The sequence below is a fragment of the Pezoporus wallicus genome, unplaced genomic scaffold, assembly GCF_028554395.1.
Source record: "Pezoporus wallicus isolate ANWC-B61680 ecotype Strahan unplaced genomic scaffold, APGP_CSIRO_Pwel_v1 contig_2384, whole genome shotgun sequence".
Classification (NCBI taxonomy): Eukaryota; Metazoa; Chordata; class Aves; order Psittaciformes; family Psittacidae; genus Pezoporus; species Pezoporus wallicus.
In genome coordinates, this window is record NW_026640488.1 from 3,484,405 (window position 1) to 3,545,352 (window position 60,948).

Below are 60,948 nucleotides of genomic sequence, written 5' to 3' on the forward strand. Positions count from 1 at the left end.
CAAGGGAAAAAAAATGAAGAAGGATCAGTGGAACTATAGAATGCTTAGAAAAAAAGAAAGAGAAGCCATGTAGCTAGGTGTCTGAAAATAATTTAGGCCCCTCAGTTTTCTTAAGTTTATTTTAGGCCTTATTTTTAAAAAAGGCCATAATCATGACCAATGAATCCCCCAATCATGACAGATATTTCCCAAACATCCAGTCTTATAGCAAGAATATATTTCATTAACTTAACTTCAAAATTTTCTTTTATCCTTAACCTTCATTCAATATTGATGAGTAATATTCATTTGTTTTTTTAAGCTTGCTGTTGTTGCTTCAAGTGACTTCTTAGGATACAATTCTACCAGACATTGCACTCTAAAGCAATGGACTTTAAACTGCTTAAAGAACTGTTGTGGTTTAAGCCCAGCCGGTAACTCAGAACCATGCAGCCGCTCACTCACTTCCCTCCTTTTTCCTCCCCCTGCTCATGATACTATGAAAACCTACCTAACAAGAAGACTGAGGCATTTGTGCATGTAGTAAAATAAACCGTGAGCAAACAGATTCCAGCTCTATTTTACATGGTAATTTTTCTCTTAATGAGTAGGAGTTATTTCAGGTATACGTTATTTAGAACCTAGGGACTTATAAATTCAAATATCTTAAAAACTGTAGTGACAGAAAAAGCATTGAGATATCTTTCTTCTACAGAGAGTAAACAAAAACCACATTTCTAACTCTGCGGCTTCCTAATATGCCAGGAGATTTTTTCTTCATTAGCAGTGACATTAATTTCCCAGCAGCTGTGGTAGAATAGGTAAAACATCCATTTGTCTTCAAAATCTCATCACTGTGGTTCTAGTGAGGCATTCTCTGATGGTCATTTGTTTGAACCTCTAGTACACGATTGGTAATGACAAGTAGCTTTTTAATCAGAAGCAAATTATAACAGTGACACCACTTTGCTCTTGTGTGTCACTGATGCCCCTTTCACCTCTTCCCACAGCTACTACTATTCCTGTAGTTTTCTTTGGCATTCGCAAGAGACATTTCATTACTTTCTGTTCTTTAATCCCTAGTCTGGGAAATGCTCTCATTTCCATTGCATGGGTATAGAACAAATTTCCAGCAGACAGGCAGGTATCATTAGCAACAGCCTACATCTACAGGTTGAAATTTATACTTTTATATGGATTGTGCAATGGTTTAAGGTCAGAAGAATATTATTTTGGCAATTCTTACTGCCAAGGAAAAGTTTGTATTCTAACTTCTCAGAGCACCTTTCATTGAATCACGGAAAAATTCTTAAATTAGGTAAAACTGCAGCTGCTACTATGGTATTTTTTCAATCCAAGAGATGTGTTCAACAAATAGATGAATGAGCTTATAGAAAAAAAAAAAGAATTTTTCCTGTTTCTTTTAAGCTTGTTCATTTAATATATGCTAGGTAATTAACATCAGAGAAAGTGAAAAATACCCATCAGCCATAGACCACACATGCAAAATCTGAGCTGGCATGCAGAAATATAGCATGTATATATACCGAACTTGGTCTTATAATGATAATCCCTTAAAAACTTCTTTAGAAGCTAGGTACACTATTCAACCAACTATTCTAAGAAATTAAGGGGAGTTACTGTCATTTCAGAAGACCTTTAAAATGTATTCCCTATAAAAACTGCCTTACTGATCTATGATATATATCCACCTAATGTAATGCCACAACTTCACTTGCCTGTACTTGATGTTTGAGGAAAAAGCATAGAAACCCATTATATTCAAAATAATCTTGGTATACCCTTCTGTTTTCCAAATGGCAGTGATTTAAGGGCTTCTTGAGTGAGAGGCAGCATCCAGAACACTGTTTCCCAAAGAGCCCACCCTACTATGCAAACACATCTAACCCTTCAGCCACTTGTGTCTATTAGCTGGGCATAAAAGAGGAGAAGGATAGTGACAGGAAAAGTGAGGACAGTAGAGGACAGCTTCACAGTGAGATAGAGCTGAAGCTGGCAGGGGCTACTGGAGAGACACAGGAGCACTTCACTGACATGAGAATCGAGAGCTACACAAAGTCTCCTTAGCCTTTAGTCTTTGCTTCCTGCCAGCCTGACTTCACAGCTGGTCTATCTCCTGTACATGTGTGGTATGTTGCACGCAGAGAGGAGCTATCAAAGCGCATTGAGTCAAGGGTTATGCTGCTATAAACACATGAACAACAGGATTTAGGGCTCCTGCTGAGGTGCACACAGGCCAGATGGAAGCACGCAGGAAGAAAAATCCTAATGGAACAGGATGCGGGTGCTAGTTAATCACCAAATCTCCATGTTACAGTTTATCACTAGATTTTGACCCATTGCTTGTCATTTTTAGGGCTTTGGCATCTTGTTAGGCAGTTTCATTTTCAGGCCCATGTAAAATTTAGACCTTTCTACTGTCACAAGTAAGCCCAGTCAGTGAATAATAGCACTGTTGTATCTGAGTCAACTGATCTAATTATTTCTTGTGGCTTAGCAGGGATTTCAGACATTCATAGTTGCTTAGACAAGGCATCACCTTTTTAGTATGCTAAAATTTCACATGATTATTACAGCTCAGGCTGAAATGTTGCCAGTTTATATTTGTCATCACATATTTGCGATTCATCTAACACTTCTGTGTTCCTGTCCTCCTCATCCTAATTGCTACTTTTGTAATTTACGTTACTGTTCTCCCTAAGGCTCAAAACACACCCAACTCTATGGTCAGTACATCTGTGAGATGCCTGTCATGACAGTTAGAGATTAAATATATACACAGTTCATCCATTGTCTTTGACAGGTTTAGATCTGTTTCATGAGAATTTAGGGTTTATTGTGTGCCCACATAACCTGCAGCAGTTACAGAAATGGCACCCACAGGTTCAACAGCACATGTAGTCCCTTTTCTGTCCCTGACCATGTTCTTATGCAGGAAGAAAAATGGTGTTTGTTTTTCCCTCCCTTACTGTACAATGTAGAGGTAAGATCTAATACTGTAATAAATAAACACCAATTGGAATTGCTGTCCCATATCTTTCTCAACTGAAATTCTTGCTCTCAACAAAAGTTTTCTGTGATGGAACAAGGCAAGGGAGTTACTATGGCGTTCACTATGGGTACCATATGGATGCTGCCTTCCTCCACCTGGACATGCATGTCAAGGGACCCAAAAGCCAGGTCCCAGCTCCCATCTCTGGTGGGGCCTCAAAACATTGTGAATTAGCTCCAGGTCACAACCTTGGCACTTGGCAGAGGCCAGTACTGGCTCCTGCTTTAGCTCTGGTTAGGCAGTGACAGAAACTGGGACCTGGACAAGTTTCTGTCAACTACAAAGCTAACGTGGTAGGTGCGCTGTGATATGAGAAGCACTGTCTTTCACTGTCAGATACTGTTTTATTTGCTCCACACTACCACTGCTGCCATCCTGTTCTCCCTAGTTACATTCTTATGAGCATATAGGTTCACCATCTCCCAGAGTTTCTGGGTTGTGACCAGTTCTCCTGTCCTCATTATGCTTAGCTAAGGAATGTTGCTTTGGGATTTTTTTGTTTTTTCTGTTTTTCTTTCTCTTACTTCACATTCTAACCCTCCACTCAGTTTTGCTGCTTCTTCCTGAAGCCTTTCCAACTTATCAATGCCTTTCCTCTAACGTAATGCCCTGAACTCTGTGTGATTGTTTAAATTTAAATTTAGTCAAATAGATTAACACAGAGAAACATAGACCCTTTCTTGTTTAATCAGCTGCAATTCTGATATAAGCACCTCAGGAAGGATTTGCAACTATCTTTCGCAACAGCATTAGTGTTTGCAAAATCAGTTCAAGTTTGGTATTCTGCCTCAGATTTAGGCTTTGTTTCTTCACTTCTCATTAACATAATTCTTTTCTTGAGAAATCTTAAAGTCCACGCAAAACTCCCGTTTCCTCTAGAGATTTGACTTTAAAAATTCATAACTTTCATAAATACATGGGGCTAATTCTTCTCCATATAGCAGCATTATTTTCTGTTAATACTTGTTAGTCTTAGATTTCGTGCTTTTTCCCTCTCTTCATTTCTATTTTCATTGCTTCCAATAGTAATTTACATTTTTATTAATTAGTTTTATTTTATATCTTAATTTAGATCACCCATTACCAAATCCACTACGTGTGAGAATTGACATTAAATTACAGAATAGAAACATCTGGGAAGAATATAAAGTATGCGTAAATGTTCTCTTCATTTGCCTTCCAGTTTTCAAAAAGGAAAAACTGAGGAAGGAATTCTCGAAATAAGGACTTTTAAGAACAGGCTTACACTTCACTCTAAATATATTATTTCTGGATTTGTTCTTGTGATATTTAGGATTTGTGAAAAAAAAACCATAAGATTAAACAATACAATTATCAATCTTTTCCTATGCTCCAATAGCAACTAATCAGCTGATTTTTGCAATAGTAACAACTCTAAAGCCATAGCAGAAAATGGAAGTGAATATTGCAGGTGAGCAGCTAGAAGGGAAATGAGATTCAGTAAAAGATATTTTCTTCCTTGACAGCAGTACTGCTGCATGTAAGTACCAGCAGTAGGAAATACAGAATTGAGTAGAATGAAAATGGTAGAGATTCACATGTATTTATTGTTTCCCTTGGCTCAAAAGCACACTCAAAGATGGGGAACCAATGCTGAGATATTCCACCAACTCAGCACCCCAGTATTTACATTACATAAAAAAGGCTGAAGTGAGCATGTTATGAACAACTGTAGGTCACTAAAGGCATTAATAAGCGTTGACATATTTATTTTAATTAGAAAATAACTAATAGCTTGGGTACCCCAGCAGAATTTTTCATGTCTTGAATCTATCCATAGAGGTGGAAAAGCTAAAATACATTTAGTCTTGCCTGTATGGGAAAATTTTTTCCGGGTAAATTCTGATATGACTTAATGTCAAAAATTAAGGCAGAAAAACCATGTGGCTGCAACTGCCATATTTTGTTCTAGCTCACCCTGTGTCATTTCAATAGGAGTTTTAGTATGCACAGCCATGCACCTTGGCTCCAGTGGTAATTATGCTTGTATAACTGACAAACTCTCTCTTGCAGGCAAAATCTTGGGTTTCCTAGATTTGACGCACGGTGAACATCCTGAATCAGTGACCCTAACAAATCTTGCCTAAACAGTGTTTTAAACTATCTACTGGGACACAATAAATGACGTGCATTAGCACATTAAATAGGGGTGCATTCTTATAATTCCAATCAAACCAAAATAATTAAGTGACTAGCCTTCCAATTTTGCAGTTGTACCCTTCATACAAGCACCAAAAGAGCCGTGCCTGCTTGGATGAGCAGTGCCAAAGAAAAAACTCTCTTCATTTTCTCTGGCAAATGAATGCCTCTATGTACTTTTGCTATAGTTTTGATATACATCCTTCAGCTTATCCAGGATCTCCAGTGTATCATACATATTTCACTAGACCAGCCGCTGCTCTACAGCTTTTAAAATTCCAGCATAAAGAAAACGTTAATCATCAGTCTTAACTTTCCCGTAATTTTTTCTTCCTTGTGAGCAAGCCATTACATTATGTCTGATTATTAGGAACAAGGAACAAACATTTCCCCTCTGTGAAGAACAGGAAACAATGTTTGGAGAACAATCAATTCTCCATGGAAAATAAAATGTAGCAGCAGGGGAGAGGCTTGACCCTTTTCCAATTAGAAAAAAGAAATACGTTTTCATCTGAAGAAGAAGAAATCAGCTTATGTATTCACCCAATCTTACCTCTTTTCTAAAGATGTATTTCATTGTAAAGTATATTTAAATAACCATGCATAACCATGAAAACAAGCCAAAACACTAGGAGTTTTAGATTAAGTATTTGCTTTCATCTTGTGAAATTCTTGTTTGTATCTGCCTGCCATTGTAAATTATGTTTTCAGCTGAACATGAAAAAATGTGCAAGATACATGGAGCACACATGAACATGCACTGCCACCTGCTTGCAGCTGTAGTTTACATGGGGGAGTTAGCCTGGGAAATAGCATTGGCAAAGGCAAAGCAACTGCCCTGACTGCAGTACAGCTGAGGTCTTGTAAACAACAGTTCTCTTCTCTGATTGGAGTTTTTTTAATTTTGATCTGTATTTTGTCCAATATTTATTAAAACTCAGGTTAAAAAAAGAAGAAACAAATGTGCATGGTGCTGGCACATGCAGTGGTGCATTGACTTCCTTAATTTGACAACAGTTTAGGTCATACATGTATGTATGCCTCCTGTTACCTGTCTCATCCTATCGCATTGTGTACTCCAGATTTCTGCATCATTGTATACTTCTTCCCTTTGGACTAATAATTAATTCTTCAGTGTGGGGCAGTATGTAATTTTGTTGCCACAGCAGCTAAGGAGTCACAATACAGTTCCCAGTTTGGCCCAAAGGGAGGAAGTAATTGATGCCAATTTTTAACTGATGAACAATACTTGCCTGTGTGTCAGCTCAGACATGTGGTTTGTGCATCTGGGAACTAAACACAAGGTTTAAATGTTCCCACTTGCACCCCACACAGCAGAATGTGATGGAAATTTTTCTCCTTGCAGTGCTGTGCAACAGCTGCACTGACTGCCTCAATACTGCCATTAAATCCCTGAATCGGCACTCCCTCTCTGGCCCCACAAGTGCCATGAGAACACTGACATCTCAATGCAGATTTACCAGTCATATGCAGCAATGCCATTGCCAGAGCTTATGGGTTTAATATGAATTTTATCCTGTTGAGCAGTATTTCCCAACTTGCTGACCAACAACAGAACCTCAGGGAAGGAAGACCTTTTTTTCCCTTTTTTAAAGCATGTTTCTAGATGTTCTGGCTAGCAAAAGAAAAAAAAAAGAGCCTGAAAACATCAAAAATATGTAGTTGCTGGGCCACAAAAAACAGGAGGCCAGAGGAAAGAAGCTGATGTTAATTTGTCATATTTTTTAATTCAGTGTTTTTCATCTGAACTCACTTCCATAGAAGAAATTGTGGTTTTTTAGACATGTGAGTCCTGTCTCAATGAAATAGCAAATGCTCCTTGCAGTCCCTCTGTGCACTGTAAGCTTACACATTTCTATCACTGAGCTCCTAGCCTTCATGTCTAAAACCAAGACAATGAAAAAGGGCAACAAGATCAGAACAACTTATTTTAAGGGAATTAAAACACATTGCAAAGGAAAATGCAATGAGTGGTGTCTGTCAGATGCAAATTCCTACTTGGAGTTCACAGGAGACTGAGGAAACAATGTTCTTTTAAAGGCTGCACACTTAAAAGTTGCCATGAGCTTATAACCTGTGAAACTCATTGCCATTAGACATTACAGAGCTTAGAACACACCAAGAAAAAGACTAGTTCATATAGGTGAGTTCAAACACTGACACGCACAAAGACACAAAGAAGCTGGGGAGAATTTGACCTGGTGAGCAGGAGAGTATGAAGCAGTACCTGCAGTACGTAATGATTATTGGTTTTTTTTCCCACAGAAAATAACGCTCCATTGGTGCTTGCCAAAGCACTCAGCCACCATCTGACATCAGGCTGAGAGCTTGTTGATTAATATGTATAGGATAACCTTTCTGGCACATTTCTTTAAAATTACCAGTTGCATTGTAGCTGTGTTTCAGATTTTACTCCCTCTAGAACCAGAGAGCCTGTCAAATGCATTCCGCAAATAATATATTTACTGAATTTCATGATGTTTTAGAAAGCTATGATTCAAAGGAATGTTTTCAATGGTTCATTCAACTCTGGTCAAGGCTCTGCCATATGGGCTGTTGTTGATTGAATTTGCAAATCCTCCTACACATGCAGCAAAATACCAAGGCATCACAAGAACAAGTTAACTTTATAAATCTCAATCACCTTTTCCCCTTGATTAAAACAATGCTTCCATTGTTTTCTTTGCAAAATTCCTCATGGTATATAATGATCCTTAGTCCCAGCATATCACTGTACTACCACCGAGATCCTAACTTTTGCAGTTCGCTGGCGAAATTAAGCAATCCATCTTGCAAACCCAGAACTTCCCAAAACATTTTTCATCTCAGAAATCTGGTGTCTGGGGGCTACTTTATAAAACATAAGGAGTAAATTCTGTTGGTAGTTGTGTCACACTGAGCACAGAGCAAAAGACTGATAGCCGTATCTTAGACATTTAGCTATGCATTTATTGTAAACTGTGAGAATATTCTGGCAAGTTATGAACAGTATTCATTAATCACAAAACCGGATTAATTCCCCTTTTTGCATTCCATCCAGGTTTTAATGCATATTATGGACTGAATTCCACATACTTTTTGGGTCTTTTCCATTTTAACTCATTCAATTTGTACAGTTAGAGTTAAAAAACAAAACACAAGTTGGAAATTGTACACTCCTTCATATCTCTGTACTCATACTAAAGAAATTATATATCATCTCAAAAGTTAACTTTTATTTCCACCGGTACAGGAAAAGCATTTCTAAATTAGCCTCACAGTAAAATAATCACTGTCACTCTGTTTTATGCTGTGAGGATTTACTGTTGGGTTTGTAACCCCTTCCAACCAGTATAAGACTTGAATACTCCTGGTAAGTGTCAAATATATTTTGCCTTTTTGTACAGTACAAAATTAGGGCTATCCATGGACCTGTATCAGAGGCGACCCCCAGTCAAAACAATAGTAAAATGCTTGCGATACCAGTTCTAGTCTGACAATGAGCCTGGCACCACAGGCTGGTCAGAGCCTGTTGAATTTGGCACCAATTCAAGACAGAATTTGTCATAGGAGCATGCCATAAAAGTTCTTAAAAGGAGAAACAATGTTTGCATTTGGTGAGCTAGAGAATTGAAAGCTAATTGATGTTAGTAAAATCCAAAAAGAGAGCTGCTTTGGTCACAGCCTTTGCTGATACTGTTATGAATGGTTGCATATATGGCAACATTGCAATTACCAAGCATACCCCAGAGACAAATGTGCTTCAGGACTCCAGGCATAATGTGAGAGCTTGTACAAAACTCTCAGTTGTGGTTGGAGGAGAGAAGGCTGTATTCTACAGAAGCTGCACAGAAGAACTGCAAAGCTGAATTTAACAGCAAAGTCGCAGGCCTGAGTGACAAGCTGGCTGCTGATGTTGTCCACAGTGACAGGGGAGCTGTCTGGAGCATTTGAGGAAAAAGATAAAAATCTTCATTAAACTTTAGCTGCTGGCAAGAAATCCCTGAGATGGTATCAGGCAGAGGCCAGTCAAAACAAACTGGAGGCTTGGTATTTCAAGGCAGTTTAAAAAATACAGACAATGAGGAACTGTTCGAAACAATGGTAATGTTTCAAATTCTTTTTATAGTTTGTCTCGAATTTTTCCCAGAAGAACACTAACTTGGTGTGAAAAGTGGCATGCAAAAGGGAAAACCACACATTTCTGCATTTTCAAAGAATATAAAAGGAGATTGAATTAACGTATATTTGGTACAAACTTCTAAATATATATAATATATTTATATATTAACCATCTCTATAAGGTTTACATTAAATATATATTGATTGCTTCAGACATCTATCATTTAAATCATTATGCTGTTTACTATTTACTCATTGTCATGACTGAAAATCTTTCTATAGCAAGAGCATGACTTCACCTTAAAAGCCTTTTAGTTACAGTTTCTTCTAGGAATTTTTTGGCTTTTCCTGTCTTTCCCCAGTTTAACTTCACCTCACTTCCACATCCGAGCCCTTTGGTGCCAGAGCATGGGAGGAAAACCTCTTTATACACGGCGGTTGGAGAGGAAGTGTAGATGGAGACAGTAAGGCTCAACTAAAAGTCTATGAGGGGAAACAGAGTTTTGTCTTCTAAATTCTTTTGCCTTAAAAAAATTGCACCTTAGATTTACCTCAAAGGAATTGCACCTCCAAGTCCATAGGTAGCCATGACTGCCAAACACAAGCTGCTGTACCACCTCTTGCACCAGTGCACACATCCTTGGACCTCCCGTCTGCTTCTCTTCAATGAACCTTAGTGCCCCTCTATTGCTCTGTCATCTCTCAACAGAAACTTACACATTTTTATGTTCTCTCTCCCTAAACTACCTTCCATTGGAGAAAATTTGACTTTAAGCTATACTGTGCATATGCTATACTGTATAAATGCTGTGCGTGTCCTTGCACCTGTCTTGTGACCAAGTGGGCTTGCCTCATGATCAGCATGCTGTTGGCTGAAGTTGGTTTCACAGGACCTGTTCTATCCCTCCTGGCTAGGGATGGGGGGAATTCACTCACCCCTGGGGCCAGCCTCAGCTGCCAGCTTGCCCCCACTCCCTCAGGCCCCTGAGATAAATGCCTAGGGACAATTCAGTGTCACTCCTCACTACTTTCCCCACTCTCAGGAGAACAATTATTTCTCTATGGCTAGTACTGGGGACCTGACTTTCAAGGTGATGCATTCAGCTGTCTTGTGTTGAAATACTCTTAATCTTGTTCCTATCTTTTGTTTCATTTTTGAGCTAGCTCTATGACAAGCAGCCCAGCCTGGATAAACAATCCCATACATCATCTTCATCCTGAAAAAGACAATTGTTTCCCAGTTCCTCTGTTGCTGGATGGTTACACAAATGGTGTGAACATCCTTCTGCATGAAGATTCTGGCTCTGGCATAGTTTGTCTACATGCTCACTGTCCAAAAATGTCTTCTTCATTTACGATAAATTGTTTACTGGCTTTACAAAGTCTTGCCTTCAGTGTCTCCTTCAATTCCTAGAAGAGCAAGAGGCTCAGAGGAAGTTTTTCAAGGAGACACTTTATGGTACTCATTTTCCAATGGCTGACTTGACTCACCATGCTCCATTAAGACAGCCTTGTATACTAAGAAAGCCTCAGAAATGGAAAATTGTATCTTACAGTAATTTAGAAACCAGCACCCCCAAAAAACAAGATTAATTCCTATAGGATATGTGCTGGCACAGCTCCAAGCAGCTGGGCTTGCACAAAGCAGCTCTTTTTTCTTTAATAGATTCTGGTGAAATTTTGTCCCTGTCTGTAAAAATTGCCTGTATTATCCTGAAAATAGAAGCAATTGAGCTTTCCCTGACTTAGTCTGGAGGAAACATAAAAAGACTCATTTTGCTACAAAACCTAATTAATTTATTCTCTCAAAGTTCATCAAAAAAACTTTGTTGAAAATTATTTGGGAAAGCAAATGAGCCTGCTGTTACTTACCATCCATTGCCTGGCTGTCACCCATTCTGCTTCCCAGGGAGTATTCTGGAAGTTTACTATGTGTGACAATTGCACAACGGTATCTAAACCAGGCACAGGATTTCTTAATGTTCTCCAGTTTCATGCTGGAGAACTATTAAAACCAACTATTTGTATGGCTTTCTGGGGTACAAGGCTAGGTTCACAGCACCATCACATTGCTTTTGCAACTGCTAGAATACATGCAGGACTGTCATGTACCCTAAACAGGGATGCTCATCTTGCATGAGAGTTTTATTTTACGCCAAGCATTAAAGTGCCCTGTTTTCTTCCATCCATCATATTTCATAAATTCTGTGCTAGGTAACACAAATGTCTTGGATGTGTGAGAAATTTTACACAATTGAGTTTCTGAACTCAAAGCTCCAGGAAACAGGCCCATTTAAAAGGGGATAGTTCTGTGTATCTGTAGATAAAGCACCTGACAGAAAAAATGCCTGCAACTCTGATGTTGGGCCTTAAAACTGGAATTGCTGGCTTCTGAAACATACTTTTGTCTGTTCTCAGAGCTACAATAAAAATAATCACTACAAGAAAGCAGCTGCCTGTAGAGATACAGGAGAAGAAACCCACAGAAAAGTAGGAGACAAAGGGAAATGTGTGTTAACAAGAGCCAGTGGAAGCACACAGGGCTTCGTTAACAGCCTTCTGGTCCCCTAGGGGCACTGCTCTGCAACCAAACACCCCTGCCTGAGACAACCAGCTGGCAAGCGTCACCCGTTACAGACTTAGCTCCAAATCAGAATGGCCTAATTAAAGATTAATGCTTTTTAATTAATAACTACTTTACATATCTGAGAGAATGACCCAAAATATTTTCATATTTTTACAGCTGTCTAATTGGATTGAAGTTTCAGGGGTTGCAGGTCTGGACACCCTGTGATGATAGTTTTAAAGCTGATTTGAAGCTGTATTGTCAGACACAGGGCTATTGTCATCACCCAGCTGATCAGCTTTCAAAGCTGTTATCAGATTCTGAGTCATCTGTAACTCAAAGAAATTTAGGAAATATTTTTCAACAGTAACTTTATGCTTGTGTGAAATCTTCCAATTTGAGTTTAAAAAAATATATCACCCTCATGAGGTGAGAAGTCAAAGGCAATCCAACTGGTTTAGTATGTCATACTTTTACTTTAAAATATATGTAAAATGATAAGTAATGGATGTTCATTTCAAGAACTGTTTCATTGCAGCGTTTGGTAACTAATTCATTAATTTGATGTGGCATCTGAGACTATGTCTTCAATGGAAGAGAAATCAAGCAACTATATGAATGAGCCCAGAAAAAGCTATTATGAGAAGGCAGCATCAGGGTCGGGGCTCACTTTTGCTGCTTGCAACATTTTTCCTTTGTTGTAGCAGGCAGAAATGACTCCCATTTTATGACTAAGAGAAGTTCTGCTCTCAGGATTCATTGTGATGCTCACACACACATTGTCAGTATAGCTTTTGTAACGAACAGAAAGATAGCTTTTACTTTTCAGATCCGTTTTGACCATTCTGAAAAATGCTGAGTTCAGAGTTTCTCAACATCTCTGTGTTGTAGAAAAATTCACCCACAGAAAACTGAGCTTTCGCCAAGAAAACTGCCGAGTTTCTAAATCTGTTTTATTCATTCATCTTTTTCATTATTATATTTAGACTCAGTTTGCTGCGTTATTTTAAGCTTCTTTTTTGGCTTTGTCTCTGATTGACTGTTTGGAGCAAATTTCCTAATAATCTTACTCTACATTGGAATTCAGAGATCAAATACACCATGCTGGGGAGCACAGATTAGCCTGATTCTCAAGTGAGCATTCACTATCACAAGCCTGAGCCAATGGTTACCACATTCCCCGGGACTACCGCCATTAGTCTTCAGGGAATGTTCTACCAGATTTTAAAAGAGGAATGACCTTAAGATAAAATGGCAGCATCCAAAGAGTTTAGAGATCCTGTTTTAGCTGGAAATGTATTTTGTATTTCTGACATAAATATTCTGCTATGCTTGATTCATACTACTTCGCACCTAAAAACTGCAGTATTGTGTGAAACGTAGCATGTACAGTTTAGCAGCTTTTGAACTGATTATGAAGCCTGAAAGAGACCTTTCCTTAGACAAAAAATTATATTACATATTTGTATAAACCCAAAGGTGAATGATTTCCCAGAAAGCATTAATGTCCTTCCTCATGAACCATAATAGCAATTTTTACTTTATCATATCCTTCTACACAGGCGGCTGCTAAATTGGTTTAGATGAAAAACAATTCTAAATTGTATATGCAAAATGTGTGGAATAGTATTTGTATTGTTTGTTAAATGAAAAATATCATTAATATAGCATGAATCACAAGTGAAAACTTCGTGTAAGTGAAAACTTCCTTCCTTCCAGCGTATCAAACAAAAAACACAGCTTGGTGTCATCGGCAAACTTGCTGAGGGCGCACTCAATCCCACTGTCCATGTCAGCGACGAAGATGTTAAACAAGACCGGTCCCAACACTGATCCCTGAGGGACACCACTTGTTACTGGTCTCCAGCTGGACATTGAGCCATTGACCACAACTCTTTGTGTGCGGCCGTCCAGCCAGTTCTTTATCCACTGAGTGGTCCATCCATCAAATTGGTGTCTCTCCAATTTAGAGACGAGGATGTCGTGTGGGACAGTGTCGAACGCTTTGCACAAGTCCAGGTAGATGACATCAACTGCTCTACCCCTGTCCATCAGTTCTGTAGCCCCATCACAGAAGGCCACCTAATTGGTCAGGCAGGATTTCCCCTTAGTGAAGCCATGCTGGCTGTCACCAAGCACCTTGTTTTTCATGTGCCTTAGCATGCCTTCCAGGAGAATCTGCTCCAAGATTTCGCCAGGCACAGAGGTGAGACTGACTGGTCTGTAATTCCCCGGGTCATCCATTTTCCCCTTCTTGAAAATGGGGGTTATATTTCCCTTTCTCCAGTCATCGGGAACTTCACCTGACTGCCATGATTTTTCCAAATATGATGGCCAGTGTCTTTGCAACTTCATTCACCAGCTCCTTCAGGACCTGCGGAGGAATTTCATCAGGACCCATGGACTTGTGCACGTTCAGATTTTTAAGATGGTCTCGAACCAGATCCTCTCCTACAGTGGGCCCGAGGTCTTCATTTTCACAGTCCCTGCATTTGCCTTCCAAGACTTGGGTGGTTTGGTCAGAGCCTTTGCCAGTGAAGACCGAGGCAAAGAAGTCATTCAGAACCTCAGCCTTCTCCAAATCCTGTGTAGCCAGTTCTCCCGAGAGCTTCCTGAGGGGGCCTACGTTCTCCCTAGTCTGTTTTTTATTTGCTATGTACCTGTAGAATCCCTTCCTGTTATCCTTAATATCCCTAGCCAAGTTTGGGCCTTAACTTTCTAATCTAACTGGGCCTTAGCTTTCCTAACCTGGTCCCTAGCTTCCCAGACAACATCCCTGTACTCTTCCCAGACCCCCTGTCCTTGCTTCCACTTATTATAAGCCTTGTTTTTCATTTGAATTTTCCTCAGCAGCTCCTTATCCATCCAAGGAGGTCTCCTGGCCCTCCTGCTGCACTTCCTTCTAGTTGGGATGCAACACTCCTGAGCTTGTAGCAGGTGATCCTTGAATATCAACTAAGAGTTTTGAGCCCCCCTGCTCTCTAGGGCTATATCCCGTGGAACCTTCCGAAGCAGGTTCCTGAAGAGGCCAAAGTCTGCTCTCTTGAAGTCCAGGGCAGTGAGCTTGCTGCACGCTCTTCTCACTGTCCTGAGGATCTCAAATTCAACCATCTCATGATTGCTGCATCCAAGGCTGCCCTGGAGCATCACATTTCCAACGAGCCCTTTCCTGTTGGTGAGCACGAGGTCAAGCATGGCACCTCTCCTGTCGGCTCCTCTATTACTTGCAGAAGGAAGTTGTCTTCCACACAATCGAGGAACCTCCTGCATTGCTTGTGCCGGGCCGTACTGTCACTCCAACAGATGTCAGGGTGGTTGAAGTCACCCATGAGAACAAGGGCCTGCGAGCGTGAGGCTTTTCCTATCTGTCTATGGAGTGCTTCATCCACAGGTTCTCCTTGATCAAGCGGTCTGTAACAGATCCCCACAGTAATGTCTCCCATAGCTATATTCCCTTTAACCCTGACCCACAAACTCTCTGTTAACTGCTCACCTGTCCCCAGAGTTCCATACTCTCCAGTCTGTCCCCAACATAAATAGCAACTCCTTCTCCCTGTCAGGCCTGTCTTTTCTAAAGAGCCTGTAACCTTCCATTCCAACACTCCAGTCATAGGAGCCATCCCACCATGTTTCTGTGATGCCTATTATATCATACCCCCTGTAGATGTGCACACACCTCTAATTCCTCTTGTTTGTTCCCCATGCTATGGGCATTTGTATAGAGGCATCTGAGCAGAGCTCCAACTGAAGCCAACTGATTGGCTGGAGCACTGGAATATCTCTACATTGCTCTGAGCATTTATTATAGGTGCTGGCAACTGACTGGGTGTGTTGGGATGGAATGATGCCCCCCTCCCCCAACACATCTAGTTTAAAGCCTCCTTGACCAGTCTGGCAAGCCTCCTACCAAAACTGCTCTTTCCCTTCTTTATCAGACCAGCTCCACCAGCCCCCACTAGACCTGGCCTACAAGCTTGGGTCCTGTGTTCAAGACACCCAAACCCCTGACTATGGCACCACTGTTCTAACCATTTATTAACCTGGCCAATCCTCCTAGCTTTTTTTAGGCCCTCCTCTGTATCCTGGAGAATTGACGAAAAGACTATCTGAGCTCCAGAGCCCCTAACCACCTCCCCCAGGGCTCTGTAGTCCTAATCTAGCAATTCACTGTTATCTGTTGTGCTTCTGAAAAATTATTTCTTATTTTAGAAAATATAGAGTATACCTTGGGATCATTAAACATGCTGGAAAACCTTACGCTAAAGTTACTGTAAAAACTCTCTACTAAAAAGCACCAGTATAAAAGAGAATCAGAACCTCATTAGGAACACATAACTAATGTGGATCATTCAAAGTTTCCATTCTTGTGAAATTATGCCCAGGGGTGTATTTAAAAATTGTTAGTATTTAGGGAGGAACTGGGTAAACTGAGAGAGAACCTAGATACAACTTCACATTACCAAATCTTCCATTAGCTATCTTCTTTCCAAATTACATGGCTAGTCTCTTCTTTGTCCATGATTCACAATGTGAGAAATTGCCACAAAACACAGCATGCTGACTGGGCAATCTCATAATGTTGCCAGAAGGAAATGCTGAAAGCTGCATTTGTACGCGCAATGTGGACGAAATCACCTATTAACAGCTGCAAGCTTGGTCAAAGTGGTCCTTTTCCGAAGGATCCTGATGGTTAGAGCACACTTCTGAACTGAGAAGTACCTGGACTGAAATCCTTCACTATTAAATTGTATTTGAATGTAGGTAACCTTTCTACAGGATGATAAGCCATTACAGTTGAGAAGGAACCATTATAATAGTTTTTTTGAAATGGATATTTCTGAATTTCTTCCGTGGAGCCCATTCCAACTAGCACTCAGAAAATTCACTAGAGAACTTTTCAGGTCAGAGCAGATCTTTGAAATCTGAAGGAACCAAGCTCTGGTCTCAGCAATGTTCATCATCCTAGGAAAGAGATGCACTAGTTTCACTGGGCTTTAAGCACAGCTCATTATGAAGACCAACGGTTTAGGTTTACAAGAATTTCTGTAAATAGGAAAAGTTTTTTTTCTCCACTGAAGTTGCATGCTTCATTTGTGTCCAGAATGCTTGAACAGATCTTGGTGATGTCTGTATGCCAAGTGAGAAATGGGAAACAAAGCCTGGGAATATGACGTGTAATTACAGAAGTTTCCCTGGAGCTGGATCAGGTTTAGCCTTACAGGACACAACCTTTGCTTCCATTAGTGTCAATAAGGACTTTGTTATGGAGGCAAAACATACACAAGAGTGGAACAAAATCTAGCAAAGCTAACCATATACTGTGTTGCAACACAATCCTATGGTTGCTTCAAAAACTGAGGCTGCTAGAGTGGCCCCCAAGGGAGGTAGTCTGGGGGAGAGTAGATTAGAGCCAGCTATGTGAGAAAGTGTGGCCTCCCTTTATCTAGATCCCACAGTGAAAGTCATCCAAAGTGCAGGACTTTTCCAGGATTTTGTCATCAGACATTGGCAGGGAGGATGGCAACTTACAATAACCTTTGTTCAAGGAAGTTCACTCTGTTAAACACTCATCCAGTCCTTAAAAAGTAGACTAGCCATGATATTGAGTTCCATAAGCTGTTTTTTGCAAAACTGAATGAATATCAGATCATGTTTTCAGACCTACACTTCTGGAGTATGCTTTTCTCTCATGATTTGCAGTCCCTCCTTACAAGGCATATTTACACAGTTTTGGGCAGGACTTCTTCCCCATCCAAGAGGGAAAATGGTTTATTTGTCCTTGCTAATTACACTATTACCTATACTTAAAATCAGGGAAAGTGCATAGGCTGAAAATTTGACCCTAAACTATATGTAGGAGGCAGGGTGCCAAGAAGTACTGAAACACATGTAAATTCTGTTTTTTTAGCAGGAAAGGCAGCAACTGTGAAAGCTCGAGTAAATCGATACTGGGTGGTAAAGCTGACAGCAGAAAATCAAAGGACTCTTAGCACTAAGGCAACAGTGTAACAAAAAAAATATGCGTCAGCTCTCCATGCCCATGCAGATTATCACTCAGATAAGACTGACAGAGGTGAAGAATTCTTTCCCAGTATGCTGTTGACACTGCATAAGCTTTACTCTGTTGTTCTTTGCCTTTTGGATCTCTTGCTTCGGAACACAAACACTAACAAGTTGACAAAAGCTGTATTTGCACATTACAGCTACTTGCAAACTAGCATTTCAAGTTCAAGTTTAGACATGAGCATGTAAAGCAAAATGAAGTGGAAAGTTGTGATTTTAATGGGGATTTAATCTCTTGTATTCTTTGAGCTTTTGTGGCTCTCAGAATACATCGACACTTCTGTCGCATGAGTTGCCTTATTGGCTTAGTTCATGCTGATAACAACCAAGCAAGCATTCAAGTATGACTAGGGCTGGGGCATCTCTCCTAAGAAGACAGGCTGAGAGAGCTGGGCTTGCTCAACCTGGAGAGGAGAAGACTCCAGGGAGTCCAGGGAGCAGCCTTTCAGTACCTAAAGAGGGCCCACAAGAAATCTGGAGAGGGACTTTTACAAGGGATGGAGTAATAGGGCAGGGGTGAATGGCTTTAAACTGAAAGAGGGATGATTCAGACTAGATATAAGGAAGAACTTCTTTACTGTCAGGGTGGTGAGACACTGGAACAAGGTGCCCAGAGAAGCTGTGGATGCCCCATGCCTGGAAGTGTTCAAGGCCAGGCTGGACGGGGCTTTGAGCAAACTGGTCTTATGGAAGGTGCTCCTGCCCATGGCAGAGGATCTTTAATGTCCCTTTCAACCTCAACCATTGTATGGTTCTATGATTCTATGAGTAGAAGCATAGGTTTTGATGGTATTTTGCACTCCTTCTAGTAGCAAGTACTGTAAGCGCTATGCAATGGGGTATAAATCCTATGAATCAGCCCAGACCCCAGCTGCCATCCCAGGTGCAGTGACTTCTGCAGCTGGACAGAAAAATCCTCACAACTCACTTAGAAAGCCACTCTAGAAAGAAACTGATCAGGTAGCTGGCAGTGCACTGAGTATGGAGGAATCACCAAGTCTGCTGAGCATTTCCTCTCAAGAAGGCCAGAAAAAGGCAGAACAGCACTTGAACAGAACTATTTCTCATAATGCAACTTTTTCAAATCTGATTATTAACAAAATGACACATTGTATTTTTAGTGTATGTAATAGGAATTTTTAATTTCTCCTTCCCTTTTATGCTACAAAGCCTTCTTCCCCCTGTAATGGAAGTCTTGTAGTTAAAAGTGCAACAGGAACTGAATAACTACAAAAGAAACCGACAGCAGAAAAGGAACCCACAGCAGGAGGAATGGGCTAGCTGAGGTCCTCTGTAGTAGTGATCAGTCAAGATGGAGCCAGCAGTAATTTGTGGATTACCCATGTGATAACAGGTTTCATATTTTCTCCCACCAGACTCACCACAATTTATCTCTCACCTGTGCCCCCCTTTCAAAAATTCAGCTAGATACACTCTAATAATGATGCACATGAAATAAATTCTCTGGGCATTTATGTAGCCAAGCTGCAACTGCAGTCCTGGATAGTAGCAGTATCTGCTATAATAGGAATATTATATGGAGGGAAAAGATATGACAAGAAAAAAAGATGTTGCTTTTGTATTTGAAATCTGAGAGATGAGTGGTACTGATGCTTCACATCACTAAAGATCATCAAGAGAAAAAAAAAATAGGTATTGGATGCAAAAGAGGCTTGCATCCTGTAGGGACCAGGTGCAAAATAAAAACTGCAGGTACAGTGTTAGCAGTTTTCATCTAAGTGGTTCAGCCCCAGAAGGAGGAAAGGTTAAGCCTATTACATCAGCAAAATTTGAGTATCCTGGGTATTCAAACTTAGCTGTCTTAAGTTCAGTAACCTTTATATTATAGGCCAGTGACAGCTGTGATTATAGGATTGTCCATGTGATCACAAAAAAAGGTAGCAGAATGAGTGAATGGGAGTTTGGGGAGAGATCTGTTACAGCCGTGTGGGCCTGAGAACCCTATCAAAGAATCTCAGATGCTTTTCTCACACAGTGAGGGTTTTTTAAAGCTAGGTCTTGTCATATTTAACAAGATGAATCTTTTTGTCTTTTTTTAGCACGATGTTTTTTATAAGCAGGTCTACCTTCTGTTTGGGTATCACCAGTTTACTGTGACTATGCCACAGCTGCCTACAGGGTATGCTTCAGTCAGTTTCATCTTTAACATTTTGACTGCATATTTCTTTCTCAGGAGATCTGAGGTAGGAAAAACCCTAGGTTACCAGAAAAGACCATGTCTTAGGTATGTGATATATCCATGTATATCTGAAAATTAAGATGTATGACCTGCAGTGGTTTCAGAATTCCCAGAGCAGAGCATCTCACTGGACTGCCAGCTTTTACCATCTGTCAGACACAGTTCTCACACTTCATAAGGCTGGGTTTCACACTGGTGCTATTTTCCTTAACAGTTAATAAATTCCATCCAAATCTCAAAGTGTTTCTCATAGCCAGCTGAAGAATACCTCTGATAAGCTGTGCTTGTACAGCTTAACAGACCTCCATGGAATGCCATGCCAGCTTTTCCATGGAAGGAAATACAGATAATGTTCCTGAACAGTGGACACTGAAACCAAATGATTAAATAAGAAGTAAATGTACTGCAGAAGGCTGAAAGGAAAATAACACAGGAAATGGCTACTGGAACTGAACTAATTTTTAGAGAAAGCCACTTATTTCAAGATCTGATTCAGTTAAATAATGGCATTGGTAAACCCAGCGCCAAATACAGATACAATAATGAATCGCATTGGAGAAAAAATGTTTATGCATTTTGTCTGCATTTTGTCTTTTCCAAAAGAAAAAAGTCCAGTTAACTGCTTTTGGAAAACTGTTCTTAGGCATTAGATTGTTGCCATCTGATTTCTTTCTTTTCTTTCATTGATGACAAAGCAGACTCACCATACCAAACAACTCTATTCTTACAAGCAATTATATATATTCTCATAACTAGAGAAAAGGTCTAAACAGCTTACAACATTGTACCTGGCTGAATAGCCTTCAGATACAAGAATACATGGAATTCCCCTCTAGGTCCCACCAATGGGCTACTTAGCCCACTAGTAAGTACTGTGGCGACTTGAGGTGAGCACATGAGCTTGGGGCAACATAGGTGGCCCCTTCCCTTTATATTCTCCAGCATCTAGAATTGTTGTATTAAGAATTTTAGAGGATGAAAGCTTACCTAATTCTTACAAAATCCATATGTAAACTTTCTGTCCTTCAATCTGTCTAATTCCCTTTGAAGCTCCTGGTACTATCAGTTTCCACAGTCCCTCATGGCAGCAACTTCCAGAAGCTCAATACCTGCTATGCGAAGAACTTTCTTTCTTCCGCTTAAAAGTGATACTAGTTTCACTGGGTGTTCCACACCTCTGGTACCACAGGATTTGCTGAATAACACTTTTTGTATTCACCTCATCCATTATCTTCATGATTTTGCAAACCTAAACTAGAGGTCCCTCCAGCTTTCTCATCTTCAGACTGAAGAAATCTCTTCTCAAAAGACAGCTGTTTCAGAACACTTCAGTTGCTCTTCTCTCTCCTGACTCTAACTTCAGTTCATATGTCTTGAAATGTAGAGACCAGGCTGCACACACAATCCAAGATTTAAAACCTCTCCAAGGTTTTAAACAGCAACAAAGTAAAGCCTTTATATTAATCCATACTGAAGCTCATCTGCTGGGTTGGACCTACTCAGTTTCGTGAGGTTCTTGCATGCCAAGTTCTATACCCATGCTATATCTCAGGCAACTCTCCTTATTTGTCCCCCTCCTAAGATCACATTTTGGTCTTAGAGTTCAGTGCTCTGATCTCTGAGAATATGGATTAACCTAACTGACTTAAACTGTATTATCTGGAAAGGGGATAATTCAGTGGAATTGTAATGAATTTACACAAATATACCTGATAGAATTTAGCCTGAAGTATTCAGTAATGTGCAAAAACAAATAATGTTTTTAAAAAAATAAACCAAATTACTTTGTGTGGGAAAGAGAATGTTTAAAAATGTTTCAACATTTCTGTGTTTCCCATTAGTCTCTCTTGGATCGTGGAAAAAATGTAAATTTAAGAGACCAAAAGTTCTTGGGCTACTTTAACTCTGTGCGAGTTTCTATTTGACATGGAATTCAGTGTCTTTCTCCTATTCCTGTACTTACTCATGGTCTATTATAACATTTACCAGTCATTGACCAATACTTCTGTTCTGGCATCGTAAATGGGCATGGCCTTTTCTGCTCAGTGTTTGTGTAAGCAGGCATTGTCAGAATGGCTAAAGAAGGCAGTAAATGCTAGTGCTGCCATAACCAGAAGCTCCACGGCTACAGTGAATCATTTTAGTAAGAAAGAATTACAAGTCTTGTGAGTAAACAGCTAGAAAATATTTCCACAGGAAGAGCTTCATAATCTGGTTTGGACTGTGTCTCTGAAGCAGCAGTTTCTAGGCCATAGTTCTTTCTAAATAGTATCTAATGACCCACATATTACATTAGTATGTATTACAGTTTTATTAAAGCAACTTACAGATCTGAACTGACAATCTGGTGAAGATAACTATTTTATTTTGTATATTCCTGGACATTATATGGCAATAGCAGCAGAGATTCAAACAATTAATTACTTGTGATAATGTCCTTACTGTTACTCATAAAAAGACAAATAAATTGACTTCAAAATTCAAAAAGAAAGTGGAAATTCAGTATCTAATATAAAAATCCATAAAAATATCTGAGTTGGTACTGGCAGTTTAACTCAGATAAAAACATATTGCTGTTTTTCTCTACAATTGTTAAGTAGAAAACTTTCAAGATTATATAAATATCTTAGCAAGGGAAGAGTTAATTCTTTCAGAACAAAAGCTTCATTCATAATAATGTTGTGTTTAAACTTCAATTTGTATACACCCAAAATTGGACTTACAAATACAATTTTACAAGTAAACAGCAAATTGTATGAACAACTTTTTATTAGGCAAACTGACCATTTTATAGAAACAAGCCAAGGTATATATATACACATACATGTAGGTTTGTGTTCACATACACGCACTTGCATTAAAGTGTTCCCAGAATTGCTACTGGAATCTTGCCCCTTAATGTACCCTAAATCTGTATTTGCTCATTTGAAACCATGGAATTTATCTTTTCTAACATAGTGCATTACAGAATACACACCAAAAAAGAAGGAAACTGCTCTCACAGTGCTCCACAAAAGTTTTCATGTCCTCACCTTCTGAAACATTTAAGATTATTAAGTTGCTGGCAGGCTCCTGAGGAATTTTAAAGCATCTGTGTCTGGACTACTTATTTTAAGCTCTGTCTTCCACTGTTATGAAATCAGCAAACTCTCTTGACTTTCTTAGTAATTCCATTTCACGTGGTTCTGGCTTTCAGGCAGACTCAAGAATGACATAACTGTCTTTTCCTACCCACAGGTTTTGGACTGTTGCCGTTGGTTACACCCTTCTGAGTAATGTGCAACATGAATATTTGTCTGATCCCTTATGCCCATAAATGGAAGACAGCCCAGCAAAGATGGCTAAAACACAGATTCTTGGCTGTCAGTCACCACTATAGGTAGAGTAAGGCTTCTTTGGGTTTTTTCCTGTTGGTTAATATTAGTTAGGCTACAGTGCAGGAATGTCAGTCCAACGTCACACTGTTTTAAAAGGAAGTGGACTGAATGAACTTTACTCCTGTTACCAAAGGGAGAGCAGATATCTTTAATGTAGTAGCAGCAAATAGACAAGCTCTGCAAAGTGTTTCTGTTGTATTTTTTTCACACTGGCACATTTATACAAATGCTCTAAAAATTTACAAAATTCTTCATTTTTGTAAAAAAACACAGAACTTGGCTAGTATGAACTCATAACCACACTTTGTGTTATTAACAATACTGGATTCAAGTACCAAGCTCCACGGCAACGGGATAAACACTATGGAGAAAAGGCACTTTGTGGAGTTTGTTATCAATGCTAGAGAATTAGAAGCAATTTACAGTCCAGTTCCACTGCCCAATCTCACAAAGCCTCTCTTGACTTTCCTGAAGACTAAAAGAGTGTTTGCATGCATAAGAAATACAGCACAGAAAGCAGAGCCTCCAGCTGCACACAGGGCAACACTAAGATGCCATTGTAAGGTGAAAGAAGGATACAGAACTCTTTGCCCTAGACCCAAATTCAGACATTCAGGGAAAGTATTCCTTCACCCTTGGAAAGTGTCATGCATGCATCACAGTCTGCCTTGGCCATTCGCTCTGTACTCACTGGTGCCTGCAGCAGCTCTGAGAAGACGGTGCCTTTCTGATCCATATTGGGCAGCACAGGGAAATTCACCTATCCTTCTCCTTGTACTTTTTATGTGTCTAGATATTGTTTTGCCCTGTAAATTAGCTTTAAAGAGAACTTGATCTATATGCCTCTGACACAAAAAATGTCTAGTAAAAATTACCATTCATTCCCTAAAGACATTCATTTGCAGTATTTGTCTCCAGAATATCTTCTCTTTACAGTTACGCTTTTCATGCTTGGGCAAATTTTCAAGTACTGCACAGCATCATGGCTATTTGAACCTCTTAAACTCAGGACTACCAGGAGACATTGTTCCAGGTCAGCTTCAGGGCAATTACTTACTAGCTGGCAGTTACATTGCTGCTTTAAGAGCTGGCACTGAACTGCCAGGCAAATAAAAAAGGATGTATCATGCTCAAGGAAACAATAGTCCATGTCCAGAAAAAATGGAGAAGAATGCATCAAGTTATCACCATAAAAATAAATTACCTAACCTGAAAAGATAAAAATTCCCGATTTCTTTCTCTTCTTGGGCAATGAGTCAATTTGGGAAAAAAAATATAACTGGGCAGTGTGAGGCAATGACTTGGCATCAAGATGTGTAGTCTAAAGATAGAAAGGGAGAATTTAGAAGGCAAAGCTCTCATGGCACTTTTTTCACGATCAGGTGCATTCTTGTATACTCACTTAGCCCTCATCAAAGTTCAAAGCAGCTGAGAGTCATGCCTTTCTTTTACTCCCAGCAGCATATAATAATCCATTTGAACAGGTATCTAGCAGGAAGAAAACTGGTAAGATAAAGAATGAGATAAATTGATCATAATGATCATCAAAAAGTGAAATTTACTGCAAGAGCAATTCCATGTGAAATGGATCCAGCTGATTATTTCTTTCTCTAGGCTCTGTTCACAGTGTAAGCTATAGTAATACTTTTCTTTCTGTTATAGAAATTGTGTGGCTAATAAATTACAATATTTTAAGAAAGGGATAACATGAAAATCCTATAAAATTCTACTTTGGTGCTAATAAGAAGTCCTAGGCACTCTAAAACATGTCCTCTCAAGGCAGTAGTTAAGTTCTAGGAATTTTTTACAAATTTATCTGCCTTTGACATTAACATTGACACAAAGCATTTTAGTTTCTCATTAATATCATTACACAAGCACCTTAAAAAGTATTTTAAAATCTTACACACCCTATATTTTTTTACTATGTATAAAGAAAAAAGTAGCTATGAAAGTATTCAATTTCTGCCATTATCTTATGACAAGAAGATAATAGATATTTCTCTAGAAAGACAGTATGAGTATTTCTAAATAGACAGGTAAAAGGTATATGTCATGATAGACTATATCAGTTTGTATTTTATTTCTGGAGTAGATGAAGGTTAAGAATCCAAAGAGCTTATCCAGCCTTCCCTAACTAGTTTACCTGCAGCAGTACTTGGGGTGAATCATCAGCTAGAATCATCCCCTTGCAGTGGTCAATCTTAATGGAAAAACAGATCCTGAACTTCTGGCTAGAGACGGGCAAGCAGCACAAATGCTTTCTGTGATGAGTTTAACAACACTCACACCCTTAGTAGGTCTGCTTTTTGATAATAGTCTATAAAAAATATTGACAAGAATGTTGTAAAATGTACACTTATTTAGCACCATATTCACACAAGGCTAAAGGTGAATTCCTTTTTTAAAACTAATGGTAATAAAGGACAATTCTGTGAGTTAACCAATAGACAGTTAATCAACAGGCAGAACCTTCACCCATACATCCAAACAACCTGTACTGGAAATAGTACACTGTAACGAGCAACTCATGACAAATTGTACTCCATACGGAACAGGTAAAAGTTTTCTCAAATTAATTATTGTTGTTAAAGCCATGTTGTTCTCACTGTTTTAAATTTCTCTCATGTCCAGTGCAAACACTCCTACATTTAAAAGAGTCAGATTCAGTCCTCAGATTTCAAAGATCAAAATAAAATAAAACAAACTAAGCCTTTGGAAAAGTTGACATTTTAATATTTATAATCAAAAAGCCAAAACAAATTTCTGTACTAGATATGTTTCAGCAAGATGAGATGACAGTTTTCATCAATGTATTAAGTGCTTAAAAATATCTGCTCCCATTCAAATTTGCAATTAAACTTTCACTTACATGAATGAGGAAAGTAAGAGTGATCCAGCTTAATGTATTGAAAATCCCTCTGCTAATTTTCAAACAGTTTAACAGAAGAAGTGTTCATGGTACCTACATATTATTACATTACTTATTGTACCAGTTGGTTATTTTTCATTTCATTTCACTGGTGACATAGAAGAGACTGCACTGAGATGAGCTGTAGCTGACATTTAAATGTTGCTTTTAAACCATGTAAGATTTCTTACTTAAAAATAAACTTGAAAGTTTGGGGGAAGAAAAATTAAATAATCCTACGAATTAAATTAATTTTACTGTCAGGTTTTGGTTCATGCAATTTTTTTAAAGACTCTCCGACAGAAACAATACTGATTCATTCATTCATCGGCAATACTTTGGCTCCATGTGCATTTATATAAGTAAGAAGAATTTTGGACCTTCTTTCTATTACATCAATAAGCTTTTCAATCCCATTTCTGCCTCCTTGGCTCTCCCAGTATATTTTGTCAAGGAACAAAGACTGTAGCAGCTTCTCACGTAAACGCTGGCTTCTCAGCACTGAAACTGCAGATTCAGGGAATCTGGAAAAACACAAAGAAATTCATCAGCTTTGCCATTACGCTGAATTGTAATATTTATGTTATGGTTTAGCAATCAATTCTATGAATATACACTGCGACTCAGCTAAAAGTCCATATACATGTTAATTGTATCTTTTACAGCAGTGGGATTACTCATACACTTTTAGACACACTCTGTAAATGTCTTAGGCCAATGATATCTATTTCAGTAACTTGGCATGTCTCCTGCTCAAACTGGGAAGAAAATATCAATCTTTTTACAAAATTAATAAAACTTACTCATTGATTCCTTGCAGTATTTTGAAGTCAAGATTGTCCTCGTTTCTGTCAAAGAAACCCTTATTGTCTATAAAGACTAAGTGCCTCTGGTCATGGTGTCTCTGAACTATGTGTGTAAGGTGGACAGCATCTTGATCACTACATTTCAGCTTCAGTCCTTGCTGCATGCAGGAATCCTCCCTGAGAGGTTTGAATCCACAGCAGTTTCTGTCTAGTCGACTATATATCTAAAACAAAGTACAGCAGAGTGCCAAGTGAAAACAATATCAAAGTATTTGGGGCAAAGTGTCACTGTGAGACATTGTTCACTAACATAGCTGACAGGAAAACAAGCTCAGGATAAGTATAATTAAAGTCAGCAGTGAAACGGCATGAAGACCTGGTGCCCATACTTCATGTGTTGTCAGAAGAAATTTCTCAGACTATATTTCATCCATGCTATAGCCATGATTTCTGTCAGTAGAAAATCTTTGGAAATAGTGGAACAATATCACTGCATAACTGGAATAAAAAGATGATGAATACAATCCCATTTTTTTTCAGAAGGCTGCAGTTTTTTTACATTTTCTCTGCTAGAGAACAACAGAAATAGCACAGCCTGACACACACACAGAGGGTCTCCAATGTGGGACCTAACAGACTAATAGTATGCAAAATAATTGAAATATTAGTAAGGGGCACAGCAAACCACCAGAAGCTACAAAATGCAAGAAGAGTACATTTATAATCACAGAGCAGACTCCCTGAGTTACACTTGGTATATACTTTAATGGCATGAAAATCCAGGCTATTTTTTCCTATATGAGCCCTTGCTTATCCATTGCACAGCACTTAATGGGAAGGAATACATCTGGTCTAACTTTAGTGGTGTAAATGTTAAGCATCTCTTCTGTCTTAGTTGTTTATGTTCCCTTTCATAAACAATGACAAGAGCAAGGCACCCCCAGAGCAAAGGATGCCATTTTAGGATAACCATCTAATACAGGAAGAATAAATCACTCCTTGAAAGTGCTTCTACCCTTGTTGACAAGATGGGAGTAAATACACAACATTGCCAGGCCCTGAGCACACAGATAGGCCTTAATTGCCCTGAACAGCCTCACTTGGGACCTCCACACACACACCCCCCCCCCCCCCCCTCTGCCCATGAGTCCCATTTAAGCTCAGGCCTGGAGCTACAGCCTTATTTTGAGCCCTTGAGAGAGGTGGTGTCTGCTGCTTGTTTTGCTACCTGATGCTACTCTATTGCTGCTTGGGATTCCTGTTTCTTTGCATTGGAGTTGTCTGTGCCTTACACTTACTAGGCTATCAACGGACCTGCAACTTTCTTCCCTGTTGGGTTGCCTCTCCTGCTGCTGACCCTGCCTGTCCTGCCTGCAATGGGGTTGTTCCAGGCTCCAGCTCCTGCTGGCAGGTGCTTACAAAGTGGAAGCCTAGCCAGGGCATCTAAGTCTTAATGAGTAGCTTAGCAAAGGTAAATAATTATTTTTGTCCTTATTTGTTGTATGCAAACTCATCAAACTGCTCTAAGCATAAAAGCATTAGTGTTCACATAAGACCTTTAAAATTATACTTTTAAGTTTGTCACCAGCAAAGTGTTAGGACTCTTCTGCTGATGTAGAACTGTACCGTGTTTTGAAAAGGCCTCTTGATTTTGTTCATCAAATGAATGTCTGGGAGTTGTTTTGCTTTTTCTTAAATATGTAGTGCTATTGCCACTACTCCTGTTAGTAATGTTGGTTTTCAGAAGTGAAAATCCTGATGAAACAAACAGATTTCTCTTCCTCTTTCTCCTTTCATGAGCAGTATTCAGCATCTGCAGGTACCAGAGCCCTGCTTGCTTGCAGTGTTCTAGCTCACATGACCTCATTCAACTCAAAGGCTTTGCCAAAAGTGACACAGAGTCCCTCTAGATGCTCTTTTGATGTATAGCCCTAATCCAGTTGCACCACACTTTACATGCATTAAATAGATGAGGACACCATATTATTACAGACAGCCACTTTACAGTACCTTGCATCATTCCTGTGTTAAGACAGAATGATGGGAACTCTGGAATCGATGCTGCAACCTTAATATTTTACCATTGTTTTTTGTCCTATACTTACGTACATGAGAGGCTCAAACCCCCAAAATTAAAAGAGCCATTTTACTTTTAATGACCTTATTTTACTTGACTTATTGCAGAACGCAAGTAAAAGCCAGTTATAAGCATTTCTTAGCCTGCTCCCATGTTTTATAGTATTTGAAAGCAGAGATTAGGAACACCTATCACAGGTACCAAACTTCTTCTAAGGGGAGTAGATTTAACAGAGAATACTTTTCATCATTCTTATTTCTGAATGGCTCATGAAGCACAGATTTTATTTTTTTCCTCAAACTTAGAACCCCTTCTTGGCATTTTTTGGTTTAGAGTCTCCATGTTCTATTACTGATAAACTTTAAAGTTAAATCTGAAAGAATCCAGGTAAAATTTTAATCTTTAAGAACCGTAACATCCACTTTCACTCACTTTCTGGTATGCATGTTCTTGTCTGGTATGCAGCTGGAGGTATGCATTACTCTGATATCAGCTACCATTGCAAGTGTAATTTTTTTTGTCAGGTAAAGCTCAATCCTGTTTTATATTATTTTACCTGAGTGTTCCTTCTGGATAATAGGAGGTTTATTATGAATAATAAAAACTTGTCTTAGAAGACCTTAAAATTAAAATCAACACAAAAATTGAGAGAATCTTTAAACTGTTCAACAAGAAGACAATGGCATGAAAACATTGACACAATCTGTATTATTCCTATAGGGGCATGACTTTAGTTTAGTATCAGAGTAATCCACCTATGACTTTATACTTGTTTCTACGAATTATTTGCTCATAGTGGGACTAAAGATGGAGTCATTAGATGAGTGATAATCTATTTTTAGAGAAGACTCATATGTTCTGGTTAACATAACCAGTCTGCAGAAATTAAACTAGCGCTAGCTGAAGTTTTAAATAAGCCAGCAAGTGCTCCAGGAGGCTCAGTCACTCGGACCTGTCTTAGCAGGTAAGGACAATTGGAAGTATTGCCGTATCTCAGGAAGCCATAAAATTAGCTTCCAACCAGATGTTCAGTTGGATCCTTATTACAGGGAGTGTATTAATACTCTGCTAATTGCTGTAACTGTAGCCACTCATGATCCTACAGGACAGAGCCCTAGTCAGGTGTTATTTGGAAAGCTAATGATTATGTGCAATACCTAAGTAAAGAACAGCAGCCATATCATTCATCAGTTGCTGCTCTACTCTTTCCTAAGTCACTGGCTATATTTTTAAAAGGAAGGAAAATTAGCCACTATAGCTGTTATCTTGATCCAGATTTCAGCTGACCAAAAACATTTAAATGACCTCAGGGGACTGGGGAGGGGCAGGAAGCACCACTCGGTTGAAAGAGGCTTACAGTGGTGAACATAGTCACAAACTATATTTGGAGAGACTAAGGAGTCAAGAAGAAACACTATGCCTGCCTCAAGGTGAAGTAAACCAAAGCAAAGTAAAACAAAGCCAAAAGCCTTTGCTTCCTTTTTTTTTCAAGAAAGTGAGTCAGTCAAGCTCCTGATCTCATTCCCTGATTATAAATCTAATTTTGGATATTTTAATCATAAAAAACAAATGGAAAAAAAAGTTCAAACTGTACAAATACCTCTCTTCCTCACTGAAAAAAAAAAAATAGTCTCCTATGTATGCTCATATGACTTTTGAGGCCGATAGTTGCATTCAGTAAATGTTTTACCTGCAGAAGGAAATCAAAGAGTGCCATCTTGGACCATTCATGATGATGGATTTCAGTACAGCCCCACTCAGCTTTTGGAACTTTACCATTCTGCCAGCATTTCTGCTTCAATAGCTGCTGATACTGCCCCCAGGTTAATCTCACTGAAGAATGGGTACTGTTATCTGTTGGACTCAGTGATGAATCCCAGAGAATAACAGGACAGGCTTGACCATCTGAAAACAGAAAAACAGATCATCAGTATAGTGCAATACTGTCAGTCTTACTCAATCATTCTTTAGACGTTGCTCAAGATCAGCAATTATACTATATTACAGATGTGGAAGGAAAAATGGCCACGGACTAATAACTTGACATCCTTTGGTTAATGTGGTCTTATTCTACATGTAAAAGCAGATACCACAGGAATGGAAGAACCATAGACATTATGAATGCCCTCAGCATTCATATGGGAGGCTTTCTCTGAAGCAGGAGATGAACGTACAAAGTCATATATTAAACCAGACTCTTAAAAAGCTTATAGATAAAGAGCTCACTGTGAGAAAATGATGTAATTTCTCTCTGTTTCTAGTGAATTGGTGATGATTTTTAAGAGTTGAAAACAAATGTCAAAGTAATTTTAATGCACAGTGCGCACAGAAACACTACAGGAACAAACCTCAGGAAAGAATTTAAAATTGAGCTTTCCCAGTGTAAGAACTGATAAATATATTTCATGCAATATTAAAAAGAAACACTGAGCACTCCTGAAAACCAGGCTTCTTCCACTGAGGTGCCTTAATAAATATTTAGGAAATTAATTTGTGAAATCTTACCTATTTCCTGACTCTGACTCCATCACTTACAATGAAGATTACTTTAGCCAAGTCAGGCGAACTATCAGCTAAGCTACTTTTCCAAGCCAGTTGGAGAAAGTCTACATAAACACTGGTAATTGCCACCAAAAAAAAGGGACAGCTTTCTACAGGATCAAGTCTGATCTATTATATCTCAAATAACAGCTTATGTAGCTATTCATGAATTCTTCCACAAACCAAATACAAAAATGGTCTCCTAACAAAATAAACATCTCCTGTCTACGCAAAAGGGACATGATAAACAATAGTAATATAAATACTTGAAAAATATGAATAATATCTTGCCAGTTTCCATTAAGATACAAAAACATTTTTAAAAGACTGAGGTTAAATACAGGAAATGTTTGCATTTCGGAGGAAATGGGAGCAGAAAAGATGAGCCAAAATAAAATCTTTCAACTCTGTAACATAAGCTGAATTACAGGAATATGAAACAGCAGCTTCAGTAAAGAGCAGTGACTCAAATTTTTGACACTTGCAGGAAAAACATAAAGGTGCTGGACTAAAGCAGAATAAGAGGTCTGATTTGTAGCTGCATGAATTGGCACGACACCACTGAAATCAGTGGAGCTTTTCTGATTGAAACCTCATGAAGTCAACTGAATGGTGAAAAGTAAGGGCTGGCTAAGAATTAGAGCTTCCAGACTGATACAGCCAAAACTGAGGAGGCTGAGTACACTTCAGATTAAGTTCATAATAAATGTCCATAATAAATGTGTTCTGCTTGTGCTTCTTTCCTAATCAGCTTTATATATAAACTCAAGGGGCTACTGCCTTTCTGTTGCTGCAGCTGCATTTCACTGAATCTTGCCCTAAGATGACTTACTTCATTTTATTTTCATCTGCCATTTTATATCTATATATCTACTTCATTGTCTAAAGATGATCTGCAAAATTGTACAGGAAAGATTCTTCAAAACTTGTGCTGGAACCAGCCTCCCAGTAATTCATATACATTTTTAAACATCAAAACATTTCTAAAAACGTCTTAGGCCCTTAGGAGCTACTTGCTCAGGATGTTCTAAGTTGACTAAGGTAACACAGATGAAGCCTCAGACTGATGAGACTAGACTGCCTCAAGGTACTCAAACTGCTTCATGTGCAGTTAAGTAATGTATCGCTGCATGGCGGCTTCAACATAAGCATCAAAGTAGATATCCACACCCCACATCAGTTTCAAAATAGTCAAAATAATTTCAAACGTGCCCATGAGAACATCACTAAAAAGAGCAAATCTTTCATGAGGTACTTTAAACCCTTTATCAAACTTCTCACTGTTCACATGAAAGCAGTACAGCTTACCACTGCCACATTTGAAAGTAGCAGTTTAGTTGCCCATGTATTAGCAGGAGAGGAAAACTTAGTGTGGAAAGATGAGAGGGACTGACATACAGAGGGGGAAGGAGGGTGGTTGTCAGCTTGCAGTAATTGAGGCCCTCAGTAAGCGGCACAACAAAACTGCACAGCAATAGCTGTGTATTTTGTACCAAAAGCTGAATAAAAAGCTCAGCCTTGTTGCTATGATGCAAGCAGCCAGAGTCCTATCCCTACAGCTGCCTGGTGCAAAACAGACATAAACCAGCTCCAGCCTGTGTTACTGCAGTTGTAGCTCAAGCCCTTACACTGGCATCATCCTACCCTGCAAACGCTGTTGCTGAGCCAGGGGCAATACATGCAAACTAATTCTGTTGAGGCTGTGGCACCAAGCAAGGTCACATATGTCTCTTCTGTTCCTCAGGTTAGGGTGATAAAATAATGAAGATTCTAGGTCCCCTGGTATTAACATGACTATCCTAAAACTCAAACACACAAGGGTCAGCCTCAATTTTCTCCACATTAGACATGGTTTTAGAGAAGCATGGAATAGTTAGGGTTGGAAAGGACCTTAAGCTCATCCAGTTCCAACCTCCCTGCAATGGACAGGGACACCTCACCCTAGACCACGCTGTCCAAGGCCCTATCCAACCTGGCCTTGAACACTACCAGAGATGAAGCATTCACCATGTCTTTGGACAACCCATTCCAGGGCCTCACCACCCTCACAGTAAAGAACTTCTTCCTTAGATCTAACCTGAACTTCTCCTGTTTAAGTTTGAACCCATTACCCCTTGTCCTATATGCTTATTTCTTGTTGGTTTACAGGCTTATCTTTCTTTATATGTGTTTTGGAGCTCTTGACATTTTTCACACCTTGTAGGTAGCAACTGCAATAATGACTGCTTGGATATGCCCAGAATAGTACTCTCCTAGTCTGTAATACTCCCCAGAGATTTTATGTTTGGCCAATTCGTTTACATGAGGGAAAAATTCTTTACAAGGACGGTGGTAAAACACATGCACAGGTTGCCCAAAGAGGTGATTGATGCATCGTCTCTGGAGATATTCAAGGCCAGGCTGGATGTTGTTCTGGGCAACCTGATCTAGATGAATATTTCCCTGCTCATTGCAGGGGGGTTGGCCTAGATGGCCTTTGAAGGTCCCTTCTAACCCAAACTATCCTATGATTGCCAAAATATGAGAAAATTATACCTGATGGAAGAAAAAGATAATATACAAAAACTTGGTTAGCATTTAAGAGGGTTTACAGCCAGGGAATGGAAGGACAGCAGACAGAGGACTTGCACACAGTATTTTGCTAGACTTCAAAAAAAGAAAAAATCAGTGGGGGATTTATGAGAATAGGGGAAACAGAACCTGCGTAGGGATTTGCTAAGCAGTTCTTTGAAACTGCTTTTGACAAAATGAATGACAGTTTTGAAAAGCCCATTTTTTTAAGATTTTAATGCTACATCAAACATGTCCTGTTAGATCACATCACAACTGAGGCAAGCTAAAGGGATGTGTAGTGAAGAGAGATGTCAGCCCAGAAACTGTGTACGTTCATACACACATGCACAGTCTCTTAATCCTGCATTGCTCTCAATTCCACGTGAATAACCATGATTCACAAAACTTTACAGTGCCCACCTAATCTTAACTTAAATGCCTGTGGGTTACAAAAATGAGCTAATTGTTCATACTATTTTAAAGAATATATTTTTGCTCATTTGCTCAACACAGATGTTTTCCAGATTATGCCAAACATAAGCATGTAAATAGAAATGAGTGCAAGTAGGCATTAGGCATCTGAGCTCCAGGATATTTCCAGGCCGAAGGAATGGTGAGAGGCAAGGTACAGTATCTGTTCTGAATGCTCTGCTCACCCTTTAGCTGGAAAAAATGAAGTGAGACCAAAATAACATTACTTCTCATCACCTAGCAACACTCTTCTTGCTATAGGAACATAGCCAGTTATGAGAAAAAAACAAATTAAAGAGAGCAGAATGACGCTCTGCCCCAGACAGTCCAAAGCATATTGTAAGGTGACAGATACTGAGCAACATAATGCACAATTAGCCTAATAGCAGTTTTCAGAGGCTTGCAGTCTGTCATCTCTGCAGCCATACTCTGCAGAGTTCCTCCAACCGAACTATCTTAATGCCTTATGACAGCCCTGTAGCAATAAATCTTGTTCCTAAAAATAAACTACACATAATGTATCTTCCATTCTCTGGAAGTATGAATAATATTCAGAAGCCTCCAAACTGTTTTCCTAGAGATTCATTCACATTATTGTACAGGCTGCCAAAGGGAAGATCTACAAAGCAGGAAGAAATTGGAGATCACTGGGTCATCTTCCTGCTGTCAGACTTCAGAAAGGCATTATTACTTTTTTTTTTTTTTTTAAGTAGACTGATACAAAACTATTTGGTATAAGCTAGATTCAGCAGTAAGACATGAACAGCAAACACATAGCCAGCCACTTTAGCAATGATTCATTAAAATGCAACGTATTCCTTCTGGATCGTGATCTGTGACTGCAAAAATAGCAGTTAGGCTATCTTGTTTAACAAGATAACAATTTTAGAAGTTACATTACATGTCTGAAATCTACCTTTAATTTCACTAAAGGTTAAAAATCAAATTTCCAATTGAAAACTTTATGTCAATCATGTAACAGGCATATTGAGAGTATTACTGTGTATATTTATTTGCACAACATATAGATGTGTAGAGTGAACCTCAAAACGTAACAGCAGAATTTACTGAAATGTAAGTTTGGTTTAGGGAGAGGAAAGAACTTTTTAAAACATTTTAAGCTCCCAGAGGCATTAGTATCAAGTCTCTGCAGGAAGGTTCTCTACCTCTTTGAGTAGGTTATCTCACTAAACAAACCCCCTTTCCTACCACCTGTTTGAGATGAATTCTTGTGCTCACCTTCAACAATATTTCATTAAAGCCAATTCTAAACAATGAGAAAACTTAAAACCAGAAATACCCACCGAATCACAGGTTTTTCTGGATTTTTTTCACCAGTTTCTCTCCAGGCAGCCTGTACAACATCATGCAGTCTGCAGATGACTCCCTCTCTTTTTTCTCCCATTCCAGACTCTTGTGGAAGAGAAACTGCTACTGCCCTCAGCAGCTAATGGTATTTGATCTAAACACTGAGGTTCTGCATCCTTTGGACAGAATAATTGCACTGCAGAAATTGCAAACAGACACCAGCTTTATTTCCCTGTAATGATGGGGTTAGTTCTCAGGCTCGCAGGAGTTAAAGGTCACAGCTGTGGCCCCATGGTTAATGCAAGAGGAGGAAGGAAACCTCAGCATCCCACCTGCAAGCTGAAAACCACAGGAATGTGTTACCTTGGAAGAACTCTGATCTCCTGCTTACAGAAGGTAAGCTCCTGTTTAGCCCCAAGATCCTATCCAAATGAAAGGCAAACACCTCGCTGATGTCGAGGGGTCTTTTGACGATGCCACAGTGTCCCTGATTACAAGCAGCTCCTGTCGTGCTGGTACCTCCTGCAAATACTACCCGGACTGCTTTGTGAGAAGATACTCCTTGAATGCTTCCTATCCGAGAATCTGCTAGCATGCGCATGTTTAGGATGTCATCTTTGCTCAGCCAAGGGGGAGAGCTCTCACTGTAAATCCTGATATTGCTTTCCTCAGGCTGGGGTTGTGCCTTTATAGCTTCAGAATTCCCTCCAGGTCTCCAGTGACCCCTCTCCCTGATTGCCATTCCTTTATGCCTGTGTTCATCCTTGTGCTTTCCTGCTTCCAGGGCTATTGGTGCTCCCATTGTGCCAGCAGCATGCGTGGCCTTCCTTGGCTGTTGGGCAAAGGCCTCTTCCCGGCCAGTAAAAGTGGCTTTTGGAAAGTGCTGCCCATAGGACAAAGGAGTTGCATGTTTCTTCCTGCGTTTTGGCTTCACTGTGCCTCTGATGTTGGCAGGCTTGCTGCGCTTGGACCGCAAGGTGATATAAACTACATTGGGTGGCAGCAAGGTCCCATTGCCACCAAGCTGGGGTTCCTGGAAATTGGGCGGTGACAGGGTGCCATCCAGTGGGATGCCCAGAAAAGGAGTTTGGGCTGCATCTTGGAGACTTCTGGAACTGATCTTTTGGTGTCTTCCTTTGTGCTGGGGTAAAATGTGACCCACTTGACTGACAAGGAATCCCAAGTAGATCACACATGCAGTGCCCACTAGCAGGTTCCTCCTTGTCCTTGGGCGCCTGCAAGTCCAGAGTCTCAGCAACCGTGCAGGGCACGGGCAGCAAATAAACAAGTTTTTGATTTTACTTGGCTGATCGAAGGTGGTCATATCTCTAGTGAATCCACATGGTGAAAACAGCATAAAGTCTTCCATACATTCCAGTCAGAATGATGATGCATGATTTCCCTTCCCCAATTCCTATTTCTCCTTTTCAAAATAGCTTCCAGCATGGATGATGGACAGAAGCTACTGATATGCCTGGGAAAGAGTTTAGCACTAAGGATGCTGACACTCCACCTTCTCAAGCCACTGAATTCTTATCAGCCACCACAGGGGAAGTGACTGGCTTCAGAGAATGAATGGAGCTGGCTGCGTAAGCAAAGTTTACTGACTTGTAGCATAAAAGATCTGAACTACCTCCTTTGCAAACTGCAAAAAGAAAACAGCAGTATTTCATTACCCACACATGGCATCTGTGGTTCTGTATTTTTAAGAGACAGAAGTTTTAAATGAGACAGCATGCATCTAGAAATATGTCAGGATACATCTTTCACTTTCTCATTACAGTATAATTAAACACCAAAATCATTAAATAGAGGCTCAATTTGTAGTCTCAGCTAGCTGTTTTCAAGCATTAGAAGAAAAGCTTGTCAAACCCAGATTATCATCTTTTTCTTATAAGACAAAGCCTTCACTAAACCTCATGCTATGGAAATGCTGTAAATTATACAGTATTAACCACCAGTAACTGTAGTAGTTAAATATGTACATAGTAATTTAAAAACTCATTAGTAGTGCCAAATTTCCCTAGCTGAACATGAATATAGTTCACAAAATTCATAAACAATTCCAAATTCATTAAAGGTGAAAGATGCTTAATTCTCTTCGCTCTTGTGAAGCATAAACAGGATCTAGCTATAGTTTTTTCAAATAAAATTACAGGAACATATGTTCTTTCAAAGAAACAAAGGTAGAATAACTGCATGTTGTATATATAGGTATAAAAATATAAAATCTCTTACCTATTCAGCTTGACACATCCTTTGTTCTGGAAAACTCCTTAAGTTAATAAAAGTAACTTAGTAAAAGCCAGCGTTCTCAAAGTATTCTAGCACATATTTCAGTTTTAAGTATAGTTCTTATCTAGGTCTTTCATTGCTGCAAGCTACATACCTTTTGGAAGCTAACTGTACTGAGAGGTGGTTTGCATATGAACTGCTATAAACATACATGAACCCCGTGTTATTAAAAAAAAAAAAAAAAGCAACAAACAAAACCAAACTCCAGCAACTTCTATTTTCAATTCTGTAAAGTCCTGTGAAGTATGTGCCTTCCAGAAGTGCATTCCATCCATTTCTAACTCCTGAGGGCCCTCTAGTGCACTACACGCAAATGTACTGCAGAAATTCCCACTTCCCATGCTTGGTTGTTTTGGGTTTTTTTTTTCATTTAAAATAAATCCCCTGCCCCCTGAATTTTAGAACTGTTGGTAATCATATCTTCTTGTGACGAGAAATGAAAAATCGATAGTGGCTTTTAAAATGCTATTAAACATGCTATTAAGCGGCTCAGGAGTGCTTCCTATTTGTGCTTTCCAAAATGAGGCATAGCATACACATTACACAGCTGGAAAAGTTGAGGCAGAGAGAAGAGCTTGTATAGAGTTAAGCAGCGAGACACTGGCAAAGCTCAGACTTCTGCCTCCTTGCCTAGTCTTAGTGCAAAATAATATAATGTATATGTTCTCTGAAATTCAAGCTGAAAGAAAATATTCTCAGTTAATACTAAAGGGAATAGACAGTTAAAGAGTCGGTTCATGTTTTAGATGGGTCCAATCTGAATTTATAAAACTTTGTGATTGGAATTTTTCACTGGATATCATTTTCCTTTTAGTCTAAATATGTACTACAGAGTTCAGACTCCAGCAACTGAGCCTGTTACCAGGAAAAGAGCCTTCATATCTTTATGCTTTTTTCAAATCTGAGGAATAGAGATTGTAAGAAATCCCTCTGGCCACTTAAGTGGTTTGTTTGTTTTTTTCTTAGTTCAAATTTGAAGGGACATATCCCAAACAAAGATTAACTGAAAATGCTCCAGACAGGTGTTATCAATAAAGTCAGTAAAGAAAGATGTGGCTATTGCTGCTTAACATCTTTTATACTTTAAAGAACTTGCCAAAGTTGGACATTATTAGATCAGCCTTGGATGCTTGAGGGTCCCTTTGAAAGATGAAGGGTCATATTGAGAGATACCAAGTTTGCAGCCCAAACAACAGACACTGTACATGGCTCTCAGAGAGAACAGCCTTCTGCACCCTTTTTAATATCAGTGCAAAGTGAGTGCAAAATACCATCAAAATCACACGGCTAAACCCAAGGTAAAAACAGGTAACTGGGAATTGCAGCGTGAGAGCAGAATTTCATTCATTGCAAATGTTTACACATACTCATGAAGAAATTGTTTTTAAATGCCCAAGATAGGCTCCCCTCCTTTAAGGATCAATAATGATTTTGACAGTAAATAATTCAGCATGGAGTTTTTACTCCACTATATTTCTTCTAAGTGTCTTTGAATTGGCTAATTTTTTTATTTTACTTTGTATTGCTAATGGCACAGAGTTGCTCGAGTTGGAAATGTATCACGCTGCAATAGCTGTTCTCAAACATCGTCCTTGCATGTAGACTGCATCACGACCTGTCCATTAAAATCAAGCAGTTCCAAAACAGAGTCCATTCCTGTCACTAACAGCTTTCCTTTGCTATGACATTTTTCTTAAAATAAATTTTGGAACCTATATAATCTTTCTACTTCAACTCTTTAAGGATTACCTTTAAATTAGAGGAAATCACAATAGGATATGAAGAGATCTTATTCACTTCTCATTTGGTTTGTAGCCCTGAAATCAAAATGTGGTGTACCCACTGATGTACAGTGTTGAATGCCCAGCGGGGTTTTAGGCTTTCTAAGTGTGATAATGGCAATATTTCCATTATTTTTTCATGTTCAGAAGGGAGAATGCATTCCTTAAATGCTGCACCACTATATTGTCTGGAATGGATGGTGGTAGGAATTCAAAAAATAGAACTCAGTATCTTCTAATGTAGCAGATACTTGCCTCTAATTTGGGTTCTTTAAAAGATAACATATGAAGAGATGTTCCTTATTTCAGCTCTTGTGATGAACAGCTCCAGTGGTGTACAGCTCCAGTGTCCTACTAGTTTTTACAAAATAATTAAGGCTGGAATGGTTATAGACTTATTTGGAAACCAAACATTTCTTTGTTTTTCAGGAAAGACAATGTTTGTTGTTCAGGCGGGTAGTATTCTTTTTTCTGGAAACATTACTAACCCAATGCTGCAGCTGGGCACTAACGGGCATTACTAAGCTGAAAGGGTTTTTCCTCTGTGGTCAGAAATATTTAGGACCCTTTTTTTAAAGAACAGACTGAAGAACACTAGTTTTCTGACCAAATTCTGGCCTAGGTTATGGCACTTTCCCTATCTATATTTAAGCCTGTAATGTCAGTCAGATTCTATATTTATTCCTTGCTCTAAACTCTGTGTTATTGCCATCTGCATACATTAAACACAACTCATGTTATTTCTTTCTATACACATATTCTGTGCCCAGTGTTATCCTTTCCTTAGGTTAGGAACATGGGAATATCAAGTCCTGTGTTCCTAAGCATAAATCATCCTCCCCTGTGCAATCTTCCTATAGCCTTTCACCTTTGCATCCTTCTTAATCCTACCAAGTACAGCTTCTTACTTCTCGTTCTACTCCTTTTCTACAACTTTTTTCATTGGTGACCTTCCTTTAATCCAGACTAAGTACAACCTTTAGGGACAGTGAATACTATACCTGGAGAACTAAAGAAAAACAAAGAGAAAACAATTTATAACAACACAGGGATGCATTATTATCAATACAAAAAGCTACATAGTAGTATGTTGCTCTGCAAAATGCCAGAATGGTGTCAGTTTTTACAAGTATCAGGTTTGTATTTTAAATACATCTCCTATTTCTTCATCTAACCCTTCCCTCTTGCTCCACTCAGTCATTTCAGTTTTAAAAGATACAGGATTTAAAGATGCTTATTGTTTTCTTTTAGTTTTCCAAGATGTCTCTGTTTGGTTATTCCCACTGCAGTTATGTCTGCAGAAGTTGCTGGAATTCAGCAAAGAACAAAATATTGTTTGTGCTGGTTTGTAGAGCATTTTGCAATAAAAGACCCTCTTTAAGTGGACACTTGTTATATTCATAGAAGGCTCTGAAATATGAATGTGGCCATTTTTCATTTTAGTAAATACTGTGAATTCATGGTCCTCCTTTCCCACATAGTTTTCAACTCCAGTAACCTATGATTTCAATAAAACCAAACAGCACGAATGAGTCAGAATCTGCCCATATTTGAGGTGCTTCATTCGAAGTGTCACGTTAACTGTTGCGTTAATGACAAAAACAATGCTTCAAAACCAGCATGGTTTGAAGAAATTGCAAGGAATAGATGAACAGTGAGGAATAGATGAGCCTTAGTTCGAGTGGAGCAGAGTCAGTAACTAGAAGTCATTGCCAGTGACTCCTCTGAGATTCATTCTTCCAAATGATACCAGGGCAGGATTTTTGGAAAACGTTTTATTCAGTATCAGGATTCTTCAGAAGCCAAAGCTCATCGCCCCTCTTTGTCCCTGGACACCTGGAAGGATGTAGTTTCGGGTTAGGCTCCTTATTATGCATACTCTTGTTTTCTATGTGAAGCTAGTTCAATGTAAATAATTAATGTTTTACTAACATTTTCCTTTTTTTTTTTTCTGAATAAAATAATGTAACACAAAGACACACATTGCCTTTATAATAAAAAGTACTTCTTTCTTCCCAGCCTACATTTGTGATTATCATATGGGATTTTGTTCCTCTTGGATGCACTACAGCTAAATTGTTTCCATAGAGATATTCTGCAGTTCATCTCTCTAAATGTCACACGGGCAGGCATTTATATTAAAATGATTGATAAACGGTGCACTCTGTCTCAGCTTTACTGAATCCATGGGACTGAGAACTTACACTCTGGAGAAAAAAAACATATGTCATTATGGATAATGCGGATTTGATTTGCAAAAGATGAAGCGTTACTTTAGAAGGCTTGTGCTGTGCTCATAAGGAGATGAATTTGGGCTGCCATCTGGAAGCTGTACACCAAGAAGACAGAGAAATGTTTGCTTCCTGACTAAACATGCTGACTAATAGTCTGCGCTTTAACTGGTCTGGGCCAGATCCTTACAGGGAAATCTGCAAAAATCTCTTCTTGACATCATGCAAACCATGAAGGCAGCTCCCAGCGGGCGGGGAGGCCTCCCGGGGCGAGGGAGGAGCCGCAAGGCGGAGACCCGTCCCCCTCGGGCAGGAGTCCTGCCCTCAAAGTGTGCCCGTGGACTTCGGCCAAAGGCAGGGTGCATAGCACGGTACCAGCGACAGCGTGTGAAGTACGCAGGTGCACTTCCACTTAGCATAAAAAGCCATCTCATCGGCCGCGTTTCAGCTCGGGGAGGCGTAAAGAAGCTCTTAATCACGCCCTATTTGCCCAAATTTAACATTTCTCTTAGTGTTTCACCCTCCGCAAGACTGGCAGCCGGTGCCCCGGGAGAGCCCCTGCGCCCCGATGGGCTGCCGCAGGCCGGGATCGCCTCCGCGACGGCTGCCGGCGGGGTACCGGCGGACGAAACGGGCGCAGAAGCTCGCCTCGCCCTCCGCCGGCTCGCCTCCACCCGCTCCCGGCCCTGGGAGCGATGGGGAAGGGGCGGGCCGAGGCAAGGGGCGGTGCAGCGGGCGGTGAGGCCCGGGCGGGAGGCCGGTGCGCCGGGGGAGGCCTGTGGGTGACCTTGGCCGTAGCGCGGCGGGAGCTGGCACGGAGCTGGGTGGGCAGCAGCGGTGGCCGGGGTTTAGCGGCAGGCTCAGCCAAGGGAACAGGCGGTGCGGACCCATTGCTGGCCGCCTCCCCGCTGGCTGCGGGAGCGGAGCGCTGTGAGACAGGCCGCGGCGGCTAGGGAAAGGTGTCCGCATTGGGTGGGGGCTCTCGAGTTTTTTGTCGGGGCGCGCTACCGAGCAGTTGGCCTTCCGAGGACCTGGCGCTGCCTTAGCGGCGGCCTCGACCTGTCCCGCCTGTGTGTCCCGCTTGCAGCCTGGGCCTGCCCTGCTTAGCCAGCCCCCGGCGTGTTGACGTCTGTAGAAGCAATATTCGCTCGGCTGCGTGTTCTTCCTTGTTTCCTTTACTGAAAATACTGCCCAAAGAATGTCTCGCAAATGCATTCATCTTAGGAAAGAGAAGAAATGTTTCTTGAGCAGCTAGCAAGGGGTTGTGGTGTCACTTGAGGATGGCACTCTCTGCCATCTGGGACTGATGGAAGTCTGCTAAAATAAAGATGAAAGTATCCACCCATGATGGCAAATAGATGATAGGAGAAACATACAAATAAATAATGTGACACGCAGCCTCTAAAGATACCTTTCAATTCGTGTAAACAATTTCTTTAGTATCTTAACAACAGCTTGGATATGTTTTGAGGTGACAGTTCTCAAGGGCAGGCTTCTTGATTTCATGCTCGTCTGTGGAGATGGCAGCAATGTGTTGCTGTGAGTGTTGTAATTTGTTGTGTCTCTGTGCAAAGGGAGAAAATGGTGTCATATTTCTGAGGAAAGAGGGAAAATACAGAGCACAACCTTCCAGTAAGATAAACCAGTGAAGTTAGTAGTAGAAGGGCAGCATGTGCCAACCAAATTAGATTGTATTTCCTCTGCAGCTTGAATTGCCCTTCAGTAAGGGCTACCTAGCAAAAAGAACCCTTCAATAACAGCAGTAATTCCAGTTGTCTCTGCTTGAGTTGCAGATACAACCACTATGTTGTAGTATCTTAGCAGCTTGGGGAAGTGCTGCTGGTTTGGCATTTGGTAGCTTGTAGGCTTTGGAGTCATGTATGCTGCAAGTCTACCTGGCAGTAACATAGGATTGTAGAGAAGAGGCTTTTAATGACCTCTGAAGTTTTGTGATGTGCAAAGATTAGCAAAATAAAGTCAGCTTAATGCTGTATGCCAGAGTAATGCCAATTCCAGAGTAACTCAGCTTGAATGGGACCTCCGGAGTTCATCTGCTTCAACTCCATGCTCAGAGCAGTGCTATCAACAAAGTTAGAGCTGGTTGCTTCAGGCCTTGTCTGATTGAGCTGTCTCTTGAAGGCTTTAAAATGGAGTTGAAAGCCGTGTCTGAAATTTAGACAAATTTGGAGCTAAGTGCCCCAAAGTTTGGAAAGTTATAAACAGTCTGAATGAAGCATGCTCTTCCATAGTTAGCTGGAAGTTGTGTTTCCTTTCCGTTTTTGGTGTCATGATGTTGGGTCTCCAGTTGTGCAACAGTCTTCAGTGTGCACAATATAGCGAATTTTGGAAGATAAAGGGCAAGCAGAAAAATATATTGCCCCTCAGCATCCAGATTTTCTCTTAGTAAATACAGAACTGAAATACTTTAAAAGTAACATTTCTTTGTCATTAACAAAAATCAAAAAGGCTGATAAACGACTTTAAATTTGAAAGGTTCTTAGTATCTTGCCTGAATAGTGACTTACTTATTTAAAGGCCAAAGGACTGAGTCCTGTGTTCATAGAGATGCAGGGTAATCAGATTTATTTCTGTTCTTAACAGCATGAAGTTCTTCCCATACAAAACCCACGTTTTGTGCCTTACTTGTCCTCTAAATGAATTGAGTGTATTCACTCAGCGAAGCAAGGCTGATGGAATGAAGATAGCTGATGTAAACCATTATCTTTCTTAATCCATTCATGTAGTATCACTATGTTTCTTAGCCCATGAAGTCAGTCTTTGAAGAAATCCCAGCATTATTATTTGCACTGCTTAGTGTCTACAGGTCCTAGATAAAACATACTTTATAGAGGAGTCTTAAACACAGTGAAAACTTCCTGGAGAAGCTTATCCTCTAAGTAAGCAGGAAAGATGAAGCGAGAAGGAAAAAATGATAAGATAAATGAAAATACCTGTGCTGTTGTACTTTCCAGATGTGTCTTCTAGATGTAATCTTGTGTTTTTCTTAAGTACCCAAAAATATACTGACATCCTTTAAGAGGAAAAAATTATAGAAACTAAATGGTTATATTAGTTATGGGATTGAACTTTTCACCTGATAATGCAAATAAATAATTTCAGCTGACACTGATGGCCCTGTGTAAGCTGTAGATAAAAGCACAATGTCAGCAGATGCACTTCTCAGTGTCCTAAAGACTCCAGAGAAGGTAACACTGGAGGGTAAAGCAAGATGAAAGGATGTGCAGCAGCTCGTCTCTTCCTTTTGTGCAGAGAGTGTAGTCACAGCATCCTTTACAAGACTTGGCAAAATTTCTGCCATCCTATTTCAGGTTTTTTCCTCCAGACAGTAGCTAGTTCACCTACACTGGGGAATGTCAAACTACATTAAGATGCCATTTGAGTCAGTATAAATAGCATTACTTCAACAGTAGGATTGCATGTGTATCTCTATAAATATGCCCCTTTGTACTCACAGCATATTAAGTATGCTGCTGCCATTTGAAGGTAAATTTCCAAATGCTTTTCTTATATTTAGTCTTTTACGTGCATCTTAAGATTGTGTATGCAAAGATCATATTGTTACAGTTGTCCTTAGAGCCACTTTTTCTGTGAAAGTCACAATCTGTATCTGAAGTACGTGTGTAGTACTTCTGTTGAGTGTAACCTCAAGATGAGTCTCCCCTTCAAAGAAAAAGAGAGGTATAATGGGATTAAAAAAAGTCTTTGCCTTTCTTATTATAGTGATGTGAAATGAACTAAGAAACTTTAGAGGCAGTTTCTTCCTTTGTTACCCACAGAAAAAAATGAACCTTTATTCACATTTTGTATCAGCTAGAGCAATCCCTGTGGTTATCTTATGATCCTATATTAATCCTGCTGTGGCATCTATAGAATCTCTGTGCCAGTTCCTGACGCCCAGGGAGCAGGGCTGCATTTGCTCTAGCTTCTGCCAATTAAGATTTTGTCTCTAAACCCTGCTTTTTCACTCATCCCAGTGTGACCCCCCCACTTTGGCTACGGGAGTAAGGAATATTCTGGTACCGCATCTCACTAGAGTGTCAGGTCTCTCAAATTCAAGCCCTCATAACCTTTGAGTGCATCTGTACATTGGTATTGTGTGGTTTTAGACATGCTTTTCTGTGAAGCTTATTATGAAACACACAATAGTGATATATATCTGTGTGTGCATCTGTTCTTATGTTACTTCATTCATGGTTTATGGCAGCTTCCCGTGGGATTCTACAGTATACTTCCCTGTTCTGTCCAGCTTCTGAGAGATTGATAAGTAGGGTCCTTTAAGTTTCAGATTTCTGAACTAGGTTGGTATTATAGAGTAATAGAATGGTTTTGGTTGGAAGGGACCTTAAAGATCATTTAGTTCAGCCCTCCCTACCATGGGCAAGGACATCTTCTACTAGACCAGGTTGCTTAATACTCCACGTTTAATTCCACTCTCTGATTTCAGAATCTGCCAGGTTCCTCAGCAAGACAACTTCACAAAGAGGCACCTTCAGAGCAAAGATGAACACTGGAAAAACTTACAGTACCTTTAATGTCAGCCATGGAACGGATCTAGCTATTGGCTTTACCTCGTCCGCAGTAGCTGTCCTTCTATTTGGGACAAACTTTGTGCCTGTTAAGAAATTTGATACTGGTGATGGTAAGCTTACTTATATCCTTTTATTGGTTTTGGTATTTTGCCTAATAGCAATAATATTTTGCCAACAAATACAAGAGTTTCTATAGTTAGCTTTATAAACAACCTTAATGTTTTAGTTTTCTTTGCTATTATTATGGTATAAAACAATAGTGTATTGGTTTAGGATGTGGCAAATCTTTAGGAGAGCCTTTCTATGTGTTGTTACGCACTTCAAGAGTGATGATGTGTATTTCATGACTATTTAACAATGAAAATTTAAATTTTATTTTTTCTACCCTTGTGGGGGTTCTCAAATTAATATATTATTTATATTGTAAAAGTTGTTGAACTTCAGAGTATTGCCTTTCCACTGGGGACCTAACATAAAATCCATCAAAAATTGAAATTGCAGTTTGATCTGGTGAGTCAGTGAGAGGAAACAATCACTTCTATTTCCTAATTGGAATTTTTAACATTTTACTAGGTTTGTGTCATATTTACATGTTTGTGTGATGCATAGTCAATTAACAGATCCCTAGATGAATAAGTCTGCCATTGTGTTACTGCAATAATAGTATCTGCATTACAGGCAAGGCTAGACTTCAAAGCAAAAGTCTTTGCTCAGCTGGTATAAAATCAGCTGGTCTGCCTTGCTGACCCTTAGAGAGATTGGTCCAGAGTTTTTGTCATCCTCAGTGTCCTGGATTAGTGGAAGAGCCTGAGCCCTGAGCTTTGAAGGAGTTTTGTCCTGTGCAGTCATCTGTGTTACTTGCTACTAGGGTGGTGGAAGAAGTTTGCAGTAACTGAACACCTCTTTGTCAGAAACCTGTCAAAAGTGTTTGAGAATCAGGGTTTGTTTAAACTTTATGCATCAAAATACCTTTTGCAGCTGCATATAAAGAATGCATGGTAAGGAAAAGATTGACAGAATTATAACATCCAACCCTAAAATGTATCTTTTGAATATACTGTAACATGGTTCCCTGAAATTCACAAAGGAGGTGGGCGCCTTTCACATTTTTCTGTACTATTTTATCTAAAGCATAGAATGTTAAGAGATTCACACATGTAGTATTCTACAAGTTCTCTTTTGTGTGCATTTGATTTTTTCCATAGGCATGTTCTTCCAGTGGATTCTCTGTGCCTCTATATGGGTAGTTTCTTTGATGGTCAATTTAATCCAGAATTGCCCGCAGTTTTGGCCTCTGGCTATGGTTGGGGGTTTTGTGTGGGCTACAGGTAAGGATAAAGAAGTTCTGTTTCTTGAAACCCAAAGTAATCCTAACTCTTCATAAAAAAACAGTGATAAAAATTTGTCAATATATGTTAGGTAATAGTTACTTGGTAGCTGTTTGGCTTTTTAAAGTTTTTCTGCTACTGGAGCTGTATCCTTATAGAAAATATTATTTTATTATGCTTATTTTATACAGCAAATTCACAAAAAATAGCTTTTAAAATGGTATTGAGGAAAGAAACATGTTTGATATACTTATTTTTGTAAAACACTGTTTCCTACCACCTTTGGTTGCCTAAAATTCTTTGCCTTCTGAATAGTCACAGAATCTAAAGCAAAAATATACAAGATTACAGTCTAGTTTTTCACTAATTTGAATTTTGCTTTTTCTGTTTTAGGCAATGTTACAGTTGTCCCTATTGTTAAAACTATTGGTTTAGCTCTTGGTCTTTTGATATGGGCTTCTTTTAATTTGCTGACAGGTTGGGCAAGTTCAAGGTAAGTTAGTTTAAATCTCAAGTCATACATCATTAATATTGCCAGTTCATCGTTAATGACTGCAGTGAAAACACTGTCACCAATAAAGAGGATTTATCATACATGCATGATCTTTTTTTCATCTCAGTGGAAAGTACGCAGATTAATTATTTTATCCTTTTGTGTTTCCTCTGTCTTATTAGGAAGATGAATGCCCAGTGATGTTCACTAACATAATTGAGGGAATAAATAATGTATTTGTTAAATGTAAAACTAGTACACTGCTTGTATTTTTTGGTCTACAGCATGGACTGATAAAATAATTTAAATCAACTTCAATTTTTAAATAGATTTTTAAAAATCAATGTAAATTAAAGTTAGTTTAAAGTTTATTTTTGTAAAGTAGATGTAGCCAACAAGCCAGCTGAAGCACTGATCTGTTATTGAAAATATAAACTCAAGCAGAATTATTTATATGAGTAAAGATTTCCAAGACTGGGTTATACTTTAAGTATTTCTATTCAGTCAAGGCAACTAAGTGAAACTGATTAAGTGTTTCAGGTTTGGTTGGTTTGGAATTGACCCAGAAGAAGTATCAAGACCAATCTTAAATTATATTGGAGCTGGGCTTTCACTATTAAGGTAAAAATCTATTCTTATAATAAATACCTGTAATGTAAAATACATATTTAATAACCATGGGGACAATTTAACTAGAGGGTACCTGTTTTGAAGTATTTCTTGGAAACTAATTTACTGCAGAATTTATGAGCTATCCATACCTAGCTGGTCAGAATAGAAACATATATAATACCCAGCACAGTGGTGAAATGGTTGTTCATAAACACAGAAATATATTTTTATGCTGGTAGGCATGTTCAAGGCAAAGCAGTGATATGCTGATTATCTCCCTAGCAAAGTAGTTCAAATGGTTCACTTTCCCCAAATTTTGCAGGAGGGAACACTGACTAGAAGGATCTTGGTGAGGAAATTCCTCCGAGATTTCTGATCTGACTTCACTCAGGGGTACAAATCCTTCCCTCTGAACTGTAGAACATGTGACAGGACCCCTTCCCAGTTCCTTTAAGGTCCATGGAAAGGCAGAGGCTTTGTATTATTTCTTTTCCTTAATAGCTCCCTGTCTTGTAACTCTTAAACCACACTTACAGCAACACCCAAACAGTGTCTTCCTTTAGGATCTTCTGAAAGGCCTTCTACTCTTCTTTCTGTTTATATTATTTATACGAGTGCACTTTGGTCCAAACACGTAGGAAAGATGGTCTTTGATATGTAGTGGTGTTCTTGCTTTCTGACTGGGTGGCCAGGAAGGTCTTTTCAGGAACATAACGGTGGTCCTAAATCCAAGGGGCAATAGGCTTGCCATAAGCATGCTAAGCAGTAGCTGAATGTAATGCCTCTGGAAAAGAAGTGTGTTAAAAACATGGAGATGATGCAGCCATTCTTGATTGTTAGGAGAGAGCCAGTGCCTTAGATTAATGAATTTTGCTTCTGCTCTTCCTCTTTTCTAAGAGCCTGCAGCTATTTACCCATTACTGTTACATGTAGCATGTGATTTTGTGAGGTACTTAGAAAATAGTAGCAGTACTATTATTCCTGCCTGATGAGTTCATTCACCTCACCACCTGCTTCCTGCCTGTTTCTGAGATATCATGGAGAAGTGATCAACAGGGAAAAAGACGTTTTCCTGGCGAGCTACACAACACCTGTGTATGTTTCTCTGCAGAGTTCAAAAGCATGTATTTCATTTTAGCCTCCTGTGTGGAACCTGTATATGGTTTTCTAGTCTCTCTGGAGGAAGCTGACGTCTTTTTATACCTACCCTTATCCCTTTAGTAGGAGATGAATCATTCTTCAAAAGGAGACGTTCTGTTTACAGTTATGAGAAGGAATTCCTATATCATTAAAATATCTTTCATAAAAATAAAAAAAAAACCAAACAGATCCTGTGCGTTCTGATACACATATTTACCTGCAAGCAGTAAAGTTACCCTTTCTTCTTTATTTTATTCACTTAGTGCACTGGAGCGCAGCTGAGCAATACCTCTTCTCCTTCCACATATGCATGAGGCCCTGTAGGAGCAGTATTTCCTCACTCACATAGGACAGACGACTAAAAACTAACTTTTTTCCTTGAGCACAATGCCAGTGCTGTGCAGGTTTAAGCTGTTCCATACAGAATTTTCAGGCAGATGTTCCACTGCATGTGTGGTTTAGTACAAAAAGACAGTGTTAACTAAAGCAACATTGTTAATGTGGTTGTAACTACACACTGTAGAAAGGAGACATTTCAATTCTGTTATATAGAAGAGAGATCTGAGAAGTGGTACAAAGACTAATCTATTTACTTGCTTTCACTTAAGTTGCTTGTTAGACTGTTAAAAGCAATTGCATTTTTTAAATATATTGAAGTGACTCTAAGGCAATAATGAAAATAAAGTAGTATGCTTCCAAATACAGCTTTTGTCTCTGGACACTACTTGTTACATCCTTAGGAGCTGACCTGGTATTTACTGGCCTTTTTTTCTCTTCTAAGTGCTGTCATATTTCTTTTTATAAAAACTGAAGTCCAGAGTTCTTCAACTTCATTAGAAAGCACGCCTTTACTGAGAGAAAGTGTAAGTACTCTACAGTTGTTATTTTACATCAGTGGAAGTACATATCCATTTAAAAACAAAAGGCTTAATTTTAACCAGATTTGCTAGCATTTTATGGTAGACTACATAAAACTACATAATTATGCGTTGATTCCAGCCCTAACTATTCTATGATTAATTTGAAAATCTTGTATATACAACAAAATGTGATGAACAGAAAAGGTTTTTTCAAGCGTTTTTTCTCTGTTGTGAGGTGTAAATGACATAGAAGTCCCTTTTCATTAGGACAGACAGTATGTAAAAGACAGTGTGTTACTTTCCTATCTTAGAAGAGGAAGCAAGTTTAATTAAAACTATATAAATGGGAGGGTACTTAGATGAAAGGTAACAATGTATAACTGTTATCCACCAGATCTTTGCCATGTTACTGAGCCAGGAGAATTCTCAGCATCAGTTGTGGCACAGATTGGAGATCAATGAGGGGTGCCACATTGGAAACAGAAGGTAGAGAGCGATAGGCTCCTACTATCATTGTCCCTTCCTGTTGTAGGTCAGTACGCAGTTGCTACCCAAACAGAGTCCCTCCAAGTTTTCTGGCTGTGCTCAATGCTCATTAGAGGTTCAAGTCTACCAGACAAATCATAGAAGACAAGCCAATTACAGGATTAGAATAAAGCGATGTTGCAATTTCTTTATGCTGCAGACAGGCCTTAATTTCCCTGTTTGCAAATAGGCCCAATATTCTGACAGTAACACCAGAGCTATCAACAAAAGGCAAACCCACATTATAAATAAAATCTATAGAGTAAATCATTTATCAGATTTCAGAAAGTACAAGTTCTGAAGGTCAGATCTGTCCTCATACAGATTAAAACATAATGCTAGTGAGTGCTCTATTACGTAGTAAACCCAAAGTGCATATCCAAACTTGCAGACGTCAGCATAGGTAGATCTAATTATTAGTTGTTTTATTAAAAGAAAATTATTCTACTTTCTTCAGAGTACTTCTGTAAATTCCTTTTGATTCTGTTTTTATTAGAGAAAACTGTTCTGCTTAATACAATGTTTGAGATTATTTGTTTTAAACTAAATTTGTGTGAAAACTCTTGGGTTTTTGCAGTCCATTAATGTTTCTGAAGATACCTCTGATGATTCATGGGTGAACAGACTTTCTCCAGCAAAAAAGAGACTCATGTAAGTTATTAACAGTTTCTCTTACTGATACAGGCCAAGTAGCCAGAGAAAGTAACTGAACACAGCATTAAGAGCAAAATTTTCATCTTGTAGTTTTTCTAGTGCAGTCATGCACTAATAAATTACAGGTTTTAAGGTACTAGCATAGTGTGCGTACCTATATACAAATAGCTGCACAACTAATTAGGTTGTTTCCTTTGTACTGTTGAGTGTGCTTTACCTTACTAATTAAGTATTAGTTACTACTGTAAAAGAGCAAACATTTGGCAAAGTAAATATCAATAGCAACTAAGTAATAATCATAGAACTGTTTTTTATCACCTGCTTGATTAGCACTCCAGCACAGAAGGAGCCTATGCAAATATCATGATTCTGGGTGTGGTTTCCAAGTGAATACATCTGGAGAAGGCATGGTGGTGTGGTAGGGAGATATAAGTGCTTCAGGGTAGAAGCAGCAGCTAGCAAGAGGCCAGCATGGGAAATGGAAACAGTCAAGAATGCAATAATCTGGAGATTAAAGAGGCAGTGAATCTCAGGAGAGTTAAGAATATATAGACTGCAACAGTGAAGCTGGGGGTGGGAGCATTCTAATTTGTTTGTTTTCTCCTAGGTTTGCTTTCAGGAAATCCTAGTTAGTTCGTTTATCTTGTCATTAATCTATACTGCAGACTTTTGGGGCAGGAATTGTCTGTGTTACTTGGCAACAAAGCATTGGAAAACTAAGTTACTGTGTTGAACCATTTCTACACTAGAAAATAAAGCACGCTAAAATGTATTATTTTTATGGTGTTGCTAGCAATTTTCATATCATACACAGTCTTCAACAGCAATACTGGATTTGTCTTAAATGTGTTATGGACTTTTCTAATTAACACTTGGCTATTTTTTTTCTGAATTTTGCTCTTTTTAAAGAGGATGTAGCCTAGCTGTAGTAGCTGGAATACTCTACGGTTCCAGTTTTGTACCAGTACTTTACATCAAGGATCATGGAAGAAGAAATGAAACTGTATACGCAGGAGCAAGTCAATTTGGTAAAGGCTAATAGATTACTTCGACTTTATTTTGTCAGTCTCTTGTGTTCTCCTGCTTTTTCAAAGGCATAAAGTGAAATTCTTGAGAAGCTTGAAAATAGGCTGTACAGCATACCAGTTTTGCGCTGTTATATGTTGTCAGAATCATAGTACTAGCACTCTCTTTTTCTCAGAGGTTCATTGCACTGTTAAAAGAACAGTGAGAAACAGCCCAGAGGATACCATGCTTCACTCATAGCTATGTTCCAGAAGGTATTAAATACCAGCCATCTCAAAATGCAAAGTTTATATCCTGGAACATGAGGTAAACAAAGGCACAAGCTTTCCAGTTACCAAATTAGTACATCAGTAAAGGAAGAGAAGAGAGTTGATCATAACTCATGCGGAGAAGAGATATATAACAATATAAGTAATTAAAACCTTGTAGGTTTTGAAACAGAAACCTTTTTACATAAGCTTAATTGCCAATTTCAAACATTTCCACAAAATTTTTTTTCTTAAGATTTAGTGTATAGTCTTATCAGGTAATACCAGCTGCAGTTTAAGAGCAACATATTGCTGAGGAGTCATAATACTGCTGTTAAGAAATTGTTTGTTATGTCACATACAATTTCTCTTGAATACTGCAGCCTGTATATTCCCCAGCTAGACATAACAGATGTTAACATTACTATAGCTGCCTGTCCTGTTGAGAATTTACAGCTCCAAGGAGACAGCAATCACCTTGCTACATATAGAATAGTTTGGGTTGGAAGGGACCTTAAGGGTCATCTAGTTCCAACCCCCCTGCCATGGGCAGGAACCCCTTCCACTAGACCAGGTTGCTCAGAAACAATCTCTTTAACACATACGAAGTCCATAAAGGGTTATTGATTATAGTGATCAAAATTGTGATACATTCTTCAAGATGACAAAAGGACAAAATTGCCGTGTCTAGCTTCCACACTATGTGCAGTTGTCTTCCCTTAAATATACAGAAAAGAAGGCTGTATACAGGAGTACAAATGTAGATGGTCAGGAGAGGATGCAATTATGTAAAATCCCTCCCCCCAGTTTTCTAGCCTCACCAGAGGATTTTCATGAGGTTTTAATAAATTATTCAGTACTTTGACTAACAGAGTTCCAAAAATAACAAGTCACAGAAATATATAAAAGCCTGTAATAAATGCTAAGGTTAACACAGCAGTTAATTCGCATTTAATATATATGTAATTGACCACATCCATCCAGTCAGACTCGCAGCTATGTTGGTCACAATCACAACTGAATTTGAGTTGTTAGAAGTAGCACCATATGGGGTTTTTATCTATGTGAATGCTGTCAGTGAAATTAGTTAAAATTAATAACTGGTGGTTTAGACTAATGTAATTTCATGATTTCTCTTTTAGATTTGGATTATGTTTTTGCACACTTCAGTGGAATATTTCTTACAAGTACTGTCTACTTTTTGATTTACTGTGCAGTCAGGAAAAATAAACCTAATGTTTATCCCCAAGCCATTTTGCCAGGTATGACTGGTTTTCAAATTATAACTTAAGTTCAGTTACTTGTGACTGTTTTCAGTAATGAGTTTAAGCTATGTGTTGGAATTGTAGTTTGCCTTTCAAGTCTCTTCATTTGACCTTTGTCTCTTTTGAAAGATCACTCCTATTTGATTAATTAATTAAAGTTAGGAAACACTGATAAATTTTGTTCTAATCTGAAGCTGGAGCAAATGACATTGCAGATTTTCAAAAGCTGACTGCCAGAGTGTAGAGCACGTTGCCCAGAAATATGTGAACTTTAATTAATTTGATACTTCAGTTGATGTAGCTGATTTTGTCCCTTGAGCTTTGGTTTAGATTATCAGAGCCAGCTTGTTAAAGTAGTTAAAAAAAATACATACATGCGGTTTCTGTACTATGTTATAAATATAAATGTTCCATAAATTGCTGTCTGTACCTTGTTGTGGATGTTTTTGATTGGGATTTATTTTCCTAGGGTTTGTGTCTGGTGTGCTTTGGGCAGTAGCCAATTGCTGCTGGTTCATAGCCAATCACTATCTCAGTGCTGTGGTCAGCTTTCCAATAATTACTGCAGTAAGTATATAAAAAATAAAATCTGTGACTAGAATTAAAAGTGAAAGGTTTTTTTTCATCACATTTGCTAAATTAAGTTGAAATTATGACATGTCTAGAACATTTTAATAAAGAGCATACATTGCGTGTTCTGCTTGTCTGTGCCAGCCTTTGGGTTTTTAGGAACATATATGACTGTGACAAGCACCATCTTGGTCAGTGCCAAGCATTAAAAAACCCCAGAAGAATAGAAAGTGTGAGTCTTCAGGTTACATAAAAGTCAAAGCTGTGAAACCAGAACTATATCAATTCTAAATAGTAAACTGAAGTAATTTAATTTTATGCTTTCATCCCAAGAATTAATTTTGTTCTGGATGTTTTCATTTGTGATTTTTATCCTCTAGCAATCATTTTCCTTAATTAAGTCTGCTATTTTTTCTTTTTGCAGTTCTTGAACAAACAGAACAGATTATGTATTGCTGAAAATAATGTTCTTATGCAAATGAGGGAAAAAATAGGTTGGCCTGTTTTGTCTGTTTTAATCCTATGTATGATACTCTACCTTTAAAGTACTGTTAACATCCAGAGGTTGCATAAATTCCATCACTAGGTAACAATAAACTTTGTGTTTACTTTCTTGCCAGTCTACTAGATGGTGATGCAGAGATGGATAACTTCTGGCAAATGAGAGTTCATAAATATCAAAAACAAAGTTTACTGAACAGCAGTTATTTTGGAAGCAAACTAATGAAACATTAATGGGGATTAAGCTTTGCCTCAAGATGCAGTAAATCAGAATAAACTCTGCAGTATGCAATATAAAAAAGAGACTTGGGATCATTCTAATTAGAAATTGAAAGATTTATGGAAAGCAGCTTAAGTTAACTTAGTTATCAGCATGCCTAAAGGGCAAGCATATAAAATCATGAAATGAAAATTTAAGGACAGCACTGATGAGAAACTGCCTATCTGGATCACAGGTTCAGAACTGCTGCTTTCCTTCACCCTAGAGAGAATTTCAGACAGCTATTCATCACATGCCTGTAACAGTCTGTTTCATTTTAAAAATGCATTCCTCTTGCAACGTACATTATTTAGGAAATGAAATAACACCTTAGCTATTGTTCAAGTAATAGTTCGCAATTTCACTACGAAACAGCACCCACAAATACATTCAGCATGAGACGCTGTTTTCCTGCTGGCCTAAATCTGTGTCCTGTCAGCTGTACTGAAGACGGAGAGAAGATCACTTTCCAAACATCTGTCAAGTAGTTCTGAAAACAGCTCTAATGGGAAGCATTAATAGAGCCAGTTTTTGCTTCATGTTCAGATAACATTTTCTCATCAGTCATGAAAATTCCAGTCATTACTCCCACAGGGGGAAAACTATATTACCAGGAGTGCTTGGAAATTATCATTGCGTATCACTGTTCGCTGTTAGCTGGGAAATCTGTACAACAGTATCACAGATAATCAGTAGTTTTCCTGACCCATCTATCTGGCTGGCTTTGTGCTTTGTCCAGATGCCTGCTATACAGGAAACACATTTATGTTTCAGTCTCTTGATATCATAGTGTGTGATAAAATCAAACTTTGTCCAGCTAGTTACTCATGCTAATAAAGGAAATGTTAGGAATATTCATGGTACCTGCCAATAAACTTGAATGGCCCTCTGAAATGTGGTAACATTGTCAACTCTAGTTTGGACTTAAGTGTGTCATATTTGGAGCCTACTAAAAGAGTGTATAACAGCCAGTGCAGACTCTACAGCATAACTTAGAAAGAAATTGTGTCTTCTTGGAGGTGGGGGGAGGGGGAAATAAATGAAGTCTCTTGCCTCTTTAGCCCTTCTTGAAGATTTGACTCTTCATAAGGATGGCAGTGATATTTTTGCTTTTGCCATGAGCGCCATAATTATATGGAATGTAAAGGCCCGAATTTGTTATCCAGACACATTTCAACCCCCCTGAGAACAATAATGAGAAGATGGTGCTTTTCATGATGTTTTAATGTACAAATGGATCTTATTCTTTAGGGTCCTGGTCTTGTTGCTTCAATGTGGGGAGTCCTTGTATTTAAAGAAATTAAGGTAATCTTACTATGGCTCTTACCTAGTCTTTCATGCTTGTCTTTATCTCTAGGAACAGTATGAATTGGTATACACCTGTGTCTCTTAGATTTCTTCTCCTTACAAGTATTTCAGTATGAAGCTGAAAGTCATATTATGCAATATTAAGGTTTCCAAGAAAGCTGAAAAACTGGACAATCCTTACAGGACTGAAAATTTAAACTCCATTACTATATGAGTTGCAGTGAGAGTAAATGAAGAGTGTATCAGGGCCAGGAGGCAGGATGCCAAGCACAGCCTGAAAACAGTATTTATATGAGCTGGTTCTTTCAGTGGGGCAGGAGAATGAGCAGTTGTCCCAGTAATCACATAGACAAGTAGATTAGACTTTTCAAGTCAGGTTCACCAAAGAACTGAAAAATGAGGCGGAGGTTAGCTGGGATTGCAAATTACAGTATACTGTGGAGACCCTAAACCAATACAGCAGTGACTGCCTAGAAAAAGCTAATTTACTGGATGTTAACATACATGGCAGATACTATTTTTCTAGTGGAATATGAAGCATTGAATACTAGCAGTGTAATTCTCAGGTTCCCTTAGCTAATCTGTTCAGGATCCACAGGTACCTAATTTGCCATTGGAGATCATCTTTCCAAGTTTTTTTGGAGACACTAAAATACGTTAGGCATCCCTTCATCAGGAACTAGGAAGTTTCTTTTACTCCCCCAGTGCAGATTAATGTTGCACCACAATAAAAGACTATCATGTTCCTTATCTAAATGTCTGTGATGCACTAAATCTTTCATCTTTTCCATACAGTCTTAGAATAGTGTCTTCATAACTGCTTACTACTTAAAAATAATCTGAAAATAGACAAAGCCCTTTAAAAATACTTTTTAAAATTGCTGAATTAGTTTTGTATTTTACTTTAGTGTATGGCATCATAGATTACTTGTATTAAACTGTTTTGAACAGCAAATATATTACAAATTTATGAAATTAAATTAGTAATAAATTTACTATTTCATGTAATAAATTTATGAATTTTGTCATAAAATGAAACCCTGGTTATTTCTTTTACTTGTTTTTTTTTTTGTGAAGTTGTATCTAACAGCCTGATATTTTTCTTTTTCTCTCCCTTTGCTTATCCAGGGACTGAAAAACTACGTTTTACTCTCAGTAGCATTTTGCATTATTGTGGCTGGATCATTCTCCACAGCTTTTTCTAAAGTTTGAAAGGATCTTCTGGACCAGTAGAGGGTGCTGCTGTTTAATATACATAGAAAGACGGTATATAGCAATACATAATGATTTTCAAAATGAATGTCCAACATTAACTTACTTCAGGCAAGTGAAAAAGAAAACCTTTGCTCCCATTTGGCATGAATAACTGGAAATGTTTGCTTCTGCATTTCTTGGACCAGTAGCAATTTCAAAGGATTTTAATAAATAAAGCTAAATGATTTTATAGTTATTAACTTTTTTTTCCGGTTCACCTACCATGTAATCATAAGTTGCAGTTCACTGTTGTTTTGGTGGATAAATGGATTCTAATTCTTAGTCTGTAATTATGTATTTGCAAACTGGTTTGTTTTATTATAATGTCTGTCTTACTGATTTGAATATAAAATATATCTTGAAATATTCTTTATGGAACTGATACAAAGATATGAAGCATTTTTTAATTTAGAAGCATTATTCTTTAAATTCATCAATTTACATAAAGATGTTACTTCCAATCACTTCAGAATTTTGAAGGAAATACAGGAAAAAAAAGGTGCTGTAAAATAAATCACTTGTGTTTGCTGCTAAACTGTTTTGCTGCAAGAAATTATGTAGCAGTCAGGACCAGGGTACAAAGTTTGGGTTTATTTTGGTTGCAACTTGACATTACATTTCTGTGTTGAAATATTAATTATGCAGTCCAAATAACTTTGGGCATTTTGTGAATACTTACTTTTCTATGTAGCATATTGAAATCTTAAAAATTATGTATGGCAATATTTATTACATCAAAGCATCATGCTAAAACTAGCAAGTCTGCCCCATAAAGGAAATTCCCTATGAGGAATGTTGCATACACTGTTCCATGACAGCTACTGTTTAGTTTCTTACCCATGGCAGCTAAGATCATACATGCAAAGCATGTTGTGTGAACCTTCCCATAGTTTTTCCTTCAGTATATTAGACAACCCCAGCTCCTGCAGTCTTCCTTTGTTTGTAATGTGCTCATCATTTTTCTTGCTCTTTCCTGAACTCTTATATGTCTAGAAATATTAGACATGGCAGTCAGACTACAGTCTTAGAAATAAAACGAGCAGCAGCAGCAAGATTTTTCTGGTTTCATCCAATTTGCAAGCTCTGTTCATGGTTACACATCGTAGTATGATGCTGTCACAGCTTGGTATTGTTAACATGTTTGGTTTGTAATCATAATTTCTCCTTTCTCCCTTGCACTCTTTGTTGTCTACTATTTATCAGATTTTATCTCAGAACTGTTACTTAGCCTGATTTTTTCTGCTCTATAGTTATTCCTACCCACATGTCAGAGGTTGGCGTCTGATAGGTTTCTTCCCCCTTAAGGCATTTCTCTAGTTTTGCTCTGTATGTTAACCCTGTCCTCCAACAAGTTGGCAGCATTTTCCAGCCAGATGTCATCTAAAAATGTAGTAAACATACTCTCTAATTACTGTAAATAATTTATGAAAATGCTGCATGATACTGGCCTTCTCTTACTTTCTGATACCTAATGTAATACTTCTTTTCACTCTGTCAGGGAACAATTAACTGCTCCTTTGAGAACAATTTTCCTGTCTTGCAGTGGTTTTATTTACACTGCATTCTCCCAGCTTTTATGGAACAGTTGTTCAAGTCAAGATACATAAGATGTACTAACTTAATGCCTGATATCGGAAAGAAAACTAATTATTTTTCTTTCCAATATCCAGGTCAGACACAAGTTCTTCCTGGCAGATCCTTGACTGCTACTTGCCTAGCCCTTATTCTGTTGACTCAAATATGAGTAATTTGTTCCCATGTTTGTGAAATAACTTGAGTTAAATTGGATATTTATACTTCCCCTGGATCTGTTTCCCTTCTTCTTAAAGATTACAAGAACT

At 38.8% G+C, this 60,948-nt stretch overlaps 2 protein-coding genes across 4 annotated transcripts; one reads left to right on the plus strand and one right to left on the minus strand.

Moving 5' to 3' along the window:
- Positions 1 to 26,506: 26,506 nt before the first annotated feature.
- Positions 26,507 to 37,837, minus strand: GASK1B (golgi associated kinase 1B). The gene is made up of 4 exons (XM_057419066.1): positions 36,571 to 37,837; positions 31,025 to 31,239; positions 27,255 to 27,481; positions 26,507 to 26,975 (listed from the first exon to the last, which is right to left on the minus strand). Exons 1-4 carry the CDS (start codon positions 37,574 to 37,576, stop codon positions 26,768 to 26,770), a joined length of 1,656 nt encoding a protein of 551 aa, XP_057275049.1. The 5' UTR covers positions 37,577 to 37,837; the 3' UTR covers positions 26,507 to 26,767.
- A 5,951-nt stretch (positions 37,838 to 43,788) lies between these two features.
- On the plus strand, positions 43,789 to 59,485 carry TMEM144 (transmembrane protein 144). 3 transcript variants are annotated; one of them, XM_057419069.1, is made up of 12 exons: positions 43,789 to 44,062; positions 46,980 to 47,174; positions 48,270 to 48,392; positions 48,786 to 48,885; positions 49,426 to 49,506; positions 51,419 to 51,500; positions 52,600 to 52,673; positions 53,586 to 53,704; positions 55,093 to 55,212; positions 55,685 to 55,782; positions 57,797 to 57,850; positions 58,982 to 59,485. In XM_057419069.1, exons 2-12 carry the CDS (start codon positions 47,036 to 47,038, stop codon positions 59,063 to 59,065), a joined length of 1,074 nt encoding a protein of 357 aa, XP_057275052.1. In that variant the 5' UTR covers positions 43,789 to 44,062; positions 46,980 to 47,035; the 3' UTR covers positions 59,066 to 59,485. The 3 variants fall into 3 exon arrangements, with proteins under 3 accessions (XP_057275052.1, XP_057275053.1, XP_057275051.1); XM_057419068.1 differs by lacking the exon at positions 43,789 to 44,062 and having other exon boundaries at positions 46,533 to 47,174; XM_057419070.1 differs by lacking the exons at positions 43,789 to 44,062; positions 48,270 to 48,392 and having other exon boundaries at positions 46,529 to 47,174.
- Positions 59,486 to 60,948: the final 1,463 nt, after the last annotated feature.

Bases quoted from the DNA above. Each gene is read 5' to 3' on its own strand.
- GASK1B (XM_057419066.1), bottom strand. From the start codon at position 37,576: ATGGAAGACTTTATGCTGTTTTCACCATGTGGATTCACTAGAGATATG. The intron at 31,240-36,570 runs GTAACACATTCC...TTCTGTTTTCAG, and splicing joins GAGATCAGAGTTCTTCCAAG to ATGGTCAAGCCTGTCCTGTT. The intron at 26,976-27,254 runs GTAAGTTTTATT...GTGTTTTTCCAG, and splicing joins ATACTGCAAGGAATCAATGA to ATTCCCTGAATCTGCAGTTT.
- TMEM144 (XM_057419069.1), top strand. From the start codon at position 47,036: ATGAACACTGGAAAAACTTACAGTACCTTTAATGTCAGCCATGGAACG. The intron at 48,393-48,785 runs GTAAGGATAAAG...TTTCTGTTTTAG, and splicing joins GGGTTTTGTGTGGGCTACAG to GCAATGTTACAGTTGTCCCT. The intron at 52,674-53,585 runs GTAAGTTATTAA...CTCTTTTTAAAG, and splicing joins CCAGCAAAAAAGAGACTCAT to AGGATGTAGCCTAGCTGTAG.